The sequence below is a fragment of the Hibiscus syriacus genome, unplaced genomic scaffold (genome assembly GCF_006381635.1).
Source record: "Hibiscus syriacus cultivar Baekdansim isolate YM2019G1 unplaced genomic scaffold, ASM638163v2 tig00110194_pilon, whole genome shotgun sequence".
NCBI lineage: Eukaryota > Viridiplantae > Streptophyta > Magnoliopsida > Malvales > Malvaceae > Hibiscus > Hibiscus syriacus.
The window spans coordinates 54,715-126,803 of NW_024062620.1; the positions used below are offsets into that span (position 1 = coordinate 54,715).

At 33.5% G+C, this 72,089-nt stretch overlaps 4 protein-coding genes and 1 pseudogene across 6 annotated transcripts; 4 read left to right on the forward strand and 1 right to left on the reverse strand.

The window, feature by feature from the left end:
- The first annotated feature begins 6,606 nt into the window (after window positions 1–6,606).
- LOC120217878 (protein HEADING DATE REPRESSOR 1-like) lies at window positions 6,607–9,659 on the forward strand. Its single transcript, XM_039214902.1, has 4 exons — window positions 6,607–6,677; window positions 6,759–6,859; window positions 8,470–8,798; window positions 9,461–9,659. The coding sequence occupies exons 2-4, from the start codon at window positions 6,772–6,774 to the stop codon at window positions 9,620–9,622; spliced, it is 579 nt and encodes a 192-aa protein (XP_039070833.1). The 5' UTR covers window positions 6,607–6,677; window positions 6,759–6,771; the 3' UTR covers window positions 9,623–9,659.
- A 9,307-nt stretch (window positions 9,660–18,966) lies between these two features.
- Window positions 18,967–25,607, forward strand: LOC120217879 (metal tolerance protein C4-like). 3 transcript variants are annotated; one of them, XM_039214904.1, is made up of 14 exons: window positions 18,967–19,021; window positions 19,134–19,459; window positions 19,550–19,604; window positions 20,049–20,181; window positions 20,304–20,359; window positions 20,818–20,932; window positions 21,043–21,100; window positions 21,207–21,325; window positions 22,691–22,810; window positions 24,033–24,134; window positions 24,222–24,294; window positions 24,690–24,757; window positions 25,276–25,336; window positions 25,412–25,607. In XM_039214904.1, the coding sequence occupies exons 2-14, from the start codon at window positions 19,192–19,194 to the stop codon at window positions 25,537–25,539; spliced, it is 1,356 nt and encodes a 451-aa protein (XP_039070835.1). In that variant the 5' UTR covers window positions 18,967–19,021; window positions 19,134–19,191; the 3' UTR covers window positions 25,540–25,607. The 3 variants fall into 3 exon arrangements, with proteins under 3 accessions (XP_039070835.1, XP_039070834.1, XP_039070836.1); XM_039214903.1 differs by lacking the exon at window positions 18,967–19,021 and having other exon boundaries at window positions 19,086–19,459; window positions 25,412–25,605; XM_039214905.1 differs by lacking the exon at window positions 18,967–19,021 and having other exon boundaries at window positions 19,291–19,463; window positions 25,412–25,605.
- A 2,898-nt stretch (window positions 25,608–28,505) lies between these two features.
- Window positions 28,506–30,491, reverse strand: LOC120217966 (NAC domain-containing protein 35-like). Its single transcript, XM_039214994.1, has 3 exons — window positions 30,242–30,491; window positions 29,888–30,156; window positions 28,506–29,138 (listed from the first exon to the last, which is right to left on the reverse strand). The coding sequence occupies exons 1-3, from the start codon at window positions 30,489–30,491 to the stop codon at window positions 28,506–28,508; spliced, it is 1,152 nt and encodes a 383-aa protein (XP_039070925.1).
- A 7,347-nt stretch (window positions 30,492–37,838) lies between these two features.
- Window positions 37,839–41,031, forward strand: LOC120217880 (annotated as a pseudogene).
- Window positions 41,032–57,029: 15,998 nt separating this feature from the next.
- On the forward strand, window positions 57,030–62,482 carry LOC120217881 (uncharacterized protein C630.12). Its single transcript, XM_039214906.1, has 13 exons — window positions 57,030–57,324; window positions 58,257–58,316; window positions 58,386–58,564; window positions 58,995–59,130; window positions 59,866–59,962; window positions 60,430–60,489; window positions 60,578–60,678; window positions 60,778–60,812; window positions 60,919–60,976; window positions 61,234–61,308; window positions 61,378–61,535; window positions 61,629–61,892; window positions 62,073–62,482. Exons 1-13 carry the CDS (start codon window positions 57,178–57,180, stop codon window positions 62,317–62,319), a joined length of 1,617 nt encoding a protein of 538 aa, XP_039070837.1. The 5' UTR covers window positions 57,030–57,177; the 3' UTR covers window positions 62,320–62,482.
- The last annotated feature ends 9,607 nt before the right edge of the window (window positions 62,483–72,089 follow it).

Genomic DNA, 72,089 nt, shown 5'->3' on the forward strand with positions numbered 1-72,089 from the left:
TCTATATATAATTTTTTTCAATTAAGTCAATGTTTTTATTGAATAAAAATAATTTTTTTATTATTTTGTGTCGTGTCGGGTCGGGTTTCTAATTCATATATTGAATAAAAATAGTTTTTGGTATATTTTTTTTGTAACTAATTAACATACTCCGATTGGAATGTATCGAAATATTGTTCTATCTTTTGGTAACTTATTAATATATTTTGATTGCGATGATTTTAACTTATGATGTTTATTAACATGATTTTTATAATTTATTGAAATGAATAATCAATCAATAAAATGAAAATTTAATAATTATTAATTTTTTATAATATATTACTACATGTAAGTTGTAAAACAAACTAAAATAAAGCAAAAAAAACAAGACGGGCAATTCTGTCATTTTACATTACTGAAATCAAATTCATCTGACATGTCTGCGAACCAAACAGAATATGGAATTGGATTCCAATTTCTGACAGATTCCAATTTCTTCACAGATTCCAATTCCCTCATAAACATTCTAACGAACCAAACGCCACCTAACTCTAAAAAAAAGTTACTATTCACATCACATAGACGTAGTTATTTGCTCGTATTTAAGCATTTTAGCTGCATTAGTAGCTTAGATAATCTTGTATGCAATGTATCTAGGAGCTTTTATTGCACCTAATTTCTTGTATTTGTTGCTATATGATGGTTGCTGGGTAATTTTTGTAGGTGTGTGTGGTGCAGCAAACAAGAAAAGTAGGCAGAGTTGAATTTTTGTTGCACTTTTTCTTCTAGTATTAATTCGATGATGTTGTTAAACTTAATCTTGAATTTCAATCTACTCAATATAAAGTCGTGAGTCATTCCAAAGCAAGACATAATTGTTTAAGCATCTAATACACAACCAATAGTTCATGCCACACAGGCTGTGTTTATAATTCTATTAGGGGCCTGATCATTAATCCAAGCCATATCAGAGTATAGTTACCGCATACGATCGTATAGTGTAAGCCGTGATGATATATATAACACCATTTAATTATATGGCACAACGTATGTTGAGAAACTTAGCATTGCCACTAAGGTCAATCATTAAATTTACAGACTCTTCATTGTATATAGATATAGAATTTTTCTAGTGTATGCAGATAATTCATATAATCCTACTTATTACTGCCAATTATGCTTAACCAATTATTTATTGGATCTAACAATCTTAAGGGTGAGAGGAAATCAATCAATTATAAAAGGTAACATGGATGGTTTGATAACACGTGAATCCATCTTTTTGCACTAAATAGATGAAAGGAAAAAATTTGATACATCATTATAATAAAAATGATATATTCTTCTCACAAATGGACCCATCCTTTTGTCTTGGAGTATGAGATGAGATCATTTCTAAGCTTTGACACCTAAGCACATTCTTGGTTATTTTGATCATAGTCGTGCTTGTTACCTTGCTGTTATCAGCAGTATGCTTTGTGATCGGAATCCGCCGCATTAAACTAATGGTTTCTTCCAGGAATAATGCACAATTTCCCCAGAATCACTCACAAAGAACTTTCGAATGCCACCGGAGGATTCGATGACCAGAATCTACGGACGCGTTTACAAAGGAGTTCTTCAAGATGGGACTATCATTGCTGTGAAGCTACTAGATTTGCAGTCTGGGAATTCAACCAAAAGTTTCAATAGAGAATGCCAAGTTCTGAAGAGGATTCGGCACCGAAACCTTATTCGAATCATAACAGCTTGTAGTTTACCCGATTTTAAGGCTTTGGTTCTTCCATATATGGCAAATGGAAGCCTAGACAGCCGTCTCTATCCACATTCCGAGTCAAGTTCGGGTTCAGGCTCTTTAGATTTGAGGCTAATACAGAGAGTTAGGATTTGCAGTGACATTGCAGAAGGGATGGCCTATCTGCATCACCATTCCCCGGTTCGAGTCATACACTGTGATCTAAAACCGAGCAATGTTCTTCTAAACGATGATATGACGGCGTTGGTTTCGGACTTCGGAATTGCAAGGCTGATTATGACAGTAGGTGCTGGCAATGGATGTGGAGCTACTGAGAACATGGGAAATTCTACTGCAAATATGTTAACAGGATCCATTGGTTACATTGCTCCAGGTAATCCTCATGGTTCACTTTTTTGTATCACAGTTATTGTACACATAGGATTCGAATTTTAAACTATGCCTTAGAACTCGTATTAACGATGGTGCAGAATACGGATTCGGATCGAATACGTCGGGGAGATGTGTACAGCTTTGGAGTTATAGTTCTTGAGACGGTGACAAGAAAACGACCAACTAATGACATGTTTACTGGCGGATTAAACTTGCACAAATGGGTGAAGAATCACTACCATGGAAGAGTCGAAAAAGTGGTGGATTTGTCATTGATTCGATTTTCGTTGGAGCAGTCCCCAGAAGTGAAAAGAATGTGGGAAGTTGCCATTGCAGAGCTGATAGAATTGGGTATTCTTTGCACTCAAGAAACTCCATCAACTCGGCCAACCATGCTCGATGCCGCCGATGATCTCGATCGTCTTAAACGATACCTTGCGGGCGATACCATCGCTACATTCGCCTCATCTCTGGGAATTTCTTCCTACACCATTGGTGATAATTAACAGCTTCTCAACTTTGCTGTAAATACAATGTTTTACTGTTAATAATATACAAATACTCAACAAACAAAGCCAACGAATGAAAACAAATCCCGTAGTCTTCTCCGGCACATATATTCGAAAACTAAAAAAATGTCATATACAAACAAGTGAAAAAACCAAACATCGAGAAAGCAAGTAATCAAGAAATTTCGTAGAACCACATACCAAGAAAAATACTAAAAGAAAAAACTTGCATCGAAAGCTCAAAAACAATGATAGACATAATATCTTTTATCAGGAAAAAGACCAAGAAAAATCATTATAATAAATACGTTAAAATACAATTAGAAATTAACCCAAAAAAACACACACACCCAAGTGAGAGAAAAAAAGAAGATAAAAATGATAGGAAATGGTCAGAAAAAACCATGTAAAAAGTTTGTGGTAATCGCCAAAAGCAAATAACTGCAACAGAGGAGATTTCTATTGGTTATTAAATTATGATATTGGCTTTATTTTGATAATTGTATAAAAATATTCAAGTAGGTTTTTAAACTTTTAATTTGATTTTAATTAATATATTAGTTATTAATCATTAACAAAATTGTTGGTGTGATTAAGATATAATTTATATAATACACTCAATTAATTCAGTTCTAATTTTAATTACAAATAATTTAATAAATTTAATCATTCATTGAAATACATTTGTGATTCAAACACGAGACTTGAGTATTATAAGTGAAAACTTTACCGTTGAACCAACTTAAGTATTTGATCTATGTTTGATCAAAAATATTTTTTTTTTGTTACAAAAAGTTTAGGTTATGGGTGGTTCCACGATCTATGATTAAGGCATAATTAAGATCCAATTGAGATTTACATAGGAATTTACAGATTGTCCATCAAGAGTGATGGTGGTAGGATTCGAACTTAACCTTACAAACTTAAATTCTTGAATCTTATGCCGACACAACACTAGTTGGCATCAAAAATATATTTAAGTTAAACGGTAGTTGATGCACTATATTTTTAAAAATAAAATGGGTTTAAGGGATTCAAATTTAGGATATTGAGTGTACAAGCTGCAAAACACTAAAGCCAAGCTCAGAACTTGTTTCATGATTAATAAAAATTATATTTACGTTAGATTATGTTCGATGTAAAATTCGTATATTTTTAAATTAAATTTATTATTTTTATAATAGTATATATGATCATTAAATCAACTTTTGAATCTAATTAAAAATTTTAAAATTTTATTAAAAAGACTAAAAATTAATCTAGTTTTATTAAAAAAACAAAATAAAATTAAAATAAAACTTATTAAATTGTGTTTAATTAAAGTTTAATAAATAAAATACATGGATAATGAAAAATAAATGTATTATTATATAAATTTATTGAACTTTTACATTAATAATTTTATTTACAATCAACTCTTGATGATTTACTTTTTACATTAAAAACTTTGTCGGTTAGATTATCTTCTCTTTATGCGACGATACAATTTTGATACTGGTCATTGTTATCGATATTTTTTAATTATCATTTTCTCTAGGTTGTATTTGACATCATCTCAACTAGTTAAGATAGTGTTTATTCGTTTTCATATTAATATTTTATGTTTTAGACTCTCAGATTTAGATACGTGATTTGGGTTCGTGAACAGCTTTCTCACATTGGTTGATTTTGATTTACGATATGTCGATGGTTTTTAGTAGTTTGATCCATTTTGTGATTCGTTTGTTGATGTAGTCATTTTTGTTCGTATCTCACTTTTGTTTCAGTTGTTTAGTTAGGTTTTTAACATTTTTATTGTATGGTTATTGTGTGATATTGACTAATTTATTGTGTCAATGATTATAAGAAAATGTTATTATATATTTAATTTATGATTATAATTATAAACATTCATTGTAATTCTATAGTTTTTCTTTTAAATAGAACTAGCTTCATCTGTTAAAAATAAAATAAAATAAAATAAAACATTTAATGACCTAACTAATAAATTTTACTTTTACGATTAAAAATTAACTTTACTATGTAATAACTTTAGTGGTAATTTATCATATAAAATATTTTTAGCATAGTGCGGGTGGTATTTTAATTAGGGGTGAGTATTTGATTGATTCGAGTCAAATTAAAAAATTTCGAGTTATTTAAGTTGATAAGTCTTATTCTATAATTTGAACTTGACTTAAAAAAAATTTGAGTCGAGTCGAATTTATAAAATTTGAGTAGAGTCGAGTTTTCAAGTTTCTATTTAAATTTAATTTATAAATATTTATAATATTATGATGTAATTTAATTATAATTTAAATAGTTTTTTATAACTATATACAGGATAAACACAATATTTTATGTTAAGAGTGACGAACTTATAAAATTTTTAATAGACGAGAATTTATAAAATTTTAGGAGGGCGAAAACATATTTTCAATAAAAAATACAAAGAAAATATCTAAATTATATAGAAATTTGAAATTTTTAGGGGGGCGACCAGCCGACCACCCCCACCCGCCCCTCTAAGTCCATCGCTGACCATATACAATACATATATATTTTTTTATATTTTTTTTCATATGTGATATACATATATTATACAAGGTCGAAGGATTTGACTCAAATTTAAAAATTAATATATTAATTACTAAAAATTAAAATTACTTAAATTATATTTTATAACTTAATTTGAACTTAAAATTTCTTATAATCGATTCAAATTTATGAAATTATAATTTCATGTCAATTATAGTCGAACTTTTTTTAGTTAAGTTAAAAAATTGATTTTTAGAGTAAAACTAAATTTTGCTCACGTCAAACTTTAATCGTAAATAATCCTGAAGAGATTGATTTGGACAATTGGATTTTGTCTAAATCCAAAATATACATATAATTATGACAAAAAAATAGGCCCACACTTCAACAAGACTGCTCTGTTTTCTCAGATAAAAGAAGAAGAAAAAAGACGTTGATTTTACCGAGGGATATTCCATTCCTGCGTTCGGACAAATTATTATAAAATCAAATAAATATATTATTGATTACCGCTCTTTTATTTAAGGATAAACTACACATTTAAACTATTCATTTTATTCCGTTTTGGCACTCAAATTTTATCTTTTAAAAAATTATATATAACATTTAATTTAAGTTTCATTTTGGTACCCCTAGAGATTATAACGGGTTAGGTTGGGTCGAGTTTTTTGTCAACCAGAGCTGAAAATTATATATATCCTCCACTCAACTTAAAAAATATATATCTTTCACCCGATCCGACCTAACCAACAAATGTATAACCTCCACCCGAACTTGACCCAATCTGATTTTTTAGACTATAAACCTGATGTGACATAAATTAAGAATCTAATTTAAAAAATAGAGAGATGAGTATTATAGCAATTATATATAAATTTATATGAAAAATTACTCTATTACCCCGAGTCGGGTCAGGTTGAAAGTTTTTCACCCTTCACCAGAATTCATCCCGGCTCAATCTAATCCTATATAAAATCTGACTCGAACCTAATTTTTCTTATAAAAAATTGACCCTATAGAGTTGGATAGGTCAAAAATTCGTCGATTTCAAGTAAAATTGTCATCCCTAAGTACCCCCACCATTAAAGTCTTAACATAACTAATGTCATTGCATTTTTATTTTTTCAATGATGACACACATTTACTTATGGGACACGTCAACATCACCGTTAAATTTTTAACGTAAGGTTCCAAAATGAGCCATCAACTAAACATTTGGTATAAGTTTGAAAAAATATAGTTTGAGTACCAAAATGAAACAAAGTAATAGTTTAGATACTAAATATGTAGTTTACCCTTTATTTAATGTAAAACATTGGAACAGTTTTATTTTTATTTTTCGCACCATAAATTTAATTAATAATTAGGTAGGAAATTGCATGATAAATTGATAATATAAGCAAAGAAAGGTAGATAAAGAGAAGACAAAAGGATGTTGCTTCCCTCCCTCAATTCATTATCTTCTTTCTTTCTTCGTATTCTTACCTATTTAATTTTAAAAAAAAACCCTTGTAAATTCAACAAAACCCAAATCTGCTGAGGTAAAAAATACCCTTTCTTGCTCTCTTTCTTATTTTGGAGTCTGGGTTTGAAAACAAAGTATTGATAATCTCTGTTTTCAGTTTGAATTCGTTAATGGAGAAGGAGGTTGGTTCAGCAGCTTTGGAAGGGTTTTCACCAGTCTCTACAACTAGGATTTCACGGAATTCCAGGAAGAGATCTGGTAATGTTTAATTCACTTCCCTTCTCTGTTTGTTTTTGCATGATTTTTCCTCATAATTCATTCATCTTTTTGAAACATTTTACTCTGAATTAGGGGAACCTGATTTATTTTCAACTAAATTCATTTAAAACGATTAGTTGGTTGTATCGGTGACATTAGAAATTCCCAGTGTTTATGTTCACGAGTGATGATTACTTTCCTGCTACGTTAATTTACCTAGTTTTCTTAAATAGGTTATTTTACTGCTTGCATCATCGTTTTCTTTTCAGTTATCGTGATTTTGATTCTCCTTTAATCAAGCAACTTCAAGTTCAGCTGTTATATTCTTCAAACAAAAATAAATGAAAAAAGATTTAATTTCATGTATTAGGCCAAAAATGGACTTTTACAAAATGTAATAATAAATAAATATAAAATCTAATTTAGACAGATATAGCTTTTGTTAGTATGGGTCCTATGCTCCACAAAAAATTTGATCTTACTCCACACCAAGATCTTCATTTGACTTTATTGAATTTTTTTCAATATATATATACCGTATGAGAAATTAAAAATAAACTTGCGAAAAATAATATTTGAAATTAAAATGAAGTCACTGAATAAACAAAACGTGGAATTTGAAGACATTTGTTTATTTTATTTTTGAGGTATTTTTAATTAGCATGAAAGGCTTCATTTTTTGGTAATGGGCGCATAAAGACAGATCAAATCATAGGGATGGGAGCATGGGAGCATCCTGTTATTTCAAGCACATGCTCCATGATATGAAAATACAAATAAAATCTATATATCTGTCCAGGAAATTTTCAGATTTTTTATTAATAATTTAATTTCATATTCTTAAAATTTCATAATTTTGTAGTTACTAAATTTTTAATATAATTTTTTAAATTCATACTCTTAACGTAAAATATTACTTATATTTAGAGAGGTTTTTAATATAATTTAATTGCCCGTCTAGCTCAGTTGGTAGAGGACAAGGCTCTTAACTTTGTGGTCGTGGGATCGAGTCCCACTGAGAGCAATTCATAATAGATGTATTCCACGGAAGCTGCTCTCAACCTAGCGTTGGGGGCAGCCTACTATCCTACCTCCCCCTTATCCCATTACATATGGGAATAGGGTCAGCTAATTTTTAATCTGATATTATCATCACGGATGGATAAGGGGTTGACGAGGTGTTCGCTCTGAAAATTTCAAATTTTTATATAATTTAATTATTTTTATATTTTCTATTAATAATTTGTTTTCACTGTTTAAAAATTTGTATGTTCGTCTCTTGAAACTTTATAAATTTATTCCTCAAATATAAAACCCTGTGTAGTCATGCATGTTTATGAATATACGAAGACTTAGATGTGAGCATATATCCTCGAAAGAACAAGGAAGAAAGATGAGTAAGATCAACGTAGCGTTAGACAAACTGTTGTTAACTTCTTCACTTTCTGTCTTCACAAATCACAATCAGTGAAAGTCTGTTTTAGAAGAACAAGTGAGTTTGTAGAAGTTTGGAACTTAACTACAAAATGATGTTTTAATGAGTTCATGTTTAGTTTAGAGATGCATCAAAATCAGTTGGAACTAGAATGTTTTTAACTTCTCTCCGACAGCTAGCGGGAGGAATTTAGACAAGGTAACACAAGAGACTGCTAATGTGACACCCACCAAACAGGAAGAACACACTCTTGATCAAGACAATGCACCGGATCCCGCAACAGCTTCCGAACTTTCTGAGCGCCGGAAGGCTCTGTTCGAACCCCTGGAACCTATAAAAAACGTCAATGGCTGGCGACCATCGGCTGAATCTTTGCTTCCCCCACCTGACTTTGATGCTGCAAGCTATCCAAAGGGCTGGCTGATCGGAAAGAAGAGGAAGCTGGTAAATGTTGATGTTGTCGAGAGCATGCGAAGGATTGCAGTCCAGGAAATGAACAGAAAGGTAAGGATGATTGATAGGTCTATAGGATAATCACTGTGCACACATACAGTCACAATTTAGGGGACAGCAAAATTGATGGGTTGAATTTTGGAAGGTCTTTGGGTCATCTCTCATATCCATGTATTTTTTTCAATGGTACGTAAGGTTTGTTGACAATTTTTCTTAACTTATGATAATGCACATGTCTGCAGACACAGCTACTCAAGCTCGAGTCTTCTAAAGAAAACAATATTTTTTTCTAATACTTAGGCTACTCAATGAGTTTAGATTGGAGTACTTCAAAAAAAGGAGTCCGTATGACACATTGATTTATAGAGTCTGCAACTGATATGTTTGGAAAGGTATGCAGGATTATTACTAGAAACGATAGGAAATAACTAGAAATGATAGGAAATATCTAGAAATGGTTAAAATTTGTAGTATCTGTTCAAAAAAATTCTTAGTCTATGAAAACACACACCGTAGACACAACTGTTCAAATTTGAGTCATTTAAGGAGAACAACATTTCTCTTCTTAGATTCGAGTATTTCAAAAAGAGGAAGAGTCCGTATAGCACCTTGATTTATAGAGTCTGGCAGTCTGTAACTGATATCGTAGGAAAGGTGTGCAGGATTATTACCACAGACGATAGGAAATAACTGGAAATAGTTGAAATTTGCAGGACAGGGAAATTGATGGGTTGAACGAGCAGTTGGAAGAAGATGCTCGGTGCTTAGAACACATGCAACTTCAGCTTCTACAAGAGAAAAGTAAAAGGTCGGAGGTGGAGAGAGAAAACGCAATGCTTCAAGAACAGATATCGATGCTGATGAACATGTTGTAGGAAGGAGAGGAGGGTCCGGATGATGATGAACCTTGAAGAAAAATTTCATGGAATTGTAGTTTGCTTGTTGGTATAATTCTTTCGTTTGTAGGGTTTGTTTGCAAAGTAGTAAGAAGAGCATGCAGGATATGGCATGCGATGTATACAGTGGCGACCATACGCTGTAGGTATAGAAATGATTAAGTTTGTTTGGCGTGTATTTGTAATGTTGAGTAGCTTTCTTATGCTTTCAAAGCTGTAAGTTACTCTCAACTTAAATCTTTATGCCAAATTACATTAAATAAATTGTTGATATTATAAAAATGCTACATGGAACTAAAAGGTATGATGTCAAGCTAATTTTTGGTTTTAATACCTTGTTAAGGTGTTAATACTATAGGAAGAGTATCGATATTTTAATTTTATTTTAAAGATATTATTCATATAGCCCCTTTATAAACTTTATGTTTGTCTGATACTATTAGATGATCAATTGAATGTAATGAGTATTACTAAGAAGATTGAAATATTTTTTATGAATAATTTTAGTAGGAATGTATTAAGTATTTGCACTATATGATGCAATGAGAATTTAATTGTTAGAAATGGTCTTGGCAACAACATTGTTGTGTTAACTTGGACCAAACATAGTTCCTAGTTCAACCTAATTTGTTTGGAAAAAAAGAGTAAAGTACACAAATGGTCTTCCAATTATAGGTCATTGCTTTGTTGAGTCCCATAACTATTAAAAGTTATAAAATGATCTATCGATTATAGGGAGTTGCTTTGTTGAGTCATTCAACTATTAGAAGTTACAAAATAGTCACACGACTATTCATTATGTTCTAAACTCGTCATTTTTTTGTTAAAAAGTTTACGATCGTCTGAGTTGAACATTAACATTTATGACTGAAATATGGTAGTTGCTTGAGTTTATGACATCATATTTGATCATATTTCATTTAGCAGGTTAACATCCAAGTCAGTCGATTGTTAATTTTTTAACGAAAAAGAACGAGTTTGAAATATAATGAATAGTAATGTGACCATTTTGTAAATTTTAATAACTAAAGTACTCAAAAAAGTATCTCCTTATAATTAAGAACTATTTTATAACTTTTAATATTCGTAGATCTAATAAAATAGTATACTATAACTGGGGATCATTTGTGTATTGTACAAAAAAAAAAGTCTTAGGAGGAATATTAGTAAGAGAAAATCGCCTCAGTGACCAAAAAAAAGTTATAATATACGATTTTAACCAACTTTTTTTGGATTTGCCAAAATGACCAACAAATTCGCAACGCGAAATAAAAATCGCAACGCGATCCCCAGAATCGCAAATCAGTTTCCAAAATCGCAACGCGATTCTTGAAAATCGCGATGCGATAGTACAAATTCGCATTGCGATTTTCCATAATCGCAACGCGAATATGAAAATCGCAACGCGAACACATAAATCGCAACGCGTATCCGTAAATCGCAACGTGTATCCGTAAATCGCAACGCGTATGGGTAAATCGCAATGCGTATCCGTATATCGCAACGCGTATCCGTAAATCGCAACGCGTATCCGTAAACCGCAACGTGTATCCGTAAATCGCAACGCGTATCCGTAAATCGCAATGCGTATCCGTAAATCGCAACGCGTATCCGTAAATCGCAACGATAATCCGTAAATCGCAACGCGTATCCGTAAATCGCAACGATAATCCGTAAATCGCAACGAGAATCTGTAAATCGCAACGATAATCCGTAAATCGCAACGAGAATCTGTAAATCACAACACTGAATCAATCAACTTGGAGCAAGATATGGTTTCATGACGTCTAATAGTGCAGAATCAATCAACGCTCTAAGTCGTCATTCCCGGAAATTACCCATTACTATGTTAATGGAGTTTTTTCGAGCCTCTATTCAACAGTGGTACTACAAGAAAAGAAACCATGCAGGTATTATTTCTTTGAATTCGTAACTTATCATATTTATATATTTTACTAAGTATTGTTTATTTAAATTTACAGGAACATTGGAACATCGTGTTACACCATGGACTGAAAAAAAGATAACGAAACGTGTTGTGAAGTCAACGTCATGGAGAGTTGAACCATGTTCAAACACTTTGTTTCAAGTACTGGATAATAACTTAAATGGGCTAGTCGATCTAAATGCAAAGACGTGTAGTTGTATGAAATGGCAAACATCTGGTTATCCGTGTGGCCATGTTATAAAAGTTGCTCTTCATTTAAACCAAGATGATTCAAGCGCATACGCTATGGATTGCTACACTACAGAAGTTTATCGACAGACTTATGCCGAGATTGTCTACCCTATTCCACATCCTTCTGAGTGGGACATACCAGATGACTTACAAACAGTTTTGCCACCAGCCATGGACAGAAGGCTACCTGGCCGACCAAAAAGTCACGATCGTATACCGTCTAAGGGTGAAGAGAAGAAGAGATCGACATGTAGTCGGTGCAAGGAAAGTGGTCATACAAGGTTGACATGTGGATCACCAGTGCCATCAAAATCATCTTTTCCTCTACCAAAATATGGATCCTCATCAAAATCCAAAGCTCATATGGTGTCAAGCAAAAGGCAATCATCTTTAAAATCCCAATCACGATTGGCTTCACCTTTTGAGACTGTTAACTTAGGTGATTTTTAAATGCAAACGTTGTATTATGTGGATTTTATGTGTGAACTTTTAACATTTTCAGTTGAATTAATGACTCAGGCCAACCATTTGACTTAACCAACTCTTGTTATTCAGTTGTTATCACTATTAGGCATGCATTTGACTATCGCAACACGGAAAATACAATCGCAACGCGAAATGAAAATCCCAACATGAAAATCGCAATGCGGAAATGAAAATCGCAACGAGAGAATCGCAATGCGAAATGAAAATCGCAATGCGAAATGAAAATCGCAACGAGAGAATCGCAATGCGAAATGAAAATCGCAATGCGAAATGAAAATCGCAACGACAGAATCGCAATGCGAAATTAAAATCGCAATGCGAAATGAAAATCGCAACGAAAGAATCGCAATGCGAAATGAAAATCGCAACGAAAGAATCGCAATGCGAAATGAAAATCGCAATGCGAAATGAAAATCGCAACGAGATAATCGCAATGCGAAATTATAAACGCATTGCGATTTTCATTTCCGCATTGCGATTTTCATTTCGCATTGCGATTCTCTCGTTGCGATTTTCATTTCGCATTGCGATTTTCATTTCGCATTGCGATAGTCATTTTGCCTTCAACATAATGCAGATTGAAATCAACAAAATCAACCATTACATTTCAATCAATTAAACAAGCACAAATAAGAATTATGTTCGCATCAATTACACAAATCAACTTTTACAAATCATCTTTTACAAATCAATTAAACAATCAAAAAATAAGCAATAATTCTTATTTCCGATCATCTACTATTGAATCAACTTTTACAAATCAATTAAACAATCAAAAAACAATCAATTAAACTATTGAATCAACTTTTGCAGCTCGACATCATTTTCACGCAGTTCACTTCTGAGATTAACCTGCAGAAACCAAACATTTGTTCAAACAACACTTTCTACACATCTAAAACCTACAAACAGCAAATTATTGAATTCTAGTTACTTAACCAAACATTTTCAAACCAAAAGTATATAAACTTACCAATTGTTTATGGACATTTTTATAACGCGGAAGCAGGTAGGCAGCGTCTCGTATATATCGATTTAGCCATATAATGCCGAAACCACAAGCCTACTGCAGCTTTATCTCTATCGGTGGGAGGTAGATACTTGATGCTTCCCGTCGTCAAACGCTCCAACGCCAAGCATACGAGAGGACCACAATCTCCTCTGGCTCCGCTCGTTTGTTGTGGCGCGGTCTCGTCTCTAATAACTGTAATATTGAGCTTCTTTGGCTTCTTGTTTCCAGAACGAGTCCAATAATTGATCGCATCCAAGAATTTAGCCAAATGAGAGCTCCATCCCTTAATAACATCTCTTAAATCAGCCAATGATATGTAATTTATCATGCTGTCATACACTATTGTCTTAAGGGATGGGAGCTGAAGCTCGACGAGAATCCAATGTTTACGTTCCAAAACAGGGATAAACACCTGCAATCATAAGTAATAATTCATTCATTTGCGCACTTATTTCATAAAACCTTTAAACTCAATCTAAAATAAATACTAACCTTATCGACCTCCCACCATGCAGGATAAAGTTTAGCTTGTCCATTGCCCAAATCAAATGATTCATCTCGTGCATTCTTCAAGTGAACGGCGTGAAAAGACGTCGGCATTATTGTATATCGTATATTTTTATTTTTCTTAAGTTTTCTTATTATTAGAAGACGTGTCACCCACGCATCGATATGCTGTTTTACAAAAAAAGACATATATTAGTGACTTACATAAATTTAAAAAAAAAATTAATCAAATTGAAATATAAGAAAAATATAAGACTTACCCCCCATCGAAATAGCCATTGTCTTCGACCCCTAATAATACGCCCCACCAAGGCCGTTCAAGCAACAAAAAGATATCATCGGTGAGCTTGCATATGTCAGTGAAACACCCCTTGCTCCGCTCATGTAGATAAAAATCAACTGCGGTCTTAGCCCAAAGGGTGTTATCCAAAATTGTGTCCGGTAGTTGTTCCCTCTCCTCTTCAGATACCGGTATGGTACTGGCCGGTAACTCATACGAGAGCCAACTTGAATCCATCATGTCCGGCACGTCAGAGGGTTTCTCAAGAAGCCTACATATGACGCCATGTGAATCGGGCTCTTGAATGGTGGGAGGGACCTCTTCAATGATGACAGTGGCCTCTTGAACGGTGGGAGGGGACTCTCGAGGAATGATATGGGGGGCCTCTTCAACGATAGGAGTGGACTCTTGAGGGATGACAGGCGAGTCGGGCTTCTTCTTGCGGTGTCTTCGCACTATTGGGGTGTACGGAGACTTAATAGCACGTGCACGCTGTCTGATGCGTGAACTCCGTCGTGCAAGCATAACCCGACGTAAAGCATCCACTCTATCGGGCCGCTAAATAATTAAATACAAAAATCAGTAAATAAACAGACATGATATTTAAACAGTGAAAACAAAGACAAATATGTTTCAAACTTGCATTGTATTCACCCAAGTCATTATTCTATCATAGTTCACAAAATGCATCAGATAACAAAGAAAAATATGTTTCAAACTAATACCCTGAAGTTAGTATTTGTCTTTGTTTTGTCTATTGGTTGAAGTAATGCAATCCATTCAAGTTTCAATTTGCAGAAGAAGAAATAGTTTACTTTCGCAACACGAAACTTAAAATCGCAACGCGAAACCAAAATCGCAACGCGAAATGAAAATCGCAACGACAGAATCGCAATGCGAAATGAAAATCGCAACGAAAGAATCGCAATGCGAAATGAAAATCGCAATGCGATTTTGGTTTCGCGTTGCGATCTTGTCGTTGCGATTTTGGTTTCGCGTTGCGATTCTGTCGTTGCGATTTTCATTTCGCGTTGCGATTTTGGTTTCGCGTTGCGATTTTAAGTTTCGTGTTGCGAAAGTAAACTATTTCTTCTTCTGCAAATTGAAACTTTCAACCAAAAGACAAAACAAAGACAAATACTATTTCACAGTGTTAAAGAATACACAGTTTAGCAGAATTGGCAGCAACCGAACAAATTTACTTTCAACCAAAAGACAAAACAAAGACAAATACTATTTCACAGTGTTAAAGAATACACAGTTTAGCAGAATTGGCAGCAACCGAACAAATTTACTTTCAACCAAAAGACAAAACAAAGACAAATACTATTTCACAGTGTTAAAGAATACACAGTTTAGCAGAATTGGCAGCAACCGAACAAATTTACTTTCAACCAAAAGACAAAACAAAGACAAATATATTTCACAGTGTTAAAGAATACACAGTTTAGCAGAATTGACAGCAACCGAACAAATTTACTTTCAACCAAAAGACAAAACAAAGACAAATACTATTTCACAGTGTTAAAGAATACACAGTTTAGCAGAATTGGCAGCAACCGAATAAATTTACTAAGCAATCTAAGTGAAATGGCTAATCTAAGTGAAATTACGAGTAAATTTATCATTAAGTTAAATATGGAAAATCTTAAACTTACCTCGTTGCGTAGAGTATGAACCTCATTCTGCAACGATACTATCATCTCACGTAGAGCGGCAACCTCACCACGTAAAGTTGACACCTCCACACGCCATGCACCATCGTTATCGCGTAGAGTACCGATCTCCTCACGCAAGGCATTGACCTCATCACGTAACTCCCTTGACTCATCCCGTTGAGGTGGAGGTGGAGAACAGGGAGATAGGAGTCGTGGCATCTTTGCCGGTCGCCTATCATGAGGTGATGGTGGAGAAGAGGCTCGATGATGTGACGGGATAGGTGATGGCTCTCGTTCTAGAGGTGTATAGTCGGTTCGATCGGGTGATGGCTCTAGGTGAGGTGATGGCTCTCGAATTGGAGGAAGTGGATGCTGCTCATCATCCGTGCCATCAAAAAAATTCTGACTAGCTTGCCACCAATCAGTGGCAAGCTCTTCCTCCGTGGGTGTCAGTCTTTGTAATGGAATGTTGGCCTCCTAAAATATAAAAACTCAAACAAAGTTAAACGTCTACTATTAATAACTTGTTTATATATTATATGAAAGTATTTGTGTTAACTTACATTATTTATTGTGGCATATGGTATTAAGTCTTCCCAATCCAACAGAGTTTTCCTCTTCCAGGAAATAGCCCTGGGAATATCATTTGACGTTTTTATTGCATATGTACGCATGCTGGGGAAAGCCTCGAATATCCAAATCTACAAACAATATAATAACAAAATTAGTAATTGTTAAATAATTAATTATAATTTTAGAAACATTATATAGAAATTCTTACCTTAAAGGCCCAAACAAAGCCTGACAAAGTGTATTTGGACCCATCGCCCCGCAAACTTTTGCGGTCATCAAAGGCAGACGACAACTTAGTCCAGGTAGCTTTCCATATATACGAACCCCACGGAAACAGATTCCATGCATTCAGGTCCTCTACCAATATTATTAGCTCCCGATGAATAGGTTGTCTGGCCTCTCTGCCTAAAAAGCCGGCATACACAAGTAGTAGAAGGCATACTCAGACAACATCGACGTCTTCCATCCGAGTGAAACCAGCTTTCTTATTAAATAATTTCTTCAGGTCGTCAACATGTAGGTTCGGCTTCTCCATTGACTCATCCGGAAAAACCCGGGATAACCATGATGGGCGGGCGATATGACGAGTGTACGGCCTACATCATCGTGTCCGAATCGTAGACCAGTGATTAAGCAGAACTCCTTCCGCCCAAAGCAAGTATACGCTGGTGGAAAATGAAACCATATCTCTTCCTCACCACGTTGTATACTGTCGGGTAGATTTGATGTCATGGTCTGAAGCCACAAATGGGTCAAATTAGCATCTCCACCCGGATGCTGTACTCTCAGCCATGGCCCGAAGCAGGTTTCCTCAAACAATTGTCTTTGAGCAGGTGAAAGCTTCTTTGCAATTGTAGTGGCCAGGCTGACTTTATTTCTCAAGGTCAATTGAGCCGAAAAAAATTTCTACAAAAACAATAAACATACCAAGTTAGATATACCAAAAACTACACTGTGAAGATATACCAAAAACAATAAACATAAAAAGTAGTAGTTTATTCTTGAAACTAAAATTTGCAACACTGTTTTGTCTTTTGGTTGAAATGAAAATCGCAACGAGAGAATCGCAACGCGAGATGACAATCGCAACGAGAGAATCGCAACGCGAAATGAAAATCGCAACGAGAGAATCGCAACGCGAAATGAAAATCGCAATGCGATTTTGGTTTCGCGTTGCGATTCTCTCGTTGCGATTTTCATTTCGCGTTGCGATTCTCTCGTTGCGACAGTCATCTCTCGTTGCGATTTTCATTTATCTCGTTGCGACTCTTCTGCAAATTGAAACTTGAATGGATTGCATTACTTCAACCAAAAGACAGAACAAAGACAAAGACAAATACTAACTTGAAAATCGCAACGAGAGAATAGCAACGCGAAATGAAAATCGCAACGACAGAATCGTAACGCGAAATGAAATCTAAGTGAAATGGTTAATCTATTATTGAAATGACCAGTAAACTTATCATCAGTTTCAATATGAAAAACCTACAATAATGCAAACATTTCAAAATAAAAATAATTAAAAAAACTAACCCTCGGAGGTTGATTTTCCATTTCTGAATATTGTGAGGGATTTCTGACCGTGAATGGTTGTGAGGGATTTCGCCGGAGATGGGGATGGAAATCTTCGGAGATGGGGACGGATTTCTTCGCCGTAGAGAGTGAGAGATGGAGATGGGACTGAGTTGTGATTTTAGGTTTTAGGTTATGAGTTGCGATTACGGGATTTTGTCTTAATATTCTTTTTGTAATTTGAAAATAAAATACGCGTAGCGATTATAATGGCGCTTTAAATATCGCGTTGCGATTTACGGATACGCGTTGCGATTTTATGTATTATCGTTGCGATTTACGGATACGCGTTGCGATATACGGATACGCATTGCGATTTACCCATACGCGTTGCGATTTACGGATACACGTTGCGATTTACGGATACGCGTTGCGATTTATGTGTTCGCGTTGCGATTTTCATATTCGCGTTGCGATTATGGAAAATCGCAATGCGAATTTGTACTATCGCATCGCGATTTTCAAGAATCGCGTTGCGATTTTGGAAACTGATTTGCGATTCTGGAAACTGATTTGCGATTCTGGGGATCGCGTTGCGATTTTTATTTCGCGTTGCGATTTTGTTGGTCATTTTGGCAAATCCAAAAAAAGTTGATTAAAATCGTATATTATAACTTTTTTTTTGGTCACTGAGGCGATTTTCTCTATTAGTAAATGCCTGAGTAATAAAAAACAGGAAATAATCACGTGCGACAGCCTTAATATATAATTAAAAAATACGTTATCGGTTTTGTTATAATTTAAATAAAAAATTGGTAAAAAATTATCGGAAACATTATTATTTCTACCGGTTTTGTTATTATTGGATGTTTTACCGGTTTAATTAACATAACAGTAAAACGCTACCGATTTTATTATTGTTGGATATTTTACTAAAAATATTAAAAAATATTAATATTTTAAATATAAATAATAATTTTTTAAATAACTTTTTAAATAATAAAATCTATAACACATATTTTTTTATTTGTATATTAAAATGCTGCATTGTAGAACTTTCCATCAAAAACTTGCCTTCCATATTTCCAACCATTTCGATTCTAAAGCTTCAAATTTCAATATGGTCCTCTTCAACCTAAAACCCTTCAAGCATCGGCACTTCGGCACTTTCATTTCCTTTTTTTCCCCCTAAAAAAAACCCTAGTCCCCAAAATTGGGTTCATCTATATCTCTATCTTTAACGTAAAGGAAACTAAAAGAAAAATCGAAATTTCTACCCCCAGCTTCAGTTTTCCTGGAAACAAAAAACAAGGATTCTTCGGAAATTTGCAATCCAATTAAATGCAAACGTCGTGTCGTTTCATTTCTCGCTTCCTTCGCTCCTCCAAGCACATTTCCTCCTCCATCATTGTCAACTCATCGTTTAACAGTTTATCCCGGCTTGATTTTGTAAATCCCCAAACTCAGGGTTTTTTTAAGTTTAGTCCCTATACAACAAATTCTGGGCAAATCAGAGGTTCGAAACATTGCATTTTGCTGGGTTTTGCATTGCCCGCTGATGATTCCGCCAATTATCAGCATCATCCACATTTTTACTCTTCCTATCGGAGTTAGTAGTGCCATCTCTTATGTAAAGAAAATGCTTATTTTTTTGTTCTGTGGAAATTGTTTACAAATGAATATCGATATGTATGTGCAGCCTTTTTTACGAGGGCAAAACCAATAAAGAAGATTGAAATCACTGATCAGCACAGGTACTTCCTTTTGCTTTTACTTTTCTACTTGACCTTTTCGAAAATGGGCTTTGAAAAATCACTTAATTTTTTCTTCAAAAGAACTGCATTAATTTTTCAAAATTTTGTTTTGCATTCAAATTGACTTTTTAAATGCTAGCAAATAAAAACAATGAACTAAATGGGGGAGGCTAAAGGAGAATTTTTTTGCAGTAACTTGTAACTGGGATAAAGTCAAATTACTTGGTACATTTTCATTTTCTTGGACACTTTAGGTTGCCATTGATTGAATCCTGTTGATTAAAACTAAGAGTGTGTTGGCTGCTTATTATATTTCATTATAAGTGGCTTGAACTCTTTTTGTATCCGTCTGTTTGTTTAGTGAATGCTTAGACTATATGTCAGCTTATTCATATCCTTTTTCCATGACATTTTGTTGTTTGCCTTAAATATTTGACACTCTAGTCAACGAGCTGTTACAACTGCATTATGGTGCAACTTCCTTGTCTTTTCTCTCAAGTTTGGGGTCTGGTTAGCAACCTCTAGCCATGTTATGTTAGCTGAAATGGTTCATTCGCTTGCAGATTTTGCTAATCAGGTAGTTAAATCTAACCTTTTTGTTTCCCCTTTGGTCTCTTGCTCCCTTGATACTAGTTTTCTGTTTTGTAACTAAATTTATTGATATGAAATGCACAGAAACTAATACATGTTGCATTGTAGGCCCTGCTTGCTTATGGTTTGAGTAGTTCAAGGCGTGCCCCGGATGCATTGCATCCGTAAGTCTCTTTTCCATGGTGCAAACAACCTTTACTAAGCATAGTAACCATGTACCAATTATGATTTCCCAGTATCATATTATGCATCTTAGTGTTCATGGATACTTGATGTGCCATTGCATAGTTTAGCCATTCCATTCATTAAAATGTCCTCTAAATAAGCAAATTTATGTATTTATTTATTTGCCACCTTACACCTTGATATTATACTTACCTGTTTTTCAAGAATTCAAGTAATTAAAGTTAACTGGTTGCTGTTCTGAGCAAGAGTAGAAACTTGAGAAATTTGTATTTTTTAATATCACTTTTTTTCTTTCTACTAAGATAGGTGACTTCTTTTTCAGCTAATTCCTATGTTTTAATTTGATGCATACATTCTAAACCAGGGAATAATTTGTAAACACAAGATGCAAGTTCATATGTTAAAGTATAGGCTGAAACCTCTGCTTTTTTCTCAGATATGGCTATTCCAAGGAAAGATTTGTTTGGTCCTTGATATCTGCTGTTGGCATATTCTGTCTTGGTTCCGGAGCTACAATTATTCATGGAGTTCAAAACCTATGGATAGCACATGTACTTGACTATTCCCCCTCCCCCCCATATATTTATATATATATATATATATATTATATTTTTTAAGCTCTCAACAATTTACATCTTATTACACTTTCTGTTTTCTTCAGCCCCCAGATAATATCGAGTATGCAGCTCTGGTGATAGGTGGTTCATTTATAATTGAAGGTATAATTGTAGCATTATGATTATCTGTTTTTGGCCACAAAAGTGCATTAGCTTAATCCATTCCTCCTCAGATTTCCCTCTTTAAACTATCACATCTTCTCTTCAGGTGCTTCTCTTGTTGTTGCCATACAAGCTGTCAAGAAAGGTGCAGCAGCAGAGGGAATGAAAGTGAAGGACTATATCTGGCGTGGCCATGATCCTACATCTGTTGCAGTCATGACAGAGGTAATTCACTATGCCTTTTTGCGCTTTTGGTTGATAAAGTGTTGAACTTATTAAATGCAAAGTTGGGATTTGGGAAATTTAGAACAGCATTTAAGAGTTGGAATGAATTCAAAATATTCAGTTGCTATAGTAGTAAGATTGTTGATGACATGATATCTTGGCATGATATTTTAGTTTATCTTATTTGCCTTGTAGAGTACTTGAAATTGAAACTGTTAAAGTTATGGATAGATCTATTAATTTAGTGAAGAGAAGAGCCTAATTTTTATCAATATACTATTAGCTAATTTAAGCATTCAATTTCACATGTTTGTCCCTTAAACCTTGCAAAGGTAAAAAAATAAGAGAAAGGAAGCACTAGCACTAATCTTCAGTTACATTGCACATCTGCTTCCCAGGGGTAAGCATTCCCTTTTGCAGCCATATTTTGCACTATTGAGACATATTGCAGTATTTGTGGGATTTGTGGAGCATTTTGATATTTTACATGCAGGTGAGCTGGTTGAATAATATTTTTGGAGTTTTCACTGTTATTATTGTGATTTTACAGTTTGCATTTCCCCTCTGGAAGATGAAATATTTTACCAGTAATCTGATAGAATCTGCTGAAAGGTTATTGTCAACCTGATGGGTCTGAGCTTAGGTTAATGACATAGTTAATTTAACAAGCAGCCATAGATGAGAACTATTTGTAATTTCCTTCACCTCTTGGTCCATATTATGTAACAGACAGCTAAACTAGTGAAGTGTAGAAGCATGGAAATTTGTAAAAGACTAATTAAAATTGCATCTTCATAAGAAGCAACTCATAGTTGCAGTTATTGTTATCTATATCTGTATATCTATGTCTCTATCGCTCTTCATTATTGCCCACATTTGGTATAATTTCTCATTCATGAAGCAGATTTAAGGGTTTCTTAGCTTAATTGACCAGATCCTGGTGCAATGATCGAGGACTTGTTTTCTCTTTAAAATATTTAATAGGGTTGATTTGGTTACTGTTTTGAAAGATCTAAAAGTAAAACTTTCAACTGGATGTCTAAATTGGAAATCTGTTTCTTAAATTGTTGTTATGTTTTACTTTTGCCTCCTGCCATCTTTTTCTGTATTCTCTTTCTTCTGCACACATTAAGGATGATGTTGAGTGTTTGACTGAATTATCTCTATGTTGTATCTTTCCCTAATTCCCTTCTTCTGAGTACTGCACCTATCTAGTCTGTTAGTGCACCTTTATGCACAGTTTTTCTACTTGTTCATTTTTTTCCTTAAAAAAGTTATACGAATCATGATGATAGCTGTGATTTTCTTAGCTACTGCAGTTTGTTTCTCAAGTTGCTTCATAGTAGATTATGTTAACTTTTTCAGGATGGTGCTGCCGTAACTGGTCTTGCTATAGCTGCAGCATCACTGGTTGCAGTGAAGACAACTGGGAATGCCATATATGATCCTATAGGCTCCATTATAGTTGGAAACCTTCTTGGAATGGTCTGTTATACTTCTTACACCTGAATTTTACATCTTTAACTGAATATCTGTAAATACTGCCTGATATAATGCAACCAAACCCTTTGAACATTCAGGATGGTATTTATTGGTTTCTCGTAGTCAATAAGTAGTGTTTGTCTTAACTAGAAGCTTGGCGTTTCTTGAATTAAGGACAGTCACAGTTTCCTTTACCATTTCTCAGTTTTTAAGGTGATATGTTTCCAATTGGACTAGGCATTTGTGTGCTTTTATGGATTACTGAGAAAACATACCATGTTGTCTTTAGGAAATGATTGGTGAATAACTAGGGTGCGCTTGAGCTTTGTGCTATGAAGTGTGAAAAAGGTGGATTAGACCAAGAACTTAGGCAAGTCACTAAATCTTTTCTGGCGAGGTGATATGCAGGATCTGATTTATGATTTATGTCATATTTAGTACTATGACAAAACCACATGGCCAACTTTGGCTGGAATGTCCTTTATGAAATGGAGGATTGGGTATTGTTCTATATTTTGATGTTTTCGGCAACTTTGATGATGACCCTGGATTTCTAGACATTGCCTTCGTGAATTATTTCATAGCCAAATGTTGCTAAAATATTACTTATTAACCTGGTTACGATTTAAGTTGCTGAGCAAGATTCATGGGTGATTAATACACAAGGAATTCTTCACGTTTTGCCTTTCATTGGCTCATAGGTTCTCAACTTTGTTTCACATGTTGTTTCGTCATTCCATGCACTGCTATAGCATGGTAAATTTGGAAATTGAATCCTAACGGTTTAGTTTCATAATTCTAGTGGGTTCTTTTGGATGAAAATGTAATATATAATGTCTGTTTGCTACTGGACCATTTTTCTGCCTTGTTTCGTCCTTTCTTTTTCTTTTTCAAGATATCTTTTTTTCCTCAGAATTAATTGTTAGCATATAATATTTGTGGGGGATGAATGAATGTAATTTGACATTATGATAGTGGAAAAACTGAGTTGATCTTTGCTGCTATGACTACTATGCTAGTTCATTTGGATAGATTGTTTCTGCAAGAGAAGACATTGAACGTGTACACATGTGAATGCGAGTTAAAGAGTGGGAGAAAGATGGAGGGAGGGGGAATTATGTAGTTAGAACGAGTTAAAAGTCTAAAGGCTATGTTACTATAGTTTTATAATTTCAAGCATCTTTGGGTATGTGGTATATCTTATTGGAGCATATCAATTTTGTAGGTTGCAGTATTTCTCATCCAGCGCAACCGGCATGCCTTGATCGGGAGAGCAATAGACGACAATGATATGCAGAAGGTTCTCCATTTCTTGAAGAATGATCCGGTATATCTCTACTGGAATTGTCTGACTTGAAATCCACTTCATTTACAGTCATTCTTGAAAAGTTTGAGGGGTATGAAATTTCTGCAGGTTGTAGATGCTTTATATGATTGCAAGAGTGAGGTGATTGGTCCCGGGTTCTTCAGATTCAAGGCAGAGATTGGTGATTTTCTCACATCGACTTTTACTTTTGGCTGGTTATTTTCAAAGATTAGTTTTCTAAATAATAGTTTCTATTCTGATATCATTTTGCAAATTTTATTCATCTCATCTGGTACAAGTATTTTAATTAGAAAGCAAGAGATACGTTTTACTAGTTCTCTTCCTGTCAGTAACAGATCAATAATGCTATTGTGTTATGTACATTGATATGATGTTTTTCTTGCTGTAATTATGAAGAAATTTGTACTGAGTCCATACTTTCGGATTTATGATCATAAATAAGGGAGTTTAGGTTACTAGCACGGAATTTATGCTAGATCTGGCCTGCTAAAATAAATGATTGGCATTTCTCTACCTTTTGACATTTATTTGTATTGCTGTGACAATGTCCTATAGATTTCAATGGAGAGGTGGTGGTGCAAAATTATCTTAAAAGAACAGGACGGGAAGAGTGGGCAAGACAGGTTAATATTTCAGTCTCCGATTTCTTTTTCGTCTTCATCACATTTGCATGTTCAATATATTTTGCTGTTATCTCTGTGTAACTAATAATAGCCCATGATTTGGCCTTTTTTCCTGTGTCCACGAACATTTTCCTTGATACAAACAGTTATATATAATATACTCTAATAATCAAGCATTCCTTGCGAACATACCAGGCTTAAATTATAACATAACTTCACAATTATCTTTTAGTTCAATATGCTGATAACTATTATGTTCTATGGTTTGAAGTTTTAATATCATATCAACACCAAACCACTTTTGCTTGTACTTTCTTCGTCTGTTATCGAGAATTGGCATCTTGGTCTCTCTTTTCTCTATATATCGAGAACCAGAATCCAACTGGTTTGATAGTCGGTTTTGTTTTAAAAACAAATGTCAGGGAAGTGAACTAAACTAGGAAGCCTGAAGCCTTAAATTTTGGTATTTTATTATGCGAAATGTCCATGTAGACTAACCAGATTGTGGTCGTACACAGTTCCGAGAATCTGCAAAGGAGAAAGATGATTCTGCATTGCTAAAGATCATGTCAAACTATGGTATGCTAGTAGATGAACTAGTTGATTGTGATAAATTGAGTTGTATTGCGTATAACTAAAGAGTTCCTTTTGCAGGTGAGGAAGTAGTCACAGCATTAGGAAGCGAAGTGGATCGACTCGAAAAGGAGATCCAAGAACTCGTTCCCGGTATTCGGCACGTTGATATTGAAGCTCACAACCCCATTGACCTATCATCATCATGATATCAGATTTTTTTGTCCGGGCATTATTTCTTCGGTATTTTCTTTTCTTGTTCTACTTGTCTAATGGACAAGAACAAGAAAAAATGCAATTAATTAAAATTTTTGCTTTTTCATTCGAACTCGATCGATAATTGCGGATTATTATATATTAGTGATGATAAATTGTAACATGTGAATAGGGGATATTTGAGCTTGAATAGGAATGCAATTCTTAGAAAGCTGAATTTATCAAGGGCAAAATACATGTTTAGTACCTCAATTATTACTTTTGTTCTGTATTAGTCATTTAACTATTTTTTGTTTTAAAATCATACTTAATGTTAAGTTTGGATTTCATTTTGGTCACTTATCGTTAAAAAAATTAATTTTGACGTTGATGTGTAATTATAAGGTAATGTCATGTTATTATCGATTTTTTTAAAAGTGTCATTTTAGTAGTTTTGTTAATTTTTTTAAGGGTGGTGATTGAAATAAAATCAAGATGTAATGTTAGATATAATTTTAAAAAATAATAGTTAAATGATCAAAACGTAATAAAAGTAATAGTTGAGATACTAAAGTTTACCAAAAGAAATAAATGCACGTCAATAGTTTAATATTTAGACTAACTAATAACGTTATGAGTAGTAGTACTAAACTAGATTAAATTAAAATACAATGATCAAATTTCAGCATGTTAGAGGGGCTAAAACCACTATTTTACCTAAGGCTTCCTATACCCAAACAATAATCTCTAGGATTATCTATGCATTTATTTTTTAATAGATTGAGACAATTATAAGGTATTAATTATTTAAATTTTTTTTTTAATTATTGGCAATGCAAACACACTATACATACGTAATTATTTGAATAAATCTTAAAGGAGAACAACACTCCCTTTAACTACTAAAACTACTTGATGGCTTCTAATATATGCATTTATACATAGTCATTGAATGTATAATAGGAAAATTAAATGTCCGATTCAATACAATGTATTTTTTGAGAGAGTTATAAATTACAAATGCAAATATTATAATTTATTATTCGAATTATCCCCAATATTTATTGTTGAATCTTCTTACTATGAATAGATGATACAAATGAAGTGAAGAAGACATCTATTTATTGTTGAATCTTCTTACTATGAATTGTATAGATTGATTTACGTCTACGATTAAGATTTGTAAAATCAACTTTACAAGGAAACTATATCAAATCTCAATCTCTTTTCTTAATAGTGTGCTTATAAAGATGTTCATATTGGTGAATATACTTATACTTTAGAATATTGAGAATGATTTCTTTTTGGAGTTATTCGTGTATGATGATAGGTAAGAGAATATAGCCGTTTCTTTAATTTCTGGAATGTCAATATACATTTATTTACATAGATCGGCTAGTAATGAAGTATTAAGTCATAGACTCGTAGGAGGAAAGGGATGCCTGCATCCCATGGACCTCTCTACTTTTAGCTCTAAACTCAAATGTCAAAAGGCCACTACGTAGCTATGGTACTGGAAGCATGCGGAACAAACATAAGATTTTATTTTGGAGGGGACGAACTTCTAAAATTTTAAGAGAAAATAGACTTATAAAATTTTAGAGGATTAAAATATATTATCAATTGAAAATATAAAGAAAATATCTAAAATATATACAAATTTAAAATTTTTAAAGGGCAACTGCCTCACTTACCTTTTCGGTCCATCCTTGCATTTGCAGCAATGAGGACAATAGAATACAGGTATGCCCTATACCTCAGTTACTGCAAACAACTAGTTAAATTTGTCGAAATGAAAATCAGAATTAGATGTATGATCGGTGTGGCCGTAATATTCATTTACTTGCTTCTTAGCTTCAATGTAAATTGTACAACATATAATGCACTAGCAACAAAAGCATCATCAATAAGACTCCCTTTGTTGTCTTCATTGAACATGTTTTCTTTGTCAGCTCTGGGATGTCTTCATACAATCATCCTTCTCTTGTCTACGTTAGTGATTTCAATTGCAGTTGTGATTATGTTTTTAGATGTGTTTAGTTTATCGCAATTGCGGTAATAGCGGGTGCTACTACGGTCATTGCGAATATTGCGATTCTAAAATAACGATTTCGAACAACTCCTTTACCGCTATATAATGGTCACTATTCAAATAACGGACCTTTATTTAAATCTCTGGTCTACCGTCTATCCGACCCTGCTATTTTGAAGATAAAAGAGATCTAGTTTTGACTTTCATAGTACATTAACATGATTCAATTACATGTAGGAACGAACTAAGGCAGGGATAAATATAGGATCTTATGTTAGATGGGTCAACTTATAAAATTTTAAGGGCGAAAATATATTATTAATAGAAAATACAAATGAAATATCTAAAATATATGAAAATTTAAAAAATTTAAGGAGACGACTGTCCCTAACCACCCCTTCTGTCTATTCCTAGATTGAGGGGTTGACGAGGACAATTACTCTCTTAAAAAAATTAATTTATCATATAAATATACCCAAAAATTTCAATTTATCATATAATTTGTATATTTTCTATTGATAATTTATTTTTATGATCCATTAAAATTTTATAATTTCATCTCTTTAATGTACATCTTGACCCATATATGTTGCATAATTTTATCTCTTTAACATACATCTTGACCCATATATGTTGCATGATGTAAATGAAACTTACTTTTATCTTCAAAGATGTACACTACGTATGACCGCTAAATGATATCAGTAAATACTCCCTTAAATTTGAGTCTAAACCCAACAAGAAATAATCAAGGGAATAAAAAATAAATAAATCTAAAACCCTAATCGAGAATCAAATACTTAATACTGTTGTGCTAATCGTGAAGGAGATGAGTTATATCTGATAAAATTCTAGCTAATGAGATGGTGGAAATAAAACCAGTGAAATCAAGGAATAGAGACGTACAATACATATCTATATGTATGATATGTAGATGCAGCACACAGCCTACTTGAAAGGATTATTGTACTCCATATTTGGTTCAGGAATTGGACTCCACTCCCACAACCGATCGGAGAAGGTCGCATTCGTTGATGGAAGTGAGCTGGGTAGCATGTTGAGCGAAAGCTGTTGTGCCTGAGCCTGTGATTGTGTGGGAAACGTAGGAAAGTCGGATTGTTGTTGTTGATGATGATGATGATGATGATGATGAGAAGCATTGTAGTATTGCAGTTGATTCATTTGGTAGCTTACTAGCCTGTGGAGATCGTGGACGACATTTGATGAAACAGAAGTACAGCCTTGCTTAGACTGATTTGAGACCAGCCCATCTTCTTCCATTGGTAACCTAATCGTTGTTCTTATGGGAGCCATTGGACGGTAGGCGTTCAGCTTGGAAAGTCCGAGAGTTGGTGTAATATTAGAAGTACTACTACTGCTCCGATCAGACTCGCTTATGTTTCTGATCTCCATTTGGCGTGATTGTCCTCCTTGAAAACTTTCCATGGCTTGTTGAGCTGCATCTTGGGCCTGGGGATATTTCCTTTCTGAGTGCTGTCCTCTCGTTTGAAGACATCGGGGGAGTGACGACTGATTTTCAAGTCCGGCTCTCTTGTGCACTCGGCAAAGCGATATTTCAGCCTGAATTTTTTAATAACACCGGTAGACGAGGACATTGAGGATTTCGAGTTTAATGTATGAAAATTCGAGTTAAGTCGAGTTTTTTAAGTTTCTGTTTAAAATTTGTTATAAATATTTATAATGTTATGGTACTAATTGATTCATTTTAGATATATTTATATAATCAGATATGATATACATATATACTCATTCATATTTTTTTTAATATGTGATATTCATATATGATGCAAAATTGAGAGAATCGACTCAAACTTGAAAATAAATCTACTAATTACTAAAAAGTTTGAGTTATTCGAGTCTTATTTTATAACTCAAATTTTATTTAATTTTTTTTCGAATTAAGTTTATGAAATTACGAGCCGAATTAAAAATTTTAAAACTTTTTTCGAGTCGACTCAAATTTGTTTACCCCTAAATGGAGAACTAAAGAAGTTGAAGCTTGAGATTTTGAAAAGAAAAATTAGGGTTTAGAATTTAGACTTAAAATGTAAATGTAAACCGAAATGAAACCAGAGTTGGAACGAAAGAGCTTTCCATGAATATATAAGTAAAATTAAGAAAGTTGAAGTTTGAACTCATTAAGTGTACTCAGTGATAAAAAATACCAATTTTTTTAGGGATTATAAATTCGAGCAGTAACGTTTATAGGATGTATGTACGTTATTAATAAGTTGAAAAAAATTTAAATGAAAAAGATACCATAGTTGTACCGGGAGAGCCTTCTATGAAAGGTGAAGAAAGATGAGTACCTTGTGATAACGTTGAGTATCGTTGTGAGGCAAACGATACTCGTTCATAATCCAACTGCTTCGGATGCCTTTGGGAGCTTTACCGGTGTAGAAGACTAGGGTTTTCTTGAGGCCAATGGATCCACAATTCTCTCCTCGAATCAATCGGTCAGCTCCCGTTGCCTTCCAGTAGCCTGAAGTCGTAACACGATTTGGTCGATCCCCGTTTCTGTACTTCCGGTGTCTAGGCACGTAGAAGAACCATTCCTTCTCCCCAATAGCCGCCATGGCTGACCCCAAAACCAAACAAGAATCATGTGATCGATATAAATGTACGTATGAAGCATGATAATAATTACTAGATATGAAATATACCAGGAAGCTCCCAAGGGTCATAGCGATATAGATCAAGAAAAGTAATAAGTTCGACATTGAAGCGCTTGCCCTCCACCTTACGGCGAAGGTAGAACTCCAAAAGTTCTTCTTCGGTCGGATGGAATCTAAAACCAGGCATTAACATGTCTTGGTCGTGCTCATACATGTCCCCTCTGCTGCTGCTGTTGTTGTCGTCATCGTCGAGGTCAACATTAGTGATATTATCGTTACTCATGCTTGCTATTTCCATAAACTAATTAAGCAATATGTAAAATATCAGGACACATGATAAGCTTCTGTCCTTCTTGGATTAGCCTCGGCCTCAGCCAGGGCAGTCCTCTTTATACCCTGGGAGCTTGGCACTGCAAGTGGTAGGCAAAGATAAGATCTAGAGGAAGGGTTAAAGGTTTAGGACCTACATAGGAAGAGGAGGTGTTTAAGATGAGAAAATGACATGTCTCTATATGAGGATTAGTGGAACAAAAATAATATAAGTATGAAATTAATTAAAGAAAAATAATAGATATTTAAAAAATCATAAACAATTTTAAGGGTTTTTTTCTCTACTCTATAATGATTTTCTATTTTTTTCAAGGTGTTATCCTAGGCCGTCACTTCTCTTTTGTTTATTTTATTTTTCTTTTCGTTTAATTTTCTTTTGATTTATATTTGAAAATATATCCCTTCCCGTTTTGATCACTTTCTTTTTGTATATGCTTTTATGACACAATTGTTCTTTTGTTTTTATGACACGGTTTTATTTATCGTTATGATAGTTGGATGTTTTGTGTTGCATTCATTATGGCGCAACTCCTGATTAAGAAAGATTGACGGTCTCGTATAGTTAGCTCCCATTTTGTGACAGTTTGTCAATGTATTCAAAACAATTCGTGGAATAATTTTTCAAATTGGTTCTCTCAATCTCCATGTCTACAATCATAGTGTCTAGTTTTGAATAGAGACATATATTACTGATAGTTGCTAGTTTGATGTTTGGTTTTTTATGGTTCATGTTCTCTCAATCTCCATCTCAGTCCCTTAAGGTCATGTGCTTATGGTTCAAGTTCAAACTCGAGCTCGAGTTCTAACTTCAATCGAGCTAAACCTGAGAATGTTTCGAGTTCAAGTGAGATTCAACTTTTTATTTCGAAATCGAATCGAGCTTTACAATTTTAAGCCAGTGAGCTTTCGAGTCAAATTGAGCTTAATTTTAAACTTTTCAAGTCGACTCAAACTCCGCATTTCTCAAACTCAACTTGCATCGTTTACGATCTTAGGGGAAACTGTAGAAATTTTGACATCTGTTATTTTTATTTTTTATTGAGGCAAGAGATTGAAGAACAAAGAAGGAAAGGAATCCATAGTCATTGTAAGTATTTATTCTAAGATGAACAAATGAATTAATTAGACTTTTGTTGAGGGCTGCGCACCATGTTAGGCTGTGTCAAAAGTGAAGTACGTTGACGACGACATAATTACACTTTTATTTTAATTTATATTATAACTTTAATTATTATTTAATTTATACCTTATTGGATCAACTATTGAAAAGGTTCATTTCATTGAGAATTGAAAATTTTTGTTGTTTAATTTTTAGTGCATTTGATAACAAACATTAAGAGTTATTTAAATCAAAATTTCGATAAAAATATTGAAATTTGAAAAATAAAAACACAAACTTTTTCTTTGATCTAGTAGAGAACTTTTGTATAAAAAGGATTAATAGCATTTTTACCCTCAAACTTCTACTATTTTATCAAATTAAACCAACCAACGGGAATAATAACAGATTTCTTAACTCGGCGTCAGCTAGCTATTTTATCTTTTCAATCCTGACATCAGTTGTTATCTTCTTTTACATAAAAAAAACAAAACTAAAAAATAAAGTATAAAATATTAAAATTTTATAAAAATGTATATTTAAATTATTATAAATTTAAAAAAAACATATGAAAAATTGTAAATAAATATAAAACCTATTAAAGAACTGTAAATGGATTTAAAATGAATGAAAAAAATAAAAGAATAAGAAAATTAGGGATCAAATTGTAAATCTGTGAAAATATTTGATCTAAATTTTTTATTTTTCGATTGATTTGAAAATTTCAAACTTCAACTTGACTCGAACTTGAAAATTGAATCGATAACATAAATTAAATTGTATAACTCAAATAACTCAAAATTAAAAGAAGAAGAAGAAAGAATTGAGTTTAGCTTTACTCACCTCTAACTACAGTGAGTTTTAAATGAGATTATTATTATTATTATTATTATTTCCGGCCCATCAGATTGAGTTATTGTGTCGCTTTTTGGGCCCAACATATTCTTTCAAGTCATCAAATTCTTGTAAGGAAATGGAAACCAATACAAATCGCATGAGCCTAGCCAACGACTAAATTGTTGCACTTTATTTATTTAATTTCTTTTTATTTCTTAATTTAACAGCATGTCCTTAATAAAAACCTTCGATATAAATCAATTTGTATTGTTCATTGTATGATGACTTAACTATAAATAGACGCCTTCTCTACCTCATTTGTATCGTATGCCATACAAAACATTTACTCTAAAGATCCCTTGTTTCCGCTTTGTCTTGTTGTATATCTCTTTACATTTTTCTTCCACCCATTCAAGTTTTAGTGCTTTCAGTGCCTTGAAGAATTTTAGGTTCTCATGAGTTGTTTTGGGGGCTGGCTTAGGAGAGTGACTTGAGCTTCATACTATAAGATGCACATATCGTTAGGTGAGACTCTAACCCTATGACAAGTGGTATTTGAGCTAACTTGTGACTAAGACATTGACCGACATGTCACACCAAAAAGAATATATTTTCACACAATAGGGGATGGACACCCATGCCAAGAAATAAAAGAGAGCAAGTTCGGGGGACATAGTGCATCATTGGAAGTAAGAATGGTTTGAATCAAGGAATCCATGGGGATGAGAAGGAGACCCTTGAGGTGATGGAGAAATGTACTGGACTTTATAGGAAATAAGCTCAAGGGAGAGATACACGGCCTCATCATCCAGAAGATCGACACCACAAACCAAAGGAGTGATGTTTTCAAAGTCGTGGTGGTGGCTTTGAGGAAATAGATAAATGAGCTCAAGGGGGATCTGTGTATTTGCAAAGTCGCGATAACTAGTGGGATGCTAGTTGGGGCACCTAAAAACAAGACTAACGTCTTGAGGTCGAAAGAGTTCAAGGAGACTAGATTGATTTAAGATGTGGATATTTATTACGTAACATAGAAAAATACTTTTAAGTCGTGAGCATCGAAGATGATGTTTATAAGGTAAATACTATTTTAGTTTATTTAATCGATGTAATTTTATTATGGTGGCATTGTAGGTGCACCAAAGACCAACATGGTAGAACTTGCATTGGAACCTAGGAGAGTTCCGAGCTGAATTCAAGGAGTAATTTTACTGAGAATGCTAAAGATAAGGCAAGATCTAAGTTCAAACATATCAAGCATAAAGGTATCGTTTAAGAGTATGCACATGATTTCAATGAGTTGATGCTCCAAGTTCCATACATAAGCGAGGGTGATGCATTCTTCACCTTCTTAAATGGACCAAGACAATGTGACAAGCTGAAGTTATGGTAAAGAGAAGTGTAGAGTCTGTCAAAAGCCATAGCTGCTACTGAGCCATTGCTCGAGCAACCAGGATCAAGTCTTCCAAGCCTCGAGGCAAGGGTAGTTGTAGGGGAGGTAATGAGGAGCAGTCAAGTAATGGCCAAAGAAGCTCTTAAAGTGGTAATAGGAATGTAACATCCCTAAAATCGGTATTGATTTTTTTTTCAACTTTCGGTGATTATAAAATATTTTAATGACTATTTTGAATTTTAGAACTTTTTAAAAATATATTCGTGTTAAAAGAAATAATTTTAAAAATAATTTAAAATACTATGGTGTAATAATTTAAAAAGTTAAGAATTCAGAATTTTAATATGAAATAATTTAAAAAATAAGATGAAAAATCTAATATAAATAAAAATAAATCAAGGGGATATAAATGTTTTAAACAACTCTGAAGATCAACTTCCAAGCATGAAGAGGTCGTCGAAGGGTTCTCCTCTATTTACTATAAACTACAAGGTTTCAAACCTTCAACTTATCATCTACTCTTGACATAATCTTTGACATGATTATCAATAAGTTTACGTAATCTGTTAGAGTTAAATATATCATCAAACAATTATATTCATTCAATTTTTTAACCTATAAGTAGTCATATGACTATGCTTAACACTGACACTAATATAAAATCCTTCGAAGATTGAGAAAGGGATATATATTCTTCTTAAATTTTCTTCATTTTTTAAATAAAACAATTGAGATGATGTTGATTTTTTAAAAATAATAATAATTAAATAATCAAAATAAAATCATACGAATATTTGAAGATTAAATAAATAATTTACCCGACATTTAAAGTATTCATACTTAAACTTTTATGATAAAAAGTATCATATAAATATTATTATATATGTAACGCTGATATGATAATATACATATTGTAATCTATTTTAAAAAAATATTATACATGTGGCAGGCGGTGAGGTGCAAAATCCCAAGAAAAGCCAAAGATGGAAGATCACCATCCATGTGATACAAAATTAAATAAACGTGTCTTATAGTGTAGGTTGAATAAATAAAAAAGAGAGATTAATGAGCATAATTGACTTCATTATGGAGTTTTATTTTTGCACTTCTTCTAGAATTAGCCTTTTTCCATAAAAAAAAAAAAATTAGCTGACTTTTATTCCCATATGTAATGGGGTAAGGGGAGATAAGATAGTATGTTGTCCCCAACGCCAGATTGAAAGCAACTTCTGTAGGGGACCTCCAAATTATGAGATATCCATCAATAAGAGAGAATTAAAAGTTGAGGTCATTTATTTTTATCAAATATTTCAGTTATTAATTATAAAAAAAATCATTTAAATCAGATGAACCTAGCTTAAATTGTTATTTTTTTTTACAAAACCCAAGATAATAAATATATTTTGAGACCTTAATCAAATTTAGATAAATTAGTTCAAGTCAATTTAATACTATATATATATATATATATATATATATTATCTTTTGATATACATTTAGTTAAAATTTTAAAATTTACTGGTTGGAAGCAATTCTTAATAACGCAATGCGTTAAACATTACGTTACATCTTACCTACCGTTAGTTGAAATGTAAAACATAAAATTAAATAATTATTTTAAGAATTAGAAATTAAGCAAACATAACAGCAACAGGTTGCCTGTCGTTGTCTCTTAGACTAGCTACTGTTTTATATGCTATCTTTTATTTTAGGGTAAAGTACACAAATTGTCCTTGATTATACCATGTTATTTTGTTTAGTTTTTCGACTATTAAAAGTTATAAAATGGTCAATCGATTATGGGGCATTGCTTTGTTGTGTCCCCCACTATTAAAAGTTACAAAATGATCTTCGACTATTCATATATTCCAAACTAATCATTTTTTTGTTAAAAATTCATGGTTGTTTGATATGAATGTTAACATATTGACTGAGATATGATAAAATTATATTTTAATAATGTCTACTGACACCATCGTTACTTTTAAGAATTGATTTGAAGACATAATGTTTCATGCTTTAGCTCGACGACATAATTTAAACGGAGACTCGATCCATAAAATACACCTCAAACGATTTTGTGATCAAATTTCATCATATTCCGGTTAACAGGTTAACGTCTAGCTTAGAAGACAATTAGTTTTTAATGAAAAATGACGAGTTTGAAACATATGAATATTTGAGTGACAATTTTGTAACTTTTAATAGTCAAGGGACTCAATAAAATAATGCCATGTAGTCATGGATCATTTTATAACTTTTAATAGTCGGGGAATCAACAAAACAATACCCTATAATCATATATCATTTTATAACTTTTAATAGTCAGAGAGTCAACAAAAAAAATACCTTATAGTCGAAGATCATTTATGCAATTTACCCTTTATTTTATAACTTCTTAATTCATTTTTTAAGTACTTAAACAAGTTTCCATGGAAAATAAGAAAAGAAAATAAGGTCTTTATTAAAATATATATTCAAATTGTGAAATCTTTTAAATTATGGAATTAAATTATCGATAGCAATATTAATAAGAACTATATGATTTGTATATAATTAAAAAATTTCTTCAAAAATCATATCGGTATTTTAGTTATCATTTATAAATTTAATTAAATATTATTTTTGTAGTTAATGTGTCATATCATCATTTTATTACATCCTTAAAAAAATTATAATTGGGGAAGAGACATGTGAAACCCTACACGAAAAGTCTTAAATGCTATTTAATCATTAAAACAATAAAGTTAATAATTATAATGTGATAAATCAACTATATTAGTGACAATAATATAACTTTTTTATACATTAATGGTAAAAACCCAAACTTACTCAAATATGAATTATTATTTATCTATTTGATTTGATTTTTAATATATTTATATTAATAAATTTTAAATAAAAATAGTTATGAAATATTATTATATAATATCTTGATTATTTAAATTTTTTACCATTAAATAAAAAAATATTAAAAATATGAACATACTTATTTTTATATCCTTTATACATTACATCAATTATAATTAAATTTAATGTATATAACAGTTGGGTAAGGTACACGTATGATCCTCTAATTATAGGGTGTTATTCTGTTGAGTTTTTCAACTATTAAAAAATATAAAATAATCATACGACATAGTAGAGATCCTTTTATTGTTGGTGAGGTTTTTTCAATTACATGGTCAGTCAGAATTTTAATAATCAAGCATTGTATTATTTGTAACAGGTTTTGGGGAACACCTTAGAGGGAGAGAACACGGTCCGAATACTGTTTAGGGCATAAAGCTCTTATTGTGACATCTTCCAACACCGAAACCCCACACAATGATCCAATTAGGGGCTTGACGATAACAAGAACTAAATTACATAATTGATGAAACTTGAAAGATTGAATGGAACAATTAGAGAGCAAAAGGCTTACAGGGGACTCAAACCCACACCAATTCTCTATTTTAGTATTATTTTTAATGTTCAACTCAAACGATTGTCAAATTTTAACAAAATATGACAAATTTGTAACATATGGACACTTAGATGATTATTTTGTAACTTTTAATAGTTAGATGACTCAATAAAGTAGTGTTATGTAGTTGGGGAACCTTTTTTATACTTTACCCTATTATTTTTAATATCTAATTCAAATATACATCAATTTTTTAACGAAAATGATGAATTTGTAACATATAAATAATTGAGGATTATTTTATAATTTATAATAGTTAGAAGACTCAACAAAATAACAACATATAATCGGATAACCGTTTTGATACTTTACCTATAATAATAGAACTAAAAAGGAAAAATAACACAAAATAATGAGGTGTAAATGATTGAGTACAGCTAACTAAATATTACCATCCAACGAATCTATGAACAGTAGGGTCTACTTTGGAGAAACAATAAACAAAACACCAACTTGGCCACTACCTACTTAAACACATTGTATTATTATCAAACTCCTTCCGCATCCTCATCCGCAGTTTAGATCTGTCGGTGCTGCTGCATTCTCCGGCCATTTCCGCCGTGTGTTCTTCCGGAGCTTGATCATGTACGGCAGAGATCCGTGGGGAGGTCCCCTGGAGATAAACGCCGCCGATTCCGCAACCGACGATGACAGGAGCAGGAATCTCCAGGACCTGGACAGGGCTGCACTCTCTCGCCCATTGGACGAGACTCAGCAAAGCTGGCTTCTCGGCCCCACCGAGCAGAAGAAGAAGAAGAAGTACGTTGATCTCGGATGTATAATTGTTAGCCGCAAGATCTTCGTATGGACCGTTGGTACCCTCCTCATCTCCGGCTTCCTTGCCGGATTCATCACCCTCATCGTCAAGACGGTTCCACGTCATCACCACCGCCACGCTCCCCCCGACAACTACACTCTCGCTCTTCATAAGGCGCTCATGTTCTTCAATGCCCAACGTTGTACGTTTCCTCTCCCCCTTCACTATGTGATCTGGATTCAACTTCAGATTAATGTAAGAAAATTGGAAAATGTAGCATGATTACATTGCTGAATCGGGTATTGATCAGATTCAATTGAGATCAAGTCAACAGTGCTTTCTACGACCTAATAATAGCAGTAATTAAATACCTACACTTTTACTGGTTGTGTTATTGTTGAATTATTTATGATCTGATATACATATGGATCCACTATAGCCGGGAAGCTGCCCAAGCATAATAACGTGTCGTGGAGAGGGAACTCATGCGTCCAAGATGGCAAATCCGACCCATCCGTCCTGATGAAAGATCTGGTCGGCGGATATTACGACGCCGGAGATGCTATCAAGTTTAACTTTCCTAAATCTTTTGCAATGACCATGTTGAGCTGGAGTGTCATCGAGTACAGTGCTAAATACGAGGCAGCCGGTGAGCTCAATCATGTTAAAGAGATCATCAAATGGGGTACTGATTATCTTCTCAAGACCTTCAACAATACTGCTGATACCATTGACAGGATTGCAGCGCAGGTATAATGTTATTGTTATACTTTGTGTTAATTACCAATCGACCATATTACTCATACTATTCTTTATTTCGTTCTTCTTCCTTTGTCAATTTCATATGCTAACTTACGGATTCGCAGGTTGGTGTAGGAGATACATCCGGAGGCAGTACTCCCAATGATCATTACTGCTGGATGCGCCCCGAGGACATTGATTACCCGCGTCCTGTATATGAATGTCATAGCTGCTCTGATCTTGCTGCCGAAATGGCTGCTGCTTTGGCTTCTGCTTCCATCGTTTTCAAAGACAACAAGGCATACTCTCAAAAGCTTGTTCATGGTGCCCAGACACTCTTTAAGTTCGCCAGGGATCAAAGAGGCAGATATAGTGCTGGTGGTTCTGATGCTGCTATCTTTTATAATTCCTCAAGTTACTGGGATGAATTTGTTTGGGGTGGATCCTGGCTATACTTTGCCACCGGGAACTCGTCCTTCCTTCAGTTAGCTACTCATCCTAAACTTGCCAAGCATGCGGGTGCTTTCTGGGGTGGCCCAGATTATGGTGTTCTTAGCTGGGATAATAAGCTTCCTGCAGCACAGGTAAACCCTTCTGCTTGTGTTTCTAGTTTTGTTCCTTGTATGGCTGTCTGTCCTATTTTGATTATTTGATATAAAGACTCCTTCCAGTGAAAGCTCGCTTGGAATTTGTATTTTAGGTTAGCTTGTGTTGTTTACTGCACTATGGTATTCAAATAATTAATATGCACTGCACTTTGGACAAGAATGGTGATTTTTCTTGATTCAGTCAATTATCTTTCTTCCAGGCATTTGTTAAGTTTCTTCCAATCTTCTCCCATATGTTCATAGCATAATTTGATAGTGCATTTTAATTTAATAGAAACGTGTTTATCTTCTACATCGTGTAGTCTCAACTTTATTTGAAGTAACTGCCACTCATTAGTTATCTCGTATTCACACATTTTTGTGGCGTATACTATTTGTAGTGTTTCACAGTATAGACAATCACACATTTTCAGTATCAGATTTTACTAGCTTCAAGGCTCTGCTAAAGTTTCTACTCTGATATGCAATCTATTTAGACGGACCATTTATCTTTTGTTACAGTAACTATTTACTAATTGCCACAATCTTTGTCTACGGTTATCGACTTTTGTTGATGTTTATGTATAGACTTCCTGTAAATATCTTCCATGTTCATCGCTATTTGCTAATATAACCAATGTTGTGTTTTAGGTGCTTCTGAGCCGGCTGAGATTATTTTTGGGTCCTGGGTATCCATATGAGGAAATATTGAGTACATTTCATAATCAAACCAGCATCATTATGTGCTCATTCCTTCCGGTTTTTACTAGCTTTAATAGAACGAAGGGTAAACATATCTACTCCTTTTGACCATCTAATACTTAAATGTGTTTGTTACATTGTTTTCCATGACCGCGCTGTCTTTGGACATTATGCAGGAGGTTTGATTCAGTTAAACCATGGAAGGCCTCAGCCTCTGCAATATGTCGTTAACGCAGCCTTCCTAGCGGCCCTATACAGTGATTATCTTGATGCTGCTGATACACCTGGATGGTATTGTGGTCCCAATTTCTATTCAACTGATGTCCTGCGTGAATTTTCGAAAACACAGGTATGTTGTAGTCTATTCTTCTGGCTAAGGCATGCTAAGGTAAGGTGGCCATTAATTTGTTCTTGTGGCTGTCATCTTGGCAGATTGATTATATTCTTGGCAAAAATCCTCGGAAAATGAGCTATGTTGTGGGCTTTGGTAACCATTACCCCAAGCATGTTCACCATAGAGGTGCATCTATCCCAAGAATAATGTCAAATATAGCTGTAAAGGGGGATGGAAATGGAGGGACACGACAAAGCCGAACCCGAACACACTTGTGGGAGCCATGGTTGCTGGACCCGACAAGCATGATGGATTCCGTGACGTTCGCACCAACTACAACTACACAGAGCCAACTCTTGCAGGCAATGCGGGTTTGGTTGCTGCACTCGTGGCATTGTCTGGTGACGGATCAACCGGGATTGACAAGAATACCATATTTTCTGCAGTTCCACCAATGTTTCCCACGCCTCCACCGCCTCCGGCACCTTGGAAACCATGAAGACGTTTTTGATATTTTTTCTGTCCATGTTGTTTGACTTACAGTGATGATTTTTGGAATTAGTTTTTGGTACCATAATGACCTTGAAAGTGAGCAGAAAGGCAAGACAGGAGATGAGCAATGGAACAACCTACACAAAACTAGTGGTGGCTCGGCAGTCAGCTTGGGGAATCATACAAGCATTCAAACTTTAATAATTTTGTATATGGAAAGTCTATTGGAAATTGTGGTATACAGACAAGTGTGCATGATATTGATGTATTATTTGAACCGATTCACAATAAATTTATGTTTCGTGTCTGATTGTTGCAGAAATCTCGCCTTTGCTAGTCCTTTCAAGGTATATGACAAAAATGGAGTCGGTGTTAAATGAGTGTGTACATCACGACAAAACTTTCCTATATATGGAATAAAAATGACGGTAAATAAATGAAGCACTGAGCACCACGACAAAATATTTGTCGAATGAAAATTATGATAAATAAATGATGGAAATATTATTGTACAGAGGGTAAACAGTTCTACTGTTCTACAGCCTATAAAATAAGAGAAACATAAATTTTCTGTAGAGTTTTATTGTCTTGACACTTTCAACAATTGTGTCATATCTTATTATATTTCTAATCTATAAATAAGGTTGGTATAATTATCAGTATACGATCTATTGATTGACTAATCTAGACTGAGTACTATAGAGGCTAGGGTGACCCTTCCAACCTAATTTGCACTATTCACAAATGTCAGGATTCGAACTTCTAACCTTATTTAAAATATTTAGTCTCTCATCTCACTAGATCAACTAGTTGCTGGCATTTATCGTGAATTTTTGTCAATAACATATATTTCAACACATAGGGTAAAGTATAATGCTAGTCCCTTTTATTTTCGATTTATCTTATTTTAAACATCAATTTCAAAAAAATCGCATTTTGGTTTTTTCCCCGATTTATCTTACTTTGATCATTGAGTTGTTGACTCATCTCAGGGTTAGTCATCGTCAACATAGACGAAGGTCCCTTAGGGCCAAAGGGGCCCCGGTACAAATTTATATATTCGATAAATTTTGGTCTATTATTATTTTAGTTCATGTAAAAATAAATATTTAAATTTAAAAAAATACAAGAATTCATTAAATATTTAATTAAGTATGGATCAAATTAAAGATGGATAATCTCATGTTCTCAAATTTTTTGGTCTAATAACAATTTAGGTCATTGTAAGTTTAAATATTAGACAAATAGGTATTGTCTTTTGAATTTTAAGTTTAAATACATAATAACTCATTATATTTTTCTTAAATAATTCAATATTTCGACTTCTGCCAATATTTAATCCTGATTCCGTTCGTAAGTTTCCCTCATTGATTACCACCAACCATCGTCCCTGACAATTGCTGGGCACTAAATTTTTTAGTTCAAATCAAATTTATGGACAAATATTTTTTACCAAAATATTATTAGACGAGTGATTGTTTAGCTAATTTACCCTAAATATAATAAACGAATGAAACTATCACGTCACAAATTAAGGTGTTTATTTAGCATGTTATGTAGAGGAGATGATCAACCATGAATAATAATAATAATAATAAAACAATTAGTGTGTTATCTATAAGAAGAAGAAATTAGTGGAGAGAAAGCTTAAGGCAGATTCTTACAATTCTCAGCCTTTCAAAATTTATAGCAATTCACAACTCAGGAAAGTAAATGGCGTTTGATTTCTGGGAAAATGCAAGAAAATCTGTACTTCTTTTGTAGGATACAAACTAAGAAAACGGTTAAATTGATGGCTTAATTACTATTTTTTTCTCGCTCATTAATAAAATGAAAAGAAATATAATGTAATGAAAATTAAAGAACAAGAAGTCTTCTCCAACTTCAGCTCCTAAAAAACCTGAGGAGCAACCGGGGTTATTAAAACTTTTCAATTTAATCACTCAACTATATTTTTAGGTAAACTATATCATTCGTCACTCAACTATCTTCTCACTTCTATTTTGAGCACTAAAATTTAAAATTTTCCAATTTAATCACTCAACTTTAAACATTGAGCTTTTCAATCACTCTACATGGATTTTTATTATTATTATTTTTGAACTGTCACATAAACAGTAATTAATATTTTATTAACATTATTTTTTTACCTAGGCACCCACTACTTTCACTTTCACTCTCCTGATCCGCTTCTTGTGCACCCAATCCAACATCAAACTCAGCACCTAAAGAGTCACCATTCCAAAGAATAAGGAAGAGCACCGGGGACCTAAAAATCAAAACGAAATCAAGGTTTCCTGCAAATCAAAGCACCTGAAAATCACAACGAAGCAACAATGTAACAAAGTCCAAACCAAAACGAGGATTCCTGCAAATCAAAGCACGCGCATGCAAGTTGTCATAACCATTTTTTTTAAAACAATTAAATATTATTTTTAAAACAATTATGACTTTAATTTGGAAAAAATGGGTGATTTTGAATTGATTTGAATAAAATTAAAAAGAGTCGCCATCAACCTTTGGGTTAGGTAGGTCGAATACCTAAAAACGTCTTTTAAAACAATTTTAAGAAAAATCATTTTTTAAGACAAGATTCGGTCTGCGTTACCAAAGATTCATTTAAATGGATTCGGGAGTCGGTTACGTGCGGGGAAGGGTAAACACCCCCACAACGCCCAAAACTGGTACTGTGTCGCTTACACATCGTTGTAAATGGTGGAAATTATAAATCAAATATAAAGTTAAAATATGATCTATTTATCGAACGTTGATTAATTTGCTTCGAATTAAATAATTAGAGAAAATTCTTTAACTCGAAAAGAAATCTCGAAATTAGCAATCCTCCATCGGGAAAGCTAACTCGACTATTTCTCATCCATGAAGAATATTTCCCTCTTGATAAAATGTGAATCGAATATAAATAAAATTGATGTTTGCATACAACAAAATAAATTAAAAATGTGAATTGAATACAAATGCAAAATTTGAAATTGACATTTACATAAAATAAAATAAATTACTATTTAATATAACACACATTGCATCATTTGCACAAATTAATTAGTGAAATATAATCGACTTGTTGCAAGTTCTTATGTCGTTAAAATGCCGTATCGGATCGCACCACTTCGACCAAGTGATACTTTCCACGCTCATTCTACGCATACGTGTACTTACAAGTATTTGGACAATATTTAAATAAAGAAAAATGGAAATAAATAGAAATAGAAATATGTGAAATAAATATTTACAACAAATAAAATCAAACATATTTAATTACATATGATACAAATAAATACATAACATGAAAAATGTACATACATAGGGGATTAAAAGAATGTTACAACCCAAAATAAAATGGTCAAAAAGTAAGTATTTAATAATTACAATGACTAACATGGTAATAACAAATTAAAGTGCTAAAACAGAAAAATAGAAAATTAAAAGACTAAAATGGCAAAAACAGAAACGTAGGGACTAAAATAGGAATTAAACCGAATGCAAACTAGTGGCTAAAATGAACAGATTTACAAATCTTAGAGTCAAATTTGAACATCAGCCAAAACATACAACATATAAAAATCAATGACTAAAATGAAACTAATACAAACATTGTGGCCAAAGTAAAATATGAGTACAATAATATAACATGGGTTAAAATGTAAACATGCAAACATGGCAAACCATAACGCAAATAAAATAAAATAACTAAGCTTTATAGACAAGTGACTAAACTGTGTAAATTGAAACTACAATATCAGAAACATAAAATAAAGAAACTAGATTAATCAATGGCTACAATAAAACAGAACAAAATCAGTGGTCAATTTTAGAATAAACAGAAACTTAAAGATTCAAACAGTAATTATACCAAATACCAAACAGTGGCTAAAATATAAGAAACATAAATATCATGGCCAAATTCGAATAACACAAAGATTATAAAATACATTGAATCAGTGATCAAATTGAAATATTTGAAAATATTAAAACCAGAATCAAATATAGACAAAATGCCATAAAGCACGGATAGTGACCAACATGTAACAGTGAAAAGATGAAGGCCCAAAGTCAAATAAAATGAAACTTCATTCAATGGTTAAATCGTGAGATTACAAAGCTCAAGGACCTACAGAGTAGTTTACCCATAACTCAAAAAATCAGATGATATTGGGGGCAAAACGACTGCGTTTTGCTCGGCATACCCCCCCCCCCAAAACCGAGCTCATCTCTCACATTCCCTCATCTCTTCATTTCAACCAAAAACCAGAGAGAAAGAGTTGGAGAGAACTCTCCCAACTCTCTCATCGGAGAAGATGCCAACCGCTGCCGCCGGCGGAGTCCACGGCGACGCACGGTGGCCGGAGGGAACAACCTATCTCAAAAAATCCCCTCGTTCTCCTCAATCCAAATCCCCAACCATCTTAGTCTAAAACCCACTCTAGACCCCCAGATCTACAAGTTTACCTTTCGAAGTAATAAGACACCGTCGACCTTTGGTGTTCTCGATGGCTTCCTCCGACCGAGGTAAGGGTTCTATCTTTCTCTCCTTGTTTTTTTTGTTTGATTTGCTCTTTTTTTTTTTTTCAAAACCCGAATGCTCTCGTTCTTCTCTCTGTTTTTTTTTTAACCGAATGACCCCCCCCTTGTTCTCTGATATCTTGCTTGATTTATGGTTGATTTTTGCTTCGTTTGGTGAGATGATGATGTCTAGGAATAGGGGAAATTATGGGTTGTTGATTTAGGGTGACCAATTTCCCGATTTACCGGGATTTAGGCATTTTATATTTTAGGGTTTGGATATATATATATTTTTTTGATTTGGGTTGATTTGGGACTGATGGGGTTGTTGTGGTTTACTGTAGATGACGATGGTGGCGCGGGAACGGCGGCTGGACCATCGGAGTGGAGCGAGACGGGCCGGAACAGTGACGGCGGCGCGGCTGTTCACTTGCTGCTGGCGGCGGCGGCGGTTGGATGATGGGTTTAGGGTTTAAAACCCTAATTACTGCGTGATCTGGACCGTTGGATGGGTCCAGATCCAATGGCCAGGAATGAGGCGGCTGGAACATTTAGGGGATTAGGGTTTGAAACCCTAATCTGATTTAGGGTTTGAAACCCTAATCTGATTTAGGGTTTGAAACCCTAATCTGATGGGTTGATTGTTGGGCTCCGGGATTGGGCCTTTGGCCTGCAAAAATTGTAATATGTAATTAATAAACATAATAATAATAATAAATAATAATAATAATAATAATAAAATAACGAAAAAAAAACCCGGACAAAAACGGGTGTCCACAGCTGCCCCTCTTTGCACATTCTTGTGTTAACAAGAATAGGGCAAAGACGACAAGAAAACACGTTTTTGTCTGGTTCTCCTCTTTTTGGTTTGAAAAAAATGGATAGTTTTGTTGGTGGGGACGACATTGTTCATACGTGATGAAGAGTTCTGGCCATCTAAAGGTGATAACACGATTCCTACGTGATGAGGACGGCTGGTTATCTAGGGTGACACGGCTCATACGTGATGAAGAGATCTGGTCGGAGAAAGACACGGCTCATACGTGATGAAGAGATCTGGCCATCTAAAGGTGATAATACGGTTCCTACGTGATGAGGACGGCTGGTTATCTAAGGGTGACACGGCTCCTACGTGATGAGGAGATCTGGCCATCTAAAGGTGATAATATGGTTCCTACGTGATGAGGACGGCTGGTTATCTAAGGGTGACACGGCTCCTACGTGATGAGGAGATCTGGTCAGCTGATGACACGGCTCATACGTGATGAAGAGTTCTGGCCATCTAAAGGTGATAACACGGTTCCTACGTGATGAGGACGGTTGGTTATCTATGGTTGACACGGCTCCTACGTGATGAAGAGCTCTGGTCTGGGGATGACACGGTTCCTACATGATGAGGACGGCTGGCCATCTTTAGGATTTATGGTTTCAAGAGAAACCAAATCAAAGATTTGTTTCAAAAGAAACAAACCCAAAGATGATATTTTTAAAAGCAACTGTCTCAAAAGAGACCAAATTCGTTTTAAGGGAAACGACTCAAAGATGACATTTAAAGGGAAACTGTCTCGTGCAAGACAAAATTCGTTTTTAAGGGAATTGATCTCAAAGATGTTTGTTGTGTTTCAAGGGAAACAAATTCAAAGATGGTAAATTTTGTTTTCCAAACAAACTCAAAGATTTTTCTCAAAGAAACTGTCTCGAGAGACACAAAATTTTGTTTCCAAAGAAAGAGATTCAATGATTTTTTTCAAAAGAAATTATCTTAAGAGATAAAATTTTGTTTCCAAAGAAACAAACTCAAAGATTTTTGTTTCAAAAGAAACTATCTTAAGAGAGACAAAATTTTGTTTCCAAAGAAACAAACTCAAAGATTTTTCGAAAAGAAACAATCTCAAAAATTTTTTCACAAAATTGTCTCAAGAGAGACAAAACTTTGTTTCAGACTCAAGGATTTTTCACGAAATTGTCTCAAGAGAGACAAAACTTTGTTTCAAAATAAATAGACTGAAAGATATTTGTTTCAAAAGAAACAACTCAAAGATTTTTATTCAAAAGGAACAGACTCAAAGATTTATCTCAAGAGAAACTGTCTCCAGAGAGACAAAATTCGTTTTAAGAGAAAAAGATTCAAAGATTGTCGATATTGTTTATATGGAAATAATCTCAACGGTGTTTTCAAAAATGTTTATTTTGTTTCAAATGAAACAATTTCAGGATTTGTTAAAAGGGGAAACTGTCTCGTGCGAGACAAATCAGCTTTGAAAATCTCAAGTGATATTAATTTTGCTTTAAGTACAATAACCTTGAAATTTGTATTATGAGAGAAAATGATGTCTCAAGCGAGACGAAATTTGCTTTAAGATATAGTCTCAAATGAGACAAAGTTTGTTTTTAGAGAAATTGTCTCAAGCGAGACAAAGTTTGTTTTTGAGAAAACGATCTCAAGTGAGACAAAGTTTGTGAAAACGATCTCAAGTGAGACAAAAATTTTGTTTTGAAATAGATACGATCTCAAATGAGATCAACTTTGTTTAATGTGAAAAAAATTCAAAATTTGGATCTCAAAGGAAAAAATGTCCCAAGCGAGACGAAATTTGTTTTTTTAAAAACAACAATCTCAAGTGAGATTAATTTTGTTTCAAGTGAAGCAAATTCAAAATTTGTATCTCAAAGGAAAAGGTCTCAAGCGAGACGAAATTTGTTTTGAAAGAAACAAGAATCTAAGGTGAGATTAATTTTGTTTTTAGTGAATCAAATTCAAAATTTGTATCTAAAAGGAAAAATGTCTCAAGCGAACACAATTTGTTTTAAAATTCTCAAAATTTGTGGAAAAATGTTTCAAGCGAGACATAATTTGTTTTAAAGAGAAAGTTGTCTCAAGCGAGATAAAATTTGTTTTTAAGAAAACTGTCTCTAGTGAGACGAAACTTTGTTTTTTTTTTTTAAAAGAAAATAATCTCAATAGCTCAAAGTTTATCTATTGATTCCTGCATGTTGAGGAAACATCTTCAGAAGATCTGATTGTTGACTTCAGGAAGCCAAATATGTGGATTGCATTGTTCTTTCAGGTTGAAAACACCCGGTTATTTCCGAGCTCTAATTTCCTGAAAAGATCAGAATGATGCAGTTTTGACTAACTATCTTGGAAGTTATGATAGATGTCAAGATGAAATTTATTTGATTTTTTTTCAAGTGAGGAGAAAAATGTCTTTAATACACATGATGATAAATGTTTGATACAAATTTTATGTATCATGTATGTATGTGTATGTATGTATGTATGTATGTGTGTGTATACTTTCCTCGATCTAGAAGGAGAATGATCGCGAGAGCAGTCTTCACTCTATCATTGATTCAACTTGTCCGTTTTCACCATGGTGTACTCCTGCAAAACCTTGACCTGAAACCATTTGTTTGTCCCATCAAATTTTGTCCAAAAATTAGCTTTCTCTTGCCCCAGCTTCGATTCTGAGCTTCGGTGAGATATTTGTTGAATTCTAAGATATGCCTCCAGAGAGATTATCTTGTTTGAACATTTTTTCTTCTTTTATTTTCAAAAGTATAAAAATATCAATTAAAATAGTTTTGAAAAATGTTTAATCAAAAGTTTTAAAAATATTGCTCCTTTCAAGGTTTCACAATTGACAAATCATAAAACAAGAGTTCATTGGATATCAAAGAATTAATTACTCTTTTAATCCTTCAATAAATTATAGCTATTTGACAAGTGTCAAGATCAATGCTATCTTTGAGAGATGGTTAAGTAAGGAAGGATAAAAAAAAGTCTCAATTGGTTAATTTGGGTCAAAAGTATAGTGTTCTCATTTATTTGATGTTCTCTGATCTGATGGAGTAGCTTCTGTACTCAGTTATTGGAAGTGTTCTCTGACTCCCAACTCTCATGTTCTCATTCATGTTGTGTGATGCCTCATCAAGGGATTTGAGCAATCGTCTCATATGTAATAATCTTCATATTCGAGCCGCCCTTTCAGGTTTTCAACTCGAATCCTCCTTTGGTTTCAAGACGTTACTCAGAATTTTACGTCTTTAACCCCCCTTTGTTATTTTTCTCTATCATGCATTAAAGATTTTAGAAAATCTTTATAAGTAAAATATTAATCCTGATAGGCGGGATGAAATATGAGGATAGTCTCTTCCGCTTAGAAATCCATGTATGATTAGAAAGGACTTGTAAGGCACGTAATGTAGGTCATGGTTCAGGGTTATGAAAGAAAGGGATAAAAGGCCCAAACATGTGTTTTAAGGGTATTTGAACCAAGGATCAATTAACTCTGATGCCTTCGATCTTGTTTTGCTCAATTTGAATATACTCGCATGTCCTTCTCTTGATGTTTTATGATCTTCGAGTCAAGTGATTCTAGAGTGATTGTGTTTGATTAATCTCACGGTTTGAAGCTCAATGCGTCATTTGAGTCAGGAGACTCTTTGTCTGTGTTCTTTGTCCTCTTTTGTTCTTTGCTTTTCTTTGATTTTTGCTTTGATTTTCTCTTTGCTCTTTGTTTTTCTTTTCTTTGGTTTGATCTTTGTACTCTGCGTCTGGTTCACCTTTCGGTATCTCATTTGGATCAATTTTCTTCACTCAGATTTCCTTCACATTGCCCCCCAGTGTGGAGGGTGATCCTTGGTTAGGGTTGAATCGAAAGAAAATATCATTCAGGCTCAAAAGGGACACAAGGGATATATTTTCTCCTTTTGTGAAGGGATAAAGAAAGAAAGCCGTTCATCACCTCATACACAGAAGTCCTTGCAGAAGAGGTATCCCTAGGGGGATAGATTTTCAGGATTAAATTTTATTTAAATGAAAATAGTAATTAATGCATGATAGAATTATCTTGAATGAATTCTATTTTTTCTTCGCTTCTTGCTCTCAACATGTCTCAATTGCTCATGCTCGTCTTCAGAAAATTGATGCGAGATGCCCCACACTGTGTCTTCTTTGTAGGAAGGTTTATGTTCAATTGTACATCTTGTACTCAATGTCTGTAGGTTTTATTGGTAGGAAATGTTGGTTCTACGTCTAAGAAGACGATGATGACTTTATTGGCTCAAAGGAAGGTATGGGTATGACTTTTGTGTCTCAAAAAATAAATACAGTGTTTCAAGGTGGAAAGAATGTTTCAAGGTCTCAAAGAGAGGGAATGTTTCAAGGTTGAAAAGAATATTTCAAGGTCTCAAAGAGATAGAATGTCAAAAATTGGTTATTTGGTAGTGACCAGGAATTATTTCGAGTAAAAAAAATCGAGATTTTGTTTTGGGTTTTAGACAGGATAAAAAAAAGGTCTAATCTTGTCATATGTCAAAAATCTATAATTCTTGAAGAATTAAAAGAATTCCTAACTCATTTGATATTCAAAGAACTCAAAATTAAAATTTGTTCAAGTATTCAACCTTGGAAGGTAGCATCATTTCAGTCATCAAAGATTAAAAATATTTAAGCAAATATTGAAGAAAGAACAAAAACGAGTTCAAACAAAACAATCTATATGGATGCAAGTGGTTGATGCAATGACTTCTCTGGCTTAGTATTAGGATACCCCTGAATAAATCATATTATGGATTTTGTGCTTTAGTGTCTTGCAGTTCTCAGTGGAATGTCTGGAGCTTCTTAGATGGAAATTATGCACTGGATCAACATCGTAGACCTCAGGGAACGATGACTCTTTTCTCGAACCATCCTGGAAGACTCAATCGAACAAGCTTCTATCGTGTTGATTTCAGCTTCTTGCTTATATTCTTAATATGGTCACGTGATCAGGATCACTTCCACTGACTTCTCCATAAATTGATCCCATGTTTTTATGAATGATGCATATGAAAATGCTTAAAAATAAAATACATATGCATAAAATGCAAGGATGCAAATGAAGATGCAAAAATGTTGATCCCAACGATGAATATCGTAGAATAATTTTCACCAGAAATAAAAAACCTTCACATTACAAAACAATCCACTTCACATATATGCCTTCGCTTAGATGGTGAGCCTGGAATGGATCACTGCTTCATATCGAATCTTCATCCTCAATAATGATGCCCCTCAAGCGCTCTGTAATCTGACTCCGTTAATGCCTCGGTGGTAATGAGGTCGGTGTGTCGCTCTTTGATAACTAGCGATGAAATGATTGTAGATAAGACTCCACTGCTAGATCACTCCTTGAATCAGTGGATCATCATCTCAGTATTGAATGATGCACGATCTTCGAGCTCACTGCTTCGTCTCGGATCTTTGTACTTGGAACCGATGCCCCTCAATGCTCTGTAAACTAACTCCGTTAATACCTCGGCTATGCTGAAGTTTGTGCTTCACTCCCTGATGGTTAGCGATGGAATAATTGTGGATAAGAATCTACTGTTGGATTACTCCTTAGATCAGTGGATTATCATATCAGTCTCGAATGATGCACGATCTTCGAGAAAATCTCATTCTTGTACTATGGACTTCTTTTTAGCCCTCGATGCATGTCTGTATATGCGATTGCTTGATTGAAAAGTTTTATCTCTTCTTGTGAAAATTTTCTCTCGAAGATCCCCTTACGGATCAACACTTTTACATTATGATGATGCAATGCAATGCAATGCAAATGACAAAATGACACAAACAAAAGAGAAGAAATAAGTTAGTATACACAAACAAAAGAGAAAAATAAGTTAGTACATGTAAAATAATTGATACGGATAAAAATGTTATTCAAAGATGAATATAACACCTACCCGACATGATATCTACCCAAACATGCTTTCAATTAAATAACAATCCTACCCGGACATGCTATCTACCCAAAATGATCTATTTTCATTCAAGAAATTGGTCCTAACCGCCTGGTGTCTAGTTCGCATGCTTTATTCGGAAAAAAAAAATGCTACAAATTTAAAAGGTTAAGGTTTAGAGTCGTTCCTCCTTCGTGTACACCTATTTTGGGTACCTACTGACGGACAAAGGTTTGGTATGACTATACCTAGGGTGATCGTTCGACGGTTCACTATATGCTTGGTTTCGGCTCTAACGGAAAAAAGGGACTCGAATTGTCCTTGATGTCGGTGCCCCCTTGGGCTGCCAGACCCTCGATCCTCACCCATTACAGGTTTCAAACGGAACGAGTTCAATTCGAGGGGATTCACTGTCTTATACCCGTACGAGGAATAAATCCCTACGAAGGTATAAAGTATGTATCCCATGGGTTATTTGCTAAAACTCATACGAAGAATAAATTCTTACGAGAGTGAAGCATTCACCCCAACTAATTTGGATCGAAGCTCGTGTCTAGAGCTTATGTTATGCCAATGCGAGTGATGTGTGTGAGTAGGAACATACCTACCTTTGACTCAAAATGAAAAGAAAAAACTCGACAAAAACTTGGACAGAGCTGAAAGCAAAAAGATAAAATGTTAGTATGATAATTAAAAATGAAGCAATTAAAAATTTCAATAAACGGATCATAAGTTAACTATGTACTCAAACTTATAATTTCCACTAAGACGACAATGTGTAAACGACATACAGCCTGACTCTCTAAAAAGATGTCCCCAGCAGAGTCGCCAAGCTGTCATAACCATTTTTTTTTAAAACAATTAAATATTATTTTTTAAAACAATTATGACTTTAATTTGGAAAAAATGGGTGATTTTGAATTGATTTGAATAAAATGAAAAAAGAGTCGCCATCAACCTTTGGGTTAGGTAGGTCGAATACCTAAAAACGTCTTTTAAAACAATTTTAAGAAAAATCATTTTTTAAGACAAGATTCGGTCTGCGTTACCAAAGATTCATTTAAATGGATTCGGGAGTCGGTTACGTGCGGGGAAGGGTAAACACCCCCACAACGCCCAAAACTGGTACTGTGTCGCTTACACATCGTTGTAAATGGTGGAAATTATAAATCAAATATAAAGTTAAAATATGATCTATTTATCGAACGTTGATTAATTTGCTTCGAATTAAATAATTAGAGAAAATTCTTTAACTCGAAAAGAAATCTCGAAATTAGCAATCCTCCATCGGGAAAGCTAACTCGACTATTTCTCATCCATGAAGAATATTTCCCTCTTGATAAAATGTGAATCGAATATAAATAAAATTGATGTTTGCATACAACAAAATAAATTAAAAATGTGAATTGAATACAAATGCAAAATTTGAAATTGACATTTACATAAATAAAATAAATTACTATTTAATATAACACACATTGCATCATTTGCACAAATTAATTAGTGAAATATAATCGACTTGTTGCAAGTTCTTATGTCGTTAAAATGCCGTATCGGATCGCACCACTTCGACCAAGTGATACTTTCCACGCTCATTCTACGCATACGTGTACTTACAAGTATTTGGACAATATTTAAATAAAGAAAAATGGAAATAAATAGAAATAGAAATATGTGAAATAAATATTTACAACAAATAAAATCAAACATATTTAATTACATATGATACAAATAAATACATAACATGAAAAATGTACATACATAGGGGATTAAAAGAATGTTACAACCCAAAATAAAATGGTCAAAAAGTAAGTATTTAATAATTACAATGACTAACATGGTAATAACAAATTAAAGTGCTAAAACAGAAAAATAGAAAATTAAAAGACTAAAATGGCAAAAACAGAAACGTAGGGACTAAAATAGGAATTAAACCGAATGCAAACTAGTGGCTAAAATGAACAGATTTACAAATCTTAGAGTCAAATTTGAACATCAGCCAAAACATACAACATATAAAAATCAATGACTAAAATGAAACTAATACAAACATTGTGGCCAAAGTAAAATATGAGTACAATAATATAACATGGGTTAAAATGTAAACATGCAAACATGGCAAACCATAACGCAAATAAAATAAAATAACTAAGCTTTATAGACAAGTGACTAAACTGTGTAAATTGAAACTACAATATCAGAAACATAAAATAAAGAAACTAGATTAATCAATGGCTACAATAAAACAGAACAAAATCAGTGGTCAATTTTAGAATAAACAGAAACTTAAAGATTCAAACAGTAATTATACCAAATACCAAACAGTGGCTAAAATATAAGAAACATAAATATCATGGCCAAATTCGAATAACACAAAGATTATAAAATACATTGAATCAGTGATCAAATTGAAATATTTGAAAATATTAAAACCAGAATCAAATATAGACAAAATGCCATAAAGCACGGATAGTGACCAACATGTAACAGTGAAAAGATGAAGGCCCAAAGTCAAATAAAATGAAACTTCATTCAATGGTTAAATCGTGAGATTACAAAGCTCAAGGACCTACAGAGTAGTTTACCCATAACTCAAAAAATCAGATGATATTGGGGGCAAAACGACTGCGTTTTGCTCGGCATACCCCCCCCCCAAAACCGAGCTCATCTCTCACATTCCCTCATCTCTTCATTTCAACCAAAAACCAGAGAGAAAGAGTTGGAGAGAACTCTCCCAACTCTCTCATCGGAGAAGATGCCAACCGCTGCCGCCGGCGGAGTCCACGGCGACGCACGGTGGCCGGAGGGAACAACCTATCTCAAAAAATCCCCTCGTTCTCCTCAATCCAAATCCCCAACCATCTTAGTCTAAAACCCACTCTAGACCCCAGATCTACAAGTTTACCTTTCGAAGTAATAAGACACCGTCGACCTTTGGTGTTCTCGATGGCTTCCTCCGACCGAGGTAAGGGTTCTATCTTTCTCTCCTTGTTTTTTTTTGTTTGATTTGCTCTTTTTTTTTTTTTTTCAAAACCCGAATGCTCTCGTTCTTCTCTCTGTTTTTTTTTTAACCGAATGACCCCCCTTGTTCTCTGATATCTTGCTTGATTTATGGTTGATTTTTGCTTCGTTTGGTGAGATGATGATGTCTAGGAATAGGGGAAATTATGGGTTGTTGATTTAGGGTGACCAATTTCCCGATTTACCGGGATTTAGGCATTTTATATTTTAGGGTTTGGATATATATATTTTTTTGATTTGGGTTGATTTGGGACTGATGGGGTTGTTGTGGTTTACTGTAGATGACGATGGTGGCGCGGGAACGGCGGCTGGACCATCGGAGTGGAGCGAGACGGGCCGGAACAGTGACGGCGGCGCGGCTGTTCACTTGCTGCTGGCGGCGGCGGCGGTTGGATGATGGGTTTAGGGTTTAAAACCCTAATTACTGCGTGATCTGGACCGTTGGATGGGTCCAGATCCAATGGCCAGGAATGAGGCGGCTGGAACATTTAGGGGATTAGGGTTTGAAACCCTAATCTGATTTAGGGTTTGAAACCCTAATCTGATTTAGGGTTTGAAACCCTAATCTGATGGGTTGATTGTTGGGCTCCGGGATTGGGCCTTTGGCCTGCAAAAATTGTAATATGTAATTAATAAACATAATAATAATAAATAATAATAATAATAATAATAATAAAATAACGAAAAAAAAAACCCGGACAAAAACGGGTGTCCACACAAGTTATATGTTGAATGGAACATAAATTCACAATGAATTCGAAACCAAGTGGAACCATGGACAAATGTGAAGAAACAAAGCATTGGAACATAACAACTAAATGCCCTGTCACTCTAACTCCTCGTTTTCCTTGGAGCTCCATTTCAAATACCGAATGCACTATCAAACCTAAATAGTAGGAGTAATTATTTAGAGAAAGCTCATGCAGCTTTCCATTTTCTCAATCTTGATAAAACTACGTCGTTCTGATTTAAATTTGATTTTCTATGAATCTAAAACTATGTCGTTTTGATGTTAGTTGCCATGTCATAACGCTATTAATTATTTACGACAGAGTGACCAAAATAAGAATAATTCAAAAGTTGAGAGATTAAATTAAAGAATTTTAAACTTCAATGACCAAAATAGAAGTAAGAAGATAGTCGAGTGATTAATGGTGTAGTTTAACCATATTTTATTCACGATTCAAATGTTGAAGATATTCATTTTAGGATTATCTTTTGTTTATCCGTCGGTGACAAAAATGTTACTCTTAGATACTTTTCTATTTTGTTCAACTAAACCGTTGGTGCAATTACGTCGTTCTTCAATGCAGTTTTCACGATAGTGATGACCATCAAGGGAAAAGATCAACTTACGTATGTCACACTGAATCTTATCATCACCTGTGTTATTATTGCCAATGGATAAGCACTTCCATTGTGTTATTATTGACTGGATTTAAGGAATATTTTATCTAAAATTCCGAAGTTAAATTGATATTTCATCTAAATGTTAGGGTCAAATTAGTATTATGCTTAAAATTCAAAGACTAAATTCAAATTTAATTATTTTTACTAACACGTCACATTCTCAAATTAATAAAAATTACTAATTTGATGATTAAAATATAATAAACTGATGATGTAAAAGATTAAAATATTATTTTTCAAAACTGAAGATAAAAATAAGACGGTAGAAAATGAAAGAGTGAAGTTTTATCTAAAATAAAATTAGTCCTATAATCTACACAAGGGATAGAAACGTCTTTAACAATTGTCTGAAACTATCTAGGTAATGCATATAAATCAACACGGGGATAAAAACATCTTTAACATTTGTGTCTGAATTTTTTGTTAGTTCACATTCCTAAAAAGATAAAACTCTCCGGTTAGCTCGTTAGACTCAAGCTGTGCTGCACTAATCCGCCGGATCTCGTGGCTGAGTCCCACTCTCCGACGACATCCGAAGGGTTCTGAGCTAAAAAGGGAAGAGTCAATGAAAGAGCACGAGAAGTTGACTCTGGTTCTGTGCCTAATATGGACGGCAACCATCCTTTACGGCGAGATGTTCTCCTTTTACATGCCCTTTCTTTTCTCTTGCTCTTGGCCTCACCTTTCTTCAGCATCTTCTTCCAATTTCACTGTAATGTTCTTGCCTTCTCATTTCACTAATTTTTTCTTTTTCAGCTTTTGAATTGATCTCATTTCCATTTTTTTTTTCAATTTACGAGCATTAACATGTTAAAATCTGAGAAATATGTTGATTATAGAAGATGCAATTATAAATCAAATTTTAAGGGGATGAAAAATGTTAAAAAATTGAGTTCTATTTAGCCAGATTTTTTTATAAAAAAAATATTGACAGAAGTCAACCAGATCCGTGGTGGCATTTAGTATATTTTTAATAAATTTTACGTTTTAATTTTCATCATTGAGAAATTATTGATATTTACAACTGTGCTATCGGTGCCTGAGGCAATTTGTATTTTTTCTTTCATAAGATTTGGTGAAAATCCTGAGGTAAATGATTCAAAGCTATTTCATAGGTTTGATTAATACATATTCGAAGTTCATAAGTAATTTTGGGAAAGTGAAGCCATTAATTTCATGGATAATAGTTTAATTTTAAAGTTGAATTACTCAAAACATTATTTATATGCGAAATGCTCTTCTCGTTTTTTCCCCTTCTGGAATTAAAAAAAAGTAGCAAAAGAAACGAACTTACAATGTTTTTAACTGATCTTTTTTCTTTTTGTTATTTACTTATATAAACGGGAATGATGCTTACTTGGTGCTAATCTGTTATACTCAGTACAGGGGAATCTAGGTTTTGAATGACTCTCATTTCTGGAATTCGTGGCATCTGTTTAAGTTCCTTAAAACTATAGTGTACTCAATTAATGATTCTCTGGGTGTAATTGTGGATGATAGCCCCATATAATTCACATAGAACACATCGATGCAATTAATCTCTTAAGCATACACACACAGACACATACATGCTTTAGTGCACGTGTTCTCATCCTTGTGAGTGGATTGACAGTGGAACTAACAGTTTTTGTTTTGCAACTTTAGACGAACGGACAAAGACATGCAGCTGATTATGTGAAAGTCGCTGTTGTGGCTGATCCTCAGGTGTGCTTTTCTTGTTCCTGTTAGTCATCCATTGTCTCATTCTAATATATTATTTGACGTCTTTAACAGATCATGGATAAAACCTCCCTTCGATTGCCACCTAAATCACTTGCTTTGGAGGTTGTACAATTCTATACAGATTTGTATATGCGCAGAGCCTTTTTATCATCCATCCGTCCCTTCAAACCAGACGTGGTCTTGTTTTTGGGTGATTATTTTGATGGAGGTCCTTTTTTATCAAATGAAGAGTAAGGCCTGTAACCCTCTGTTTTTACTTGAAACTTCATTTTAACTACTTTAAAGTTAATTTATCTATATAGATATGCATTTTTCTGGGTTGGGCAGGCTTTGCTAGATGAAATTACTCAATCCATCATCTTGATTTTGAAATGAAATTTAAGGCTTTAAGCACATTCTGGGAAGTGAAAAATTTATTTCTCACATCATGTTCTTTTACTTGGATGCTTTACACTAAAATTACCTCATCCTTTTTCTTCCATGCTTATGCTGCTAAATGCATATTAAATGAGGTTTTATTAGTACTACTACCACCATCAAGAACATTTCTTTGTATCCTCACTTCACTATTTTGTTTGTCTAATGAGGAACTGTGTTGCTTTAAAACTCTTCAGTTACCTTTCTAATATAGAGTGGCCTTGACATTCTTTGGTTGATCAGATGGCAGGAATCGTTAAGCCGACTGAAGCATATGTTTGGTCTATATTCAGAAGAAATATATTCCAATATTAAAGTTTATCACCTTCCTGGAAACCATGATATTGGTTATGCATCTCTTCAGTCTCAAATGCCGGAGGTATTTACTCATCTCGATATTACAAAAATTTGTTTACTTTCTAGAACTAAGCATGATTTTATTTTATTCCAGTAGTTTTATTTGCATCATGAGCATGGAATGGTTATGATGTGGAAAAGAAAGAAAAAACTAAAGTAAGAAAAGAGATTAAAATTAAAGGAGAGACAAAATGCTAAACTATTAGAATAATTTCGAAAGGGAATTGGAGTGTGGAACGGACTAAAAATGAATGGTTGATCAATACCCTTAACAGTAGGGCTAAGCTAAGTTTACATTAAATAGGAAGTAAGAAAAAGATTAAAAAAAACTAAAGAAAGGCCAAAATGCTAAACTATTGGAGTATTTTTGAAGTGTACTGGAGGGTGGAAGGGATTGAAAATGAATATGTTAATGAGAGAATTGGAGTGGGGAAAGGATTGACAATGAATGGATGATCAATACTCTTTACAGTTATGTCGGGGCTAAGTTAAGTTTTGGAGAGTTAAATTGCAATAGCTATAGACGTGAGCTTTGCGCTTTTCACTTTGAAATTTTTGGAATATATGTGAATACATAAATCTAATTTGCTTCAGGTTGTTGTGTTTAGTGATTTCTTGGGTTGAGTAGAGTAAAATTCATGTTCGACTCTTATGTTATCCACGAAAACTATATGTTGCTTTTTTGGCAAAGTAAAATTATATCTTGTTCTTGGTCCTTCTTCCGATAGAAATAGCTCATAGTTTTACATAAATGTAGGTGGTTAGAAGGTATGAAAAAGAATTTGGGAGCAGAAATTATCGATTCATGGTTGGGGAAGTGGAGTTCGTAGCTGTTGATGCTCAAACTCTAGACGGTAAACAAGAAGGAATCTGATTCTTGTCTATCTATTGTAATTTTCCGTGTTCATGAAACTAGGAATCTGATAGCGTAGAACTTGGATTTCTTTCATCTTCTCCTAATTATTTTCTTTCTCTTTTATTTTTATTTCTTAACCATACAATTATCCGTAATTCTACCAGAAAGTTGTTTTATCATCCTAGTTGAACTAGACTGTTTCTCATAACAAGAAGTGCTGCTGCAGCAGCATTGCATGCTTTATGCGTTACTATGTTATAGAGTGACTTATTTGCTCTCTATAGTTGACGTAATGTATGAAATAATTGAATCATTAATATATCATTGGATGTCTCAAAGGAAATTTATTTAAATATATATACGCGAATACATTGCATCTGAAAATGTGGTTACATTTAATTTTCCAACTTGGTATATGTCACCTCATATTTGAAATAGGCAATCTAACCTTTGCACACATTGCAGCGAATCAAGAAGGAAGTTTTGCTTCTGCAACTTGGGATTTTGTTACCAATGTCTCCTCAGGTTTTTGATATTGACTTGCATTTCCTTGTTTATGTGATGTTTGGACTCGACTGTTTAAATGATTTATCTATATTTCACATTTCTTTAGATCATCAATTACATCCAAGAGTTTTGTTGACCCATATTCCATTATATCGGAGGGATTGGACCGATTGTGGACTGCATCGTAGCTCTCCAATTATCAATCAGGTATTCAGGATTATTATCCTCTCTCTCTCTCCCACTGCATTTTGTAGAATAATTTGATTGATATTTATACTTACGAATTCCTACACTTTTCATGTTCAGCGAATACAACATCATGTTTATGATAAAGAAGTAACGTAAGCCTCTTCCTCTTTTCTTCTTACCATAGAAGGAATCTATTTCAAGTCATAACTGTTGGTTTTTTAGGGTTAATACCTTCTTGACAGTTGAAATCTGTTGCAGGTATCAAAACTACATCACCAAGGAATCATCAAACCAATTGCTAAACTTAATCAAACCGGTATTTTTAATCCTTTCCTGAAGTGATCTTGTACATGAGCACACTCGCTCTCAGTGATATGCATTCATATATATATGAATGCTTGCATATAGTCACATTTACAAATATTCATGTATATATGTTTGCATGCATGCTGACATTTCTGCATATATTCATTCATATGTACATAGAGAGAATTTTGTCTGACATGCATTACAAAGGTGATGTTTTAAGATATTTGCAACTACTTGCATGAGACAATTTTGTGGTTTTGGCAGGTTTTTGTTTTATCCGGTCATGATCATGATCAGTGTACAGTGACACATGAATCAAAGGGTAGACCTGTAACAGAGGTGAGGATATGATGTTTAGCACATTTTCCTTCTATTCATGACTTGACGTTTTTACCTGATAACACGCAGCACACTTTAGGGACTATAAGTTGGCAGCAAGGGAACCTCTATCCGTCTTTCATGCTGTTATCTATTAGAAACTCTTCACTCCTAGATACATTGAAGCCAGAAGAAGCTGTACTTACTCATCTGTGCTTTCTTCCAATGCAGACACACATTTACATATGGTAACTATTATATAGAGAATAATGGTTGTGGTTTCCACTTATGAGCTTTTATATCGGTCTGAGTAACAATTCTTTAAAATTCTCATTTTTCAGGTATATAATACTATTTGTTTTGACTGTCCTTTCTCTCGTATTGTGGCCAACTAGTGGTCTGAGCTTTTGTGCTCGCGTTTATGATATGGGGGAATGTGTCAGAAAGTCAATAAGTTTCACCTTTCGTCATGGGACGAAAGAGAAAAATGAAGATGAGAATTGCGAGTATGAGATGATTTGGAGTGCAGATGGATCGATGCATCTTGTTAAGAAGGTTTTAACCCAACCTGTCGTTCACACAAATGATGGAGGCTCGTTGGAGAGGTGCTTAAGCTCAACATTTTCATATTCGAGTCTCGTTAATAACTGCAGCCTGTACATGAAAACTGTAGTATTAGTATTTGATTAATTACATATTACTTATTGCATATTGCCACTTGTAAATTTACCAAGTATTCCCTTTTGTTCTGATTATTTTTTCTTCATTTGTTTCCCTTGTTACAGGGGCAATGCTGTGATTAGAGCAACTGCTAAAAAGAGTGTTAATCAGCAGACAGAGGTGTGCTTGAATATGGGCACAAATGCAGATTCCGAGGTTGATCCAAAGAAGTTACCACCTAGAGCAAGCAAATCGAAGGTGAAGATCGTAATACAGAGATTCGTTCGCACATTCCGAATGCTTATTCTTATTGCCGCGGTGAACATTCCTCTATACATGATGTTGTTGTTCAAAGATTGGATTGAAAAATGATGTTCGAATCGAACATGATATGTTATGCCAAACTGAGTTCTCTGTACACTTACGCATATGAATGCTAGGTAATTCATATTGTATAACCTCTGATAATCTTTTGTTTTTCTGTAACATTATTAACTAATAGCTAGAAGCATGTAGTTGGCAATTTAAAGCGTGATAATGTGAATGAGATAATTTCTTAATGTTCCCATTTTATTAGGGATAAATCCTGAAACTACAAATGATTTATATAGTGACTTTTTGTCAATTTGGTCTTTTTTTTTAGTTGAATTTGGTCCTTAATTTTTTCAGAAAAAAAAATCACTTTTTCAATAAAATTGTTTAGTGAGGGTTTATTTGGATGGGGTGACATTGATTTCAGAGTTAACTGGTTGATGTAGTCTTGAGATTGAATATTGTAGTGATGAAATTAAAATTAGTAGTGAGATGGTGATTGAATTGAATTAAATGGAAAAAGAAAAAAAATTACAATCAACTATATTATTTTAAAATCTATAAATGTATAACAAAAAATTTACTTTAGTTAATAATGATGAAATTAATAAATAAGGAGTAATAGTTATACTCCCCAGTATCTATGTCAAATACAAATTGGGTAAACTACAAATTTCTGTCATACAACTTTACTTTAATTCTTGTTTAGGTCACTAAAATTTAATTTTTTTTAAAGTGGTCACTAAACTTCATACATTAAATTTTTATAGTTGCTCGAACAACAAATCAGAAATAATAGAGTGACATGATCGATTTTTTGCTGACTTAGATTGTTTTTTGTTGACGTGGAAGTTACATGTCCATCTATTTCACTAAGTAATCATCACCTTCATTTATCGGCTGCAACGGTCACCATTGAATACTGATTACCAGTAAGGTAGAAATGATCTAAATCTGTCATTAATATCAAGACAAATAAATTCCATAATACCAAATACTTTTCAAAAATATTTTTTTAATGATTGAAAAAAGAATTACTCATTAGTATATAGCAACAATAACAATGTGTGTATTTCTAATGAGTAATTCTTTTTTCTAATCATTAAAAAAATGTTTATTTTTATATCATTACTTTGTTGTCTGCTTCATTTATGGGAATATGGAATGGTCTCATGCTGCCAAATGTTTATTACAACATTGTTATTTTTGCTATATACTAATAAGTAATTCTTATTTCTAATCATTAAAAAATATGTTTATGGTACACATTATTCCCATAAACAATGCCAATTTTTTAACACTGAAGTTACAAGGGATTTTAAGGGTGTTGTCACGGTGGTACACATTATTTTATGGTGGGTTAATGGTATAAAGCATGAATGGATCGAAAAAGATTGGATGGGAGTAGTAACTTTTTTGAAAATTTTAAATTGTTATATGTTTTAGATATTTTTTTGTATATTTTATATTTATAATTTATTTTTAATCCTAAATTTTTTAAGTTCACTCTTTTAACATAAAATATTGCATCTGTCCTTACGAAGAGTGGTTACACCTAGAGGTGATGCATAGACCTCCTTGTTATTTGGGAGAGTGATGCATATGGCCTATGCGAGATGCATTTGGTCTCTAACTAAGTTTTGCCATCCTTGAGTGGCGTTAGTTCCTTATTGTTGTGTTGGGCTCATATTCTTACACTATTACATCCATATTAACATCTAATGCATTGATCATCATCATTAAGTGGTTAGATTCTGAACAAATATTACATTATAATCACTTCAGTCTATTCAAAAACTATGTATATGATGTATTGATCAATTAATCCAAATTGAATATTTAGTGGTCTATTATAGGGCTATCCACATAATATGTTTTTCTTTGTTTGTAACATCCATTTTCAAACCTTAAACTTAAAATAAAGGATTTAATGTCTTATCTTATTAAATCATCTTATAATTAGATAAATTGTGAACGATGATTAAAAAATTACTAGGAAAAAAAAAAGTAATGGTAGGTAAACAAACCCATATTTATAAGCACATGTTTTACACTCCCAAACAAACACCCCCATAAGTATTCCTATTCACCTTCAATCATATTAAAATGTCTACACACCTAACCCATATAAAGTCCTACAAGCATGTTCATATTTTCCTTTAAACCTAGGGTAGTTTACATTATAGATGGTTGGAGAACCAAATTCTGCTGTGATGATTGTAAAAAAATTGTCAAGTATGAGTTTTGAGTCAATTTTTTCGTCAAAATAATTTAACGATATTAATTTAAATTATATGTAGTGATAGAGCAAATGTGGTTAAGTCAATTAATGGCAATTCATTCTTTTTTATTTGGAAGGAGAGTTATAATCGGTGATCGATTGATAGTCGGTCGATATAAAAAACTTGATTATAAAAAATAAGAGAATAAACCCAAAAGTCAAAAATCCATTTTCTACTTATTACAGGAGTTTATATACCGATCTTCGATGCTGGTGTTTGGTTTAGGGCTATAATAGTTATTTATAAATTGATAGAATATATAAGTTTGATTGATGTAGTTCATTGATTGTTTCTTTTGATCTAGACGGATTATGTGGGTCTGTCTATATCAACTAGTCACGATTTCTCAAGATTTAGGTCATCGATATTCTTCCTTCGAAGAGGTTCTCTTTACATCTTCGAAAGTTCTAGGATACTGGATGTTTTGGAGGCGTTCTTAGATCCTTTAGTAGTTGTGAAAAGCAAAACTGATGTGTGCGGAAAATCTTTAGCAATACAACAACATATTTCGTTAATAATTAAAATTAAACTAAAGTTCTCCATAAAAATTAAGGATAAATATAATAATTCATAATATAAATTACCCTTGTATACCCAAAGTGAATTCCAAAGTTTGAAAATAAGATATTAAAAATTTAAAGATATTAAAATTCATTAATTAGTAGAATGATTAAAGATATTTATATTATTTTATATTTTATAGGTTCCAATCTCAATATTTATTTTAATAATTCAATTATTTTTTTACTTAATAAAAAAACCAAAAGAGCATTAAATTCACCTAATAATGAGGGTGATGAATTGACCAAGTAAGAACTGAACTTGAAGGCAAATCAAATCCATTCGGGGGCAAGTCCCCGGAAAATGGAACACAAACAAGAACATTCTGCCTTGGTTGACCGGAGCAATCTCAAAAGAAGTAGATTATGCGGTGCGGTGGGTTAGGCGAAATCACTTGAATTTTCTGACTCAAAAGTAGAAAATGGAACTTCTCTCCCCTTCATTTTTTTAGTTCCCTTGATATACTATTAAAGAAATATTTTACCAAAAATATTAATATTTTTTTAATATTTTTAGTAAATTGTTACTTAAAATATTATTTTTATCAGAAATATTAATTTTGCTACATAATTTTTAGTAGAAAAAATAATATTTTAGATAGCACCAAATATTAATATTTCTGATAAAAAAATAGTATTTTAGGTAATATTTTATCAAAAATATTAAATATTTTATGTAACGTCTAATATTAATATTTTTGATAAAAAATATATTTTAAATAATATTTTACTAAAAATATTAAAAAATATTAATATTTTCAATAATATCTTTTTTTTAATATTATATTAAGGTTATATACCTTATACGTCCCCTATACGTCCCGTATTTTTTTGTCAGTCTTTATTTGGACTACGGGTTTGGCGCAGTAAACGGTGGTGACTGCTTCCACCAATAGATTCTGTTCAAATCAAACGAGGGAAGTACTATAATAGGTTGGACTAATATATTGATTATCATATTGGGGAGAAGAAAATGTAAAAATTTGTAGTTAATTTACGTGTTTGACAAATTCCACATAGACTCAAATTTTTCTCACACATTTTTTTAGCACATGAAAAGTTTAGGTAAATGTGGTTCTCCAGTCCAAGATCAGAACATATTTAAGATATAATGAAATTTATATAAGAATTTATAAATTATCCACTAAGAATAACGATAATAAGATTCAAAATTAAATTTATAAACTCAAATTTTTGAATTCCAACCACATGTATAAACACTCATTTACCACAAACTTGCATGTGGCTAACACCTACTGTTTTTTTATACGTAATGATTTGCATTTCAGTTCTCAATTCTTTGTTTCAAACTTAAAAGTAATTTTTGGTTTTCTAAAATTTCAAAGAAATACAGAAAAGAGGTAAACATTGAGTTCGTTATTATACATTTTGTAAAATGAAAAAAAAGGGTAAATTACATTCATGACCATGAAAGAATTTTAATTTGATCACAGAATTTTAATTCTAATAAAAATTATTTAATTATTTAAATTGTAAACGATATGAATCAAATTGTTTGTTGTTAACAATGGACGGAGGAGCTGATAGGATAGTTAACAAAATCAAAAAATCAATATAATTATATATGTAATTTCCATTATTTATAAATTCTATCAATTTGGACATATTTTTAATTAATTCAATAAATTTAATCATTCAATCAGATGATAACATGTATCGCTAGTGATACATGTCATGGTTTGATTGGATAATTAAATTTACTGAATAAAATAAAACAAAATTAAAATATCCTCCAATCAGATGATGAAATATGTTGTGACATGTGTCACTAATGACAGATGTCATCATCTAATTGGAGGATTAAATTTATTTACGAGAAAATAAATGAACATATATGAATGGGAAATTGAGGATAGTTTTGGATGGCATGTCATATAATGGCCATGAACCCATATCTAATGTTAGGTATTTTTGCAATTTTCTGGTGAGAAAATAACCTCAGTGACAAAAAATACCTTATAATATACGAATGTAACCAACTTTTTTTGGATTTGCCAAAATGACTAACAAATTCGCAACCCAGTTTCCAATTTCGCAACGCGAATATGTAAATCGCATTGCAATTTCGCAACGCGAAAGTCAAATTTGCAACGTGAAAGTCAAATTCGCAACTCGAATTTGTAAATCGCAACTGAATTTCAAATTCGCAACATGTTTTAGTTTCACAACACAAATATTTTGGGTATATAACAACGCAGCAGCAACAACTCATAACCTAAATCCCTAAATCGCAACTCATTCCCTCTCCATCTATCACTCTCTCCGGCGACATCCGTTCCTATATCCAACGACATCCTTCCCCATCTCTATTTTTTTTACATAATTTTATTTCTATATAATTTTTCAATGATTTCTCTCCCAAATTATCAACTATCAACTTAATAAAGGTATGTTTTTCTCTAAGTTAGTGATGATATCTAGTTTATAGCTCGTTTGTTTGGTAAATTAATTTACAATTTTTAGAATGAAATCATCTAATGTTGATCATGTTTGGATAGATTTGTGTTTTGGAGGGTCATGGGAGAATGTTCATGGTGTTTTACAATATGTGCATTTACCCATGAATCTTCAACTAAAACTGTCATTAAAAAGTTAACTTATGAAACTCTAATGTTACGTGTTGCAAAGAAATTGAATTTAGAGCCTCTAAGTGGATTTAGGCTATCTTATCTGAGAAAAGGTAAAGTTTATTTGTTAACCGACAATGAAGATGTTGAACGATTCATTGCTTACATTAGTGTTTCGCAAGAATATGGTGTTACACTATATGTTGTTGAACCTAGAAGTAGTGAAGTTGGGTCAGTAGCGGGTAGTAATCAACTAAGTTCTTCAACCCAAAATTTAATGGTTCCACCACAATTTCATCACCAAGAAAATTTTGTTTCACCACATTTCCAATACCAAACACAATCTCAAAACCCACAACCTTTTCCTAATCCAAATCCCAACCAACTTTCAGCACCAAATTTCGGTTTTCGTATCGACCAGTTAGACGATTATGAGCCAACAGAAAAAATTGTGAGTACTAGTCAGTATTCGAAATTTGATCTTGGTCAATACTCAGACTTTGATCTTGGTCAATACTCGGATTTTGATGATGTGATGGAAGAAGAAACAGACCTTGCATGTAATGATTTTGATATTGGTCAATACCCGAATTTTGATGATGAAACAACCGCTGCCGAGGAAGATGTTGTTGATGATAATGAGGAGGAAGTTACGACTGTGAATGAACATGTTGAACATCCATTCTGTAATTCATATAACCCTGAAGAAGAAAAAGAAGAAGAAGTCCCCGAAGAAAGGAAAAAGAAGAAAATGCCACGGGAGTATAATTGGAATATGTCAGAATTACTTCAGATACCGAAAGAAGAGTTGGTAAAGATATCAGTTGATTGTTACACAAAAGTTATTCGTATCAAGAAAGATGATTGTTTTGATACAAAGGAAGACTTGAAGATAGCTTTGTATACGAAATGTGTGGAAAATGGCTATCAACTAAGAGTTAACAAATCAAGCAAAGATCGTTTCGAAACAAGGTATATGATTGACAAAAACTGTACGTGGCGTATGATTGCAAAGAGGATAAAAGATTGCGAAATATTTCAAGTTAGGACTTTTATTGATAAATATACATGTTCAAGAACCCAAGTTTTTCCTCACCATAGATAGGCAAACAAAAAGGTGTTGGGTGGTTTTCTGGCTGAGTTAATATTTTTGAATGGAAGGGTATATTGGGGACAATAAATTATGACTGACATGAATGCTCGGTTCAAGATTAGTATCTCATATTCTCAAGCTTGGAGAGCCAAATGTTATGCCTTGGAATTATTGAGAGGGTCGCCAGAAGCATCGTTTACCCAACTGCCGGCTTATTGTCACAATTTAAAGCTAAAAAATCATGGGTCGGTAACTCATATCAAAACAGATAGAGATGGATGCTTTGAGTTGCTGTTCATCGCCATTGGTGCTGCGGTTAGTAAATAATTATAATTTTGTTGACTCATTTTTGTTAGTTGCATGCATTTCACATTTAAATGATTATATTTCTTGTGTATATGATTTTGTAGATTCGTTCGTTTATTACTTGCATGCGCCCAATTATTATAGTTGATGGAGCACATTTGAAAGGCCGATACCTTGGAGTAAACTTATTAGCAGTAGCCATGGATGCTAACAATGGGATACTGCCAATAGCTTACGGGGTTGGCAAATCTGAAACCTATGATTCATGGACATGGTTTATGGGGCATATTAGGGATTGCATAGGTCATATTAGCAATATGACAATCATATCCGATAGGGAAAACTCAATTGACAACGCTATTAGAAGGTGTTTCCAGATGCTTTTCATGGACTTTGTGGTGTTCATTTGTACAAAAATCTAAAATCAAGGTCTGCTGGTATAAAAAATCACAAATGGATATACTGGAATGCTGTAAAAACTTATCGGGAAGTGGATTTTAATAAGCATATAAATTGTTTAAGACGTGTTTTTCCTTAATGTGCTCAAACACTAGAAGATGTCGGGTTTGAAAGATGGTCAAGAGTACATCAACTTGGAGCAAGATATGGTTTCATGACGTCTAATAGTGCAGAATCAATCAACGCTCTAAGTCGTCATTCCCGAAAATTACCCATTACTATGTTAATGGAGTTTTTTTGAGCCTCTATTCAATAGTGGTACTACAAGAAAAGAAACCATGCATGTATTATTTCTTTAAATTCGTAACTTATCATATATTTTACTAAGTATTATTTATTTAAATTTACAGGAACAATGGAACGTCGTGTTACACCATGGACTGAAAAAAAAGATAACGAAACGTGTTGTGAAGTCAACGTCCTGGAGAGTTGAACCATGTACAAACACTTTGTTTGAAGTATTGGATAATAACTTAAATGGGCTTGTCGAACTAAATACAAAGACGTGTAGTTGTAAGAAATGGCAAACATCTGGTTATCCATGTGGCCATGTTATAAAAGTTGCTCTTCTTCTAAACCAAGATGATTCAAGCGCATACGCTATGGATTGCTACACTACAGAAGTATATCGACAGACTTATGCCGAGATTGTCTACCCATGTCCACATCCTTCTGAGTGGGACATACCATATGACTTACAAACAGTTTTGCCACCGGTCATGGACAGCAGGCTATCTGGTCGACCAAATAATCACAATTGTATACCGTCTAAGGGTGAAGAGAAGAGGATATCAACATGTAGTCGGTGCAAGAAAAGTGATCATACAAGGTTGACCTGTGGATCACCAGTGCCATCACAATCATCTTTTTCTCTACCAAAAAATGGATCCTTATCAAAATCCAAAGCTCATATGGTGCCAAGCAAAAGGAAATCAAAATCGTAATCAAAATCAAAATCCCAATCACAACCGGCTTCACCTTTTGGGACTTATTAACTTATGTGATTTTTAAATGCAAACGTTGTATTATGTGTATTTTATGTGTGAATGCATACATTTTCAGTTAGACATTCATTAGTAACTTGAGTTTGAACATTGCTATGATCTGTTCAGTTGTTATCATGTTGGGATTTTCTCTTGTGTTTGATTGCTTGAATAGTTGTTCTTTTGCTTCTTCAAGTGTCCTTAGCTTGTATTTATAGCTTGGAATGCGTTTGATGTTGTATATACCTTGATGTTGTATGTTGCGATCAACGCGAAAGTCAAATTCGCAACGTGAAATAAGCGTTGCGAATTTGACTTTTGCGTTGCAAATTTGACTTTCGCGTTGCAAATTTGACTTTCGCGTTGCAAATTTGACTTCCGCGTTACAAATTTGACTTTCGCGTTGCGAATTTGACTATCGCAACGCTTATTTCGCGTTGCAAATTTACCTTCAACATGTCTTTTTTACCTTCAACATAATGCAGTTTGAAAATTAAACAACAAATCAATTAAACATTGTTGTGGGTACATTATTTGAACATTGTTATGGGTACATTATTTGGAAAAATAATGTTCCAGACTTCATTAGAAATAACCCTTTTTTATCGGATTAATTTCATTTTTGTGGGTACATTATTTGAACATTGTTATGTATAAATTTGTTGTGTATGTATGTTTTGGTTTGATTATATTGTATGTATATTTTCATTCAGATGAGATGGGATGTGTAGAATAAAACAATCTATCTATTCCATATGAATACTTTATTCCAACCATGTGACAAGTGTGACAACCCCATCAACTCACAACTCAACTTTGAACTCAATCAATATTGTCTTTTAGCTTGATGATTCATAAAGCATGTTACTTGAACAGTATGAATCAATTATGCAATTTCCATGTTCAATTTAACATTGCATTTCAAATTCATTTCATATGTAATTGGAGTTTGAATTTAAATTTCAATTTGAGTTTGAATTTCAATATAAATTTTGGCTCCACTATAAATATTAGCCCAAGCCAATATGCATGTTATCATTGATTATTCCTAATTTCCATTGTTTTTTTTTCAACTTTAAACGCGAGGGAAATCCCGACCATTGTATTTTTTGGTCAACTTTAAAGCGTCAGAAACATTTCAGGCGTATGATCTGGGTGGTATACGAGAAATGCAACAAATGACAACTAAAAATCCCGATAATTGAGGGCTACAACTTGTAATAATAAGTCCGAAATGCTTCTGAGTACCACCCAAATCATAAGTCTGAAATGCTTCCGATGCTCATCAAAATCCAAAGCTCATATGGTGCCAAGCAAAAGGAAATCCAAATCCAAATCTCATATGGTGCCAAGCAAAAGGAAATCAAAATCTACAACTTGAGTTTGAACATTGATATGATCTGTTCAGTTGTTATCATGTTGGGATTTTCTCTTGTGTTTGAATTTTTGGATAGTTGTTCTCTTGCTTCTTCAAGTGTCCTTAGCTTGTATCTATAGCTTGGAATGTGTTTGATGTTGTATGTTGCGATCAACGCGAAAGTCAAATTCGCAAACCGAAA

Coding starts and splice junctions, on each gene's coding strand:
- LOC120217878 (XM_039214902.1), top strand. CDS start 6,772: ATGGAGAAGGAGGTTGGTTCAGCAGCTTTGGAAGGGTTTTCACCAGTC. Junction 6,860..8,469: donor GAATTCCAGGAAGAGATCTG/GTAATGTTTAAT, acceptor TCTCTCCGACAG/CTAGCGGGAGGAATTTAGAC. Junction 8,799..9,460: donor TCCAGGAAATGAACAGAAAG/GTAAGGATGATT, acceptor TGAAATTTGCAG/GACAGGGAAATTGATGGGTT.
- LOC120217879 (XM_039214904.1), top strand. CDS start 19,192: ATGCAAACGTCGTGTCGTTTCATTTCTCGCTTCCTTCGCTCCTCCAAG. Junction 20,182..20,303: donor TTGCAGATTTTGCTAATCAG/GTAGTTAAATCT, acceptor GTTGCATTGTAG/GCCCTGCTTGCTTATGGTTT. Junction 22,811..24,032: donor TTGGAAACCTTCTTGGAATG/GTCTGTTATACT, acceptor TCAATTTTGTAG/GTTGCAGTATTTCTCATCCA.
- LOC120217966 (XM_039214994.1), bottom strand. CDS start 30,491: ATGGAAATAGCAAGCATGAGTAACGATAATATCACTAATGTTGACCTC. Junction 30,157..30,241: donor TGACCCTTGGGAGCTTCCTG/GTATATTTCATA, acceptor TTTTGGGGTCAG/CCATGGCGGCTATTGGGGAG. Junction 29,139..29,887: donor ATACTCAACGTTATCACAAG/GTACTCATCTTT, acceptor TAAAAAATTCAG/GCTGAAATATCGCTTTGCCG.
- LOC120217881 (XM_039214906.1), top strand. CDS start 57,178: ATGAAAGAGCACGAGAAGTTGACTCTGGTTCTGTGCCTAATATGGACG. Junction 60,679..60,777: donor GCTCTCCAATTATCAATCAG/GTATTCAGGATT, acceptor TTTCATGTTCAG/CGAATACAACATCATGTTTA. Junction 61,893..62,072: donor GATGGAGGCTCGTTGGAGAG/GTGCTTAAGCTC, acceptor CCCTTGTTACAG/GGGCAATGCTGTGATTAGAG.